Below are 69,577 nucleotides of genomic sequence, written 5' to 3'. Positions count from 1 at the left end.
GCAGCTGTTGTATATGGCCTCCAATAGCAGCAACAGGTAGCAGCTGTGCCTGCCGGGGCTACTGATCCTCAGTGGACTTAGGTGTTGTGGCTCTCAATAGAGTGTTACGGTTATTGAGTTCAAGACAGACTCATAGCTTGATTAAATTCCCCAGGTGACACAGAGATAGAGATACTCTTTTTCATTGAGGTTGACCTTGACAAGAAGGGACTCTCAGGTCTTTCAGAAAAGGAAGTTCTTGCTTGAAACAAGGGCAGAAAGCTTATATAATAATAATTTTAAAACCAGATGTGTGTCGAAGAGATAATATGTATCTCTACTGTAAATTTCCTCAAGAAAGCACTCTTTAAAATGGGAAGGGTGGAAAACTTTTTACCATATGGCAACAAGCAAAATTTAATCTTTATTTATACCTCATTGTTGAGCATAGAACCCAAACCTTCCTGTATGTTAGGCAAGTGCAATACTGCTAGGACCCACCCCAGCCCCTCACTGGGGATCCTAGACAGGGGCTCTACCACTGAGCCACACCCCAGCCCCTCACTGGGGATCCTAGGCAGGGGCTCTACCACTGAGCCACACCCCAGCCCCTCACTGGGGATCCTAGGCAGGGGCTCTACCACTGAGCCACACCCCAGCCCCTCACTGGGGATCCTAGGCAGGGGCTCTACCACTGAGCCACACCCCAGCCCCTCACTGGGGATCCTAGGCAGGGGCTCTACCACTGAGCCACACCCCAGCCCCTCACTGGGGATCCTAGGCAGGGGCTCTACCACTGAGCCACACCCCAGCCCCTCACTGGGGATCCTAGGCAGGTGCTCTACCACTGAGCCACACCCCAGCCCCTCACTGGGGATCCTAGGCAGGTGCTCTACCACTGAGCCACACCCCAGCCCCTCACTGGGGATCCTAGGCAGGGGCTCTACCACTGAGCCACACCCCAGCCCCTCACTGGGGATCCTAGGCAGGTGCTCTACCACTGAGCCACACCCCAGCCCCTCACTGGGGATCCTAGGCAGGGGCTCTACCACTGAGCCACACCCCAGCCCCTCACTGGGGATCCTAGGCAGGTGCTCTACCACTGAGCCACACCCCAGCCCCTCACTGGGGATCCTAGGCAGGGGCTCTACCACTGAGCCACACCCCAGCCCCTCACTGGGGATCCTAGGCAGGTGCTCTACCACTGAGCCACACCCCAGCCCCTCACTGGGGATCCTAGGCAGGGGCTCTACCACTGAGCCACACCCCTCACTGGGGGATTCTAGGCAGGTGCTCTACCACTGAGCCACACCCCAGCCCCTCACTGGGAGATTCTAGGCAGGTGCTCTACCACTGAGCCACTCCCCAGCCCCTCACTGGGGGATTCTAGGCAGGGGCTCTACCACTGAGCCACACCCCTAACCCTTCACTGGGGGATTCTAGGCAGGGGCTCTGCCACTGAGCCACACCCCAGCCCCTCACTGGGGGATTCTAGGCAGGTGCTCTACCACTGAGCCACACCCCAGCCCCTCACTGGGGGATTCTAGGCAGGTGCTCTACCACTGAGCCACTCCCCAGCCCCTCACTGGGGGATTCTAGGCAGGTGCTCTACCACTGAGCCACACCCCAGCCCCTCACTGGGGGATTCTAGGCAGGGGCTCTACCACTGAGCCACACCCCAGCCCCTCACTGGGGGATTCTAGGCAAGTGCTCCACCACTGAGCTACATTGCCCAGTCCAATCTTTTTTTCAAACCAAGTAATACAAGTTAATAACATTAAAGAAGATGCTAAAATATAGAACCAGAAGTAATAATGTTGAGGGACTAATAGTCATGCTATACCTTGATGTAAATATGTGCTCTTGGGGCTGGAGAGATGACTCAGCAGCAGAGCACTGACTGCTATCCTATAGGACCCAGACTGGATTACCAGCATCCACCTAGTGGTGCCCAACTGGCTATAAAGCAGTCCTAGGGGATCTGGTGCCCTCTTCTGACTTCTATGGGCACTGCATGCTCATGTTGCACAGACAACCATGAAGGCAAAAATATCCGTATACAAAATATGTTTTACAAGGACAGAAAGTAATACCCTGTTGCCAGAGAACATGGATTATAAATCCACTTACACAAATATTCCATACCAATGCAAAAATACTTTAAAGGAAAGTTGCGAAGTAAAATAAATACTAACAAAGTCATGTGCTCTAAAAGACAAGGTCAGTAACAAGCCTCTATAGACTAATAGAACATATTCTGTGGGGATACATGGAAAATTGGGCAGGCGCATTCTGAGAACATGTGTGATGTTGTGCAAGTTAGATAAACTTATAAATAAGCACCCTTGTTTGATAGTAAAGATTCTTGACTCTAGGTCATGCGTAAGCATCAACCTCTCCAGATGCAACACCTGCCACCATCCTCTCTTTGGGGGGACAGACACTGGACCCCATCCCAGAGCTCCCTGAGCAAACAGAACGTTCCATAGATCTCCCATCCCAGAAATTCAGTACAGGCAGACATTCACATTGCCAGCTGTGGGAACGTGAGATGTCGGTCAGAAATTGGAATGAGCGAGTTGTTAACCAAGATGGAATCTTGGGAAGAAGGGGGAAGAAACTGCATCTTGGAATGAAGGATTCCAATGTGTGCTCTTACCCCGGAGGGAGTGAAGGGAGGAGGCCACCTAGGAAGGATGCTCCATCGTGGGTGATGCAGTGGCCCATCAGGAGATCCAGCCTTCAGCTTAAGCTGTCAGTTATCACTGTGTGACTGGGCAGTCTTCCGGCTTTCAGTCACCTCAATTAAAGGAGGAACCCGGAGAGTAATTAGTTGTCTTATCTCACACAGCATCTCCTATTCACAAGAACCGATGTACTGGCCATAAAATGGAATTTTTAAGGACCAACTCAGTGGTCATGTAGCAAGCCAAGAGGGTGCACTTCGAGTAGAGAGGCAGCAAGGGGAGATACGTGGTATGGATGTGTACACCTGATGTGTAGATATTCTGTGTATGCATCAACATTTCACTCAATTTTTTTTTCATTTGTGTATGAACATGCATGTACCATGATGCATGTATGGTCAAGAAAAGAACTTTGGGGAACTGGCGCTCTTGCTCCACTTGTTCCGAGGTAGGTCTTGTGTTGTTCTTGTGCTGAGTACTCTGGGCTAGCTGTCCACGAGCTTCCTGAGGGCAGATTCTAGGTCCGTGAACTTCAGGCAGGCTCCTCTGCTCTCTCCCATCTTGCTATTGGAGTGCTAGGATTCCAGACAAGCTCCCACCTCTGCTTGTTTGTTTTGTTTTTGACCTCGGCTCTGGGGCTGTGATTCAGCATTTAGCTGTCACTGCAAATGGCTTTACCTACTGAGCCATCTCCCCAGCCCTTTGTCTTATCCTAAGGTTCTGTAACTGTGTGGATAGATCACATTTTGTTTACACACAAATCTGCCTACAGATACTTACTGACCTGCTGGGAGGGTTGCTACTTTTTGCCTATGATGAACCAAGTCACAGTGAACACCCGTGTTCAAGTTCCTGCACGAGTACCTATGTAGGGATCGACCAGGTAGCATCCTGGAGTGAAACTGAAACATCATCTGGCAAGCCTTTGTTTGACGTCGTAAGGAGCCACCAACCCATTGTTCACATTGACGGCACCATTTTGCAATCCTGCCGGCAATGTAGACTGCTCATCGCATTCTTGCCAACGCTTGTTGTTCTCCAACTTATTTATCACCGACATTCTCGTGGTGTCAAGTGGTATCTCACGGTGATTTTCATTGGCATCCTGCTTTCAGAGAACATGCCCAATGGGTGCTGGAGAGGAGGCTCAGTGGTTAAGAGTACTGCCTGCTCTTCCAGAGGTCCTGGGTTCAGTTCCCAGCAACCACACTATGGCTCACAACCATCTATGACTGTACTCCTATAGGATCTGAATGACCTCTTCTGGTGTTCAGACAAAACACCCGTACACATAAAAAACCCACACACAACACCCATGCACATAAAAATAAACAAACAAGCAAAGACATGTTCTTTTCAAGACTACCCATCAATTCATTACTGAGTCCCCACCCCCATGTGTGTGTGTGCATGTGTGTGTGTGTAGACCAGTGGTCATATATCTTCCTCAATTACTCTTCACCTTATTTTTTAATAAAGTGTCTGTCATTGAATTTGGAACTTGCTGATTCTGCTAGACTGGCCAGCCAGTGAACCCTAGGGATCTTCCTGCCTCTGTCTCCCCAGCAAGGGATTACAGGCAAATGCTATACCTGGCTTTTCCTTTTTTAAAAATGTGGGTGCTAAAGATTGAACCAGGTTCTTATATTTGGGCAGTAAAGACTTTGCCAACGAAGAAGTTTGCCCCCCCCCCCATATAATTTGTTTGTTTTTGAAACAGGTCTCATTCTCTAGCCCGGGCTGGTCTGGAACTTGCAACAATCCTCCTGCCTCAGCATCCCAGGCCTTGGGATTGCAGGTGTGTGCCATCATGGTCAATTGGATTCTGAATCTTGTTTGGGTGACTTGCTTAGGGTCGGCATGTGGGCACTCGGTCCTGCAGTCACAGGCCAGTATGGAATGTCACCATATCACCCCTGGCCTCTCCTCCACCAGCTTTCCCCTGTGCTCTGGCTCTAGAACAGCAGCAAGGCCACGAACTAAATTGTTATCCTGTTGTAGGTAACCACACGGATGGTCGGGTCCTGGATCTTGCCTCTGCGTGCCATGCCATCTAAATTCGCTTTCTTCCATCGTAAGTACTGGGCTTCCTCCATCTTTCTTGGCTCCTCAGTCCATCCACTGTCGAGACCCCTCCTGCACATGATTGGAACTTCTCCATGTCACTTCCAGGAGGTGGCTGCTCCTGTGTTCTCCCAGGGGCTAGAAAGATGCCTCAGTGAGCAAAGTGCTTGTCATGTAAGCCTGTGGATCTGAGTTCATATCCCCAGAACCCATGTAGGAAAAAAAAAAGAACTGGGCAGTGGTGGCATACTCCTTTAATCCCAGCAAGCGGGAGGGAGAGGCAGATGAATCTCTGTGAGTTTGAGGCCAGCCTGGTCTACAAAGTGAGTTCTAGGATAACCAAGGCTACACAGAGAAACCCTGTCCAGAAAAACAAAACAAAACAGAAAGACAGAAGGTAGGGTGGCTTGGGCCTGTAATCTGAGCTGGGGAGGTGGAGTCAGGAGACTCTCCTGCATTTGCTGACCAGTGGGTCTAGATGAGTCATCGGGTTCCAGGTTCAGTAGGAAACTCTGCCTCAAAAACACGAGGTGGAGGATTGGTGCGATGGCTCAACAGGCAAAGGCACCCATTGCCGGATCTGACCGTTTGTGAACGCGCGTGGGGGAACGAGAGTGGTGACTCCAGCAGGCTGCTTCTGGCTTCTGCTCCTGCCCACCCTGCTGCAAATAAAATAAACTTTAAATTTTAATAAAGTGGAGAGCAGCTGAGGAAGACCTGATGCTTTTGTCTACATGCACATATATGTGTATCCACACATGTGTGCTGCGAAACATAATTAAAAAGGGTTTATTTTGTATGTATGTGTGTTTAGCCTGCAAGTATGACTACACACATGCGTGCAGTACTCTTGGAGACCAGAAGAGGGCTTCAGATCCTCCTGGTACTAGAGTTACAGATGGTTGTGAGCCACCATGTGGGCGCTGGTAATTAAACCTGGGTCCACTGGAAGAGCAGTCAGTGCTCTTAACCACTGAGCCATCTCGCAGCCCCATAAATTTAAGTGACAAGAAGATAAAATATAACCACACCTCTGGTGGCAACCTTGTGTTTGAATGCCTTGAAGAGCAAAGTGAAGATCAGAGTGGTGTTTGCCTTGGTTCCCAGTCCCGACTTCTACTTTACCATACATGGAAAGCTCTCAGTGCAAGGCTATGTGTCCAGGGCACCTTGCTCCTCCCTACTCTGACCTGTGGCCTCCAGATGCTGAGACCCCACTAGGCCTTCCACTTAGGGGCTTGACTGGCTTCTTGAGGCTGAGCCTGGTCTCCTCTTGTTCACTGAGTTGTGAAGTCTGCATCTGGACAGTGAACTAGAGCCAGTCAGACTCCTCTCTCCCTCTCTCTCTCTCTCTCTGGGTCTGATTTCCTAAAAGTGCTATTTTTCTACATTTAAGGAAATTAATTTTTCATGTGTGCGTGGTGTTCATGCATGTGTGTGCATGTTCGTATGTGGGTGAGTGTGCATACGGGTGCACAGACATGTATGAGTGAATGTGTGTGGAGACCAGAGGTTGACATTGGATGTCTTCCTCAATTAAGCTCCATTTATTCAGAGTCCCTTGAACCCAGAGTGCACCGCCAGCCCGGCCAGCCTATGGGATTCTCGGGGTTCCACTTCTGAGTACTGGGATTACAGACAGGTGGCCACACCCACTGGCTTGTTGTTGGGGGGTGGTTGGGGTTTCATTACAGGCCTCACGCTTGTGTGGGAAATGCTAAGGGTTGAGCCATACTGCAGCCACTACATCCCGTATTTGCCCCATTTGGTAAACGTGACCATCTGGGAAGGAAATCTGGACCCTGAGACCCCGCTGTGGGCAGAAGTAGCAGAAGCCCAGCTGCGTCCCTGTCCCCACTCTGCTCCCAGGGCCTCACTGGGTATTGGGAGCTGTCACAGAACAATATGCTTCCATAGTAGTCGGGGACAACTCACCAAGGTCAAGGGCAAGGTCAGAGCTGCAGACCCAACAGGGTGTGGGGAATGAGAGGGGTCACCCTGCCGAAGCCTCCCTCCTGGGTCTCCATGCTTGCATAGGCAGCGGAAGTTGCAGGAGGCGTGGGCTAGTTCCTCAGAGAAGGACTCCAGGCCTCCACTCAGCAAAGAGAACCTTCCCTCACACCACCCTCACTCAGGATCACTCTCTCTTTGCTGCTCACTCAGTAGAAACCTCACTCCTTTTTCAATGAAAAGTAGACATTTGTTTATTTAGTGTGTGCGCGTGTGTGCTTGCCGTGGCACACATATGGAGGTCAGGGTCAGTTTGTGGAAGTCGGTTATCTCCTTCCACCATGTGGATCGTGGATCGTGGATGGAACGCAGGTCAGCAGGCTTGGTAGAATGTCCTTGAACTACATCTCAGCACTTTGATTTGCTCTTGTGTGTGTGTGTCCCTGTTATGTTCCGAATCTGTGTATGTCTATCAGTTGATGATTAAGCCAGGACTCTTGCTTCTGCGATTAAAATCAAGAAGTTAACACAAATATCTGTATTTTGGGGGAAGCCACAAGTCAACATTGCATGTCTTCCTTTCTTCATGTGTGTGTGTGTATTCACACCTATGCAGATCTTTGAGTGTGCAAGAGGCAGGGGGCCACTGGATATGCTTTATCACTCTGTGCCTTATTTCTCATATCTTAGCTAGGCTAGCAGCTGAAAACCAGGGACTCTGCTGTTCCCTCCTGCACCACACACACACACACAGAGCACAGCACAGCACACCACACCACACCAGAACCACCTGGGTCACTGTGTCTGGCTTGTGTGTTTGCTGAGATTTGAACTCAGGTTCTTTTGGTTGCACACCAATCACTCTTGATGACCGAGGCATCCCTCACCCAGTACACAAAGGGGAAAGCAGAACTCAGATGTGGAAGATGGTTTTGTTCATGGAAGGAGTCATGTCAGGTCAGTGGCAGGAGACATGTCAACCCTAGATTGTGAGAGAAAGTGGATTTATTTTTATTTATTTATTTATTTACTTTTGGTTTTTCGAGACAGGGTTTCTCTGTGGCTTTGGAGCCTGTCCTGGAACTAGCTCTGTAGACCAGGCTGGTCTCGAACTCACAGAGATCCGCCTGCCTCTGCCTCCCGAGTGCTGGGATTAAAGGCGTGCGCCACCATCGCCTGACTGAAAGCGGATTTATTAATCCGTAAATTGTAAACCTTTCTTTCAAGATGGTTTTCAGGTTGAGAAGCTGACAACATCACGGGCTCCTGCACTCCTCATATGAAGGACACACTCTGTGGGGTTAGACAACCCAAATGACGACAGTGTCTTCTCAGAGCTCCACTCTTGAGATCTCCTTAGACTAGGGAAGGGACATCAGGCCTGGATCCCGCGAGAGTCCAGGAGGAGGGCGGGATAGACCAAAGTCTGGGATTTGTGGAAGGGGGGAAACAGGCTGGGAGAATCGTGACCGCTGGCCAACTGTCGTTGTGTTCTGAGCGACAGAGTACTCAGCCTGGCGTCACCAGGCCCTCACCTGGGGTGCTGACGCATGGGGAGATCTCAGGACCAGCAGGTGAGGGGACTGGGTGAGAGGAGATGTGAGAGGGTGATGGCAAGGAGGAAGGGCACAGAAGGAAGGAGGGAGGCCCAGGAGGCAGGTTGGGGGCAGGGAGGACAGGGAGTCAGACACAGATGTCACATGGACTGAAAACCCGCAATACAAGGAAGGGGTTAGGCACCAAGAGTCAGAGACAGGACAGAGAGGAGGGATCATAAGAAGAGACTTCCTTTGTACAGGGATGGGGACAATTTGTCTCTGATGAGGAAGAGTCTTGAGGAACGGGAAGAGGGATGGGGACAAGATTAGGGGCAGGTGGCCATCAGCCCAGGGGGAATCGGCACGATGGCTTAGGGAAAGACAGTAGCTGAAGAGGTTCGGGGTGTTTGGGGTATCAAGGGGCAGGGTGAGATTCACCAAAGCCTGAGCTTCACACTGGGTGTGGTTTCTTCACTTAGAACCAAGGGCGGAGGCCAACTCCCAGCCTCCGTCCACCAGTCCCAAGAGGAAGAGGAACTTGTCATCGGATTCTGAGGATGACCTGGCAGAGCTGCTGGACCCTGAGCCTGAGCCGGTGTGGTCCGTGGAGACACTGTGTGGGCTTAGGATGACGCTGAGGAGGAGGCGCGCATCTATGGTGAGGCCTGAACACCACAAGGTCTTCACCAGGCTGCTGGGTAGGTGACACCTGATGGCTCCCTCCTTAGGCGAAGGAGGAAGCTTCTAGTCAACCTCCTTCCCCGTGGGAAAGCTGCCCTCCCGGTCCAGAGCGGTCAGCCTGGGAGGCTAAAGCTCTGTTGACTCTCAGGGACCCATAGGTGGCAGGGGCTTAGGCTAGAGTTGACAAAGGTTCACATGGAGGTGAGGAAGAGGATAGTAACTTACCTCTTCCTGCTTTGCTGAGCTGGGTGTCTTCGCCCACACAAGGGCAACCCAGCCAAGTTCCCACTGGTACATGACATCACAGCAGACAGTCGGCCTAAGTGCTTCTGGCCTGTGACGGTGTGCATTTGGTGCAATGAGAGGGTGTCATGGTGTGTTGACACAGGCTGGGACAGGGATGGAGCTCAGAGGCAGGCTTCTGACCTGAGCCATTCCCCAGGGAGGCGGCTATCCTGGCTCTCCCCGAGGGAGGCAGCTCTCCTGGCTCTCTCACAGGGAGCTACACTGTCTCTCCCCCAGGGAGGTGGTTCTCCTGGCTCTCCCCCAGGGAGGTGGTTCTCCTGGTTCCCCCCCAGGGAGGCGGCTCCCCAAGCTCTTCCCTTTCACACCATGACACATGCTCTTCCTTCACAGAGGATCCTGTGGTGAAAAAATTCCTGGCCTGGGACAAGACACTGAGAGTGTCTGATAAGGTGCGCCAAGCTGGGCTCCAGATCCCGTCCTGCCTGGGGAGGGACCTCCCTGACCACCGTCCTCTGTCCCTCCCCAGAGCCACCAGAAGTCACACAGTCCTGACCCTCGATGTCCTGCCAGTGCCTCTCTTCAGGGCCTGGCAGTGTCTTACAGAGTGGACAGGAGACCCTTGCCTCACTGGGGTCTGAGCCCCACTGTCACCATCTTACCCTGGGAATTGCTGTGTCTCTCCCACAGCTCTCTGGGACCCTTTGTTCCTGCTGGACCTCCTTGTCCCAGTTGTCCTAAGTCCTCCCTCAGAACTGACCCAGAGCCAGCCATGCTGGAACAACCAGGGCCTCCTGCCTCTGACCTGCCTTCCTGAAGGCCCCTTTCACCCTCCCTTCCCCACTCCAGCAGGCACCCAGACCTCGTGGCTGCTCTCTGAGCCTCATACCCCCTCAGCCCCCTTCCCCTGTGCCTATGGTCTTCCTCTCCAGGGTGTGACGGCTCCTCTTCTGTCTGCTCTCTCCTTCAGTACCTCCTGTCTATGGTCATAGCTTATTTCAGCCGCGCCGGACTCTTCTCCTGGCAGTATAGGCCAATCCACTTCTTCCTGGCTCTGTGAGTATTTTGTCTCCTCCTGTTGGTCACTATTCCCTGCCCTGGATGTGGGTCAGGAGAAGTGGGTCTCTGACTTTTCACCCCTCTTATGCCTGGTTTTGTAGCTTTATGAGGGAAAACAAGCTAATGTTTTATTTATTTATTTATTTATTTATTTATTTATTTATTTACTATGCGTTGGTGTTTTTGCCTTCATATATGTGTGAGGGTGTTGGATTCCGTGGAACTAGATTTACAGACAGTTGTGAGCTGCCGTGTGGGCGCTGGGAAGCTAATGTGTATTTTTTAAATTGAGCAAGGGACTGGAGAGATGGCTCAGTCGGTAAAGCATTTGCCGTACATTCATAAGGACCTGAGTTCAGATCTCCAGAGTCCAAATGAAGAGCCAGGATCCCTGGGTCTCACTCCCCAGCCAGCCCAGACTTATTGGCAAGACTTGTGTCCCAGAGAGAAGCTCTAGATAAAAACAAGGTGGATGGTTCCCATAGCTCAATACCCGATGTTCACTTCTGGCCTCCACACAGGTACACATGCACCTACATACCCACATGTATACGTGCAGCATGCACACACACACACACACACACACACACACATGCATATATATGATCACACACATGCACACATGCACCTACATACCCACATGTATACGTGCAGCATGCACACGCACACACGTGCATACATATACTCACACACATGCACACCACACATACACACATACATATGCATACTCATACACACACATGCGTACACATTTTCACACACACATGCACACCACACATACACATACGTATGCACACTCACACACGCACACTAAAAAGGTGAATAAGAGGCTGGAGAGGTGACTCAGAAGTTAAAGACTTGGATTTGATTCCCAGCGTTCACCTGGTGGCTCACAGCTGTCTATAACTGTAGTACCAAGGGCTATGAAACCTTCTTCTTGCCTCCTTGGTCACTGGGCATGCACATGGTACACAAGCATACAAGCAGGGAAAACACCCATGCACAGATACAGTAATAAAATAAGTAATGCAACAAAGCAAGAGGACACAGTGAAAGATGTGGGATTTGGAGCCCAAAGGAGGCAGGTGATTTGGAAGTGTTTGCTGCTGTTTCTGTTTCTCCTCCTCCTCCTCCTTCTTGCTTTCCTTTCTCCTCCTCCTTTTTTTCCCCATTTGTTTTGGTTTGGTGTTTGAGACAGTGTTTCTCTGGGTAGCCCTAGAGATGTGTGCCTACCAGCAGAGAGCCTGTAACCTCACTTGGAGAACTGAAAACTCTGGGTACTTGACAGCTAGAGATTCAAGATGGCCTCTCAGAGGGCTGCTCGCTCATGTCCGTGTGCACAGAAGAGAGGGCATGACTCTCTGTGGCGGCATTCTAACACGCAGAGCCCTCCTGGGGGAGAGGAAGATGGAGTAGAAGTGTCCCCAAGGGCTGAGGTGCTGTGCTTCCTTTACTGACTGCCTCCCTCTGTTCTGAGCACCACACACCATCCCATCTTCTACCCTGGATCCCATGGTCCATCTCAGGCCTCCTGGTACAGCTCTAGTCCCGAGTAAGACGCCCCCTGCTGCTTTCCCTTGCCAGCCTGTCCCAGTCTAGTGGGTTTGTTTAGTAAGAAAACACAGGTAACTTCCTCCCAGGCTTCCAGAAAACTGCACCAGAAATCACTGTCCTCCTGAGGCTGGAGTGCCCAGTGTGAACTCCGACCTCTGTCCAGGTGCTCTCCAACCTGTCTCCCCCATCACCCTCATACCCCCTCCCTTCCTGGCTAGCCCCTTCCCAATTCCCTGTCCTCATTTTGACCTTGTGTTTTCTGTGCATGTGTCTCACAGTTGTGTGTCTGGAGACACTTTACCCCTCCAAACTCTGAAACCCTGAGACCAATCAGTGTGATGAGGAGCCTCCTGCAGCTCCGGACTCGGGTAGAAGGATCTCTTGAGCTCAGGCATTCGGGGCCAACTTGGGCAATATAGGAGGACATTTCAAATCAAACAAAAAGTGGGTGAAAGACCCTTTGGCTGCTTTCCTTAATTCTGGCTTTTGCTTCCATCAGTGTTGCAATAGAACCCCACCATGGTAGGATATTTAGGGTTATAGTCTCTGGTGTTGCCCCCTCTTTTTCCTGAGTCCTACTACAGTACACCTGTTGAAGGGGGGCTTCTCAAAATTCTGTCATTCTTGGGACATTTTAATTCTGTTTATGTTGGGAGTGGTTAGGTTATACTACCCAGTCAATGAAGTTATCAGTGTTAGATCGTACCTTGACTATCGCTTTTATTTGTTCATTCATTCACTCATTCGTTTGCTCTCCAGTTCATCCAACAAGTCCTACAAAGTGTGTTGTCTATACCATGAGACAATTGAAGTAGAGAACTCAGAAACGTTGATTGTGTCAGCCATTGGACACAAGCCAGGGGAAGAGGGAAAGGATGGAGACGGGAATCCTGAGGCCATCTCGTGTCGAGAACGCCAAGGACAGCACTGGGCTCTGTAGATGCTTAATTCTTCTGCTCCATGTGGCAGGCTCCTGTCCACAGTGGACTGGCTCTCCCTTCACACTGGGCAGGGCTGATGCTGTCCAGTGATGAAATGCTCCCTCAGCCCTGTTTCTGGATCTGCCTTGGTAAAGAGCCCTACAACACCCTGATTCTTCCCCAGGTACCTGGCCAATGACATGGAGGAGGACAACCAGGCCCCTAAACAAGATATTTTTTACTTCCTCTACGGGAAGAGCTATGCCCAGCGCCCCATGTTCCACAAACTACGGTTCCAGTTCATTCGGTCCATGGGCTGGAGGATCTGGGTGTCCCGGGAGGAGTGTGAAGAGGTGGGTGGGTGTGGGGCATGTGGGGTGCAGAGGGATGGACTGGACAGAGAGAGCAGTGCAGTTAAATGTGGGAGGTGGGATTGGTGAATGAGAGAACTGGAAGGTGGGCCTGAGGATGAGGAGTCTAGAGCCAGCATCTGGAGTGTGGGTGTGAGGCCAGTCTTCCACAAGAGCCAGTATTTGGAGTGTGGGTCTGAGGGCGGAGTCTTCCACAAGAGCCAGCATCTGGAACTTCTCACAGAACTGTTTGGTTTCATTATTATTTTTCTTCCAGATCCAGGCTTACAATCCAGAGCTGTGGGTGTGGGTACGAGATCGCACCAACCTATCTTAGAACTCTAGGACTGTGGAGGCCTGAGTCGTTGACCTGACATAGGTATGTCCTTGGTGTCTTTGTGTTTTGTTTTGTTTTGTTTTGGTTTTTCAAGACAGGGTTTCCTTGTGTAGCCTTGGCTGTCCTAGAACTCATTCTGTAGACCAGGCTGACCTTGAACTCACAGAGATCCACCTGCCTCTTTCTCCTGAGTGCTAGGATTAAAGACAAGTGCCACCACTACCATGCCTGTCCTTGGTGTCTTTTAAAGTGTGTCCATCTGTCTGTGGTCTAGTTAGGAAAGGTACAGAACCCGCACACACACTTGACACACCGCATCCCTCACTTACCTCCATACTGTGAGAAAACCCAGTCACACACACAGCGGAACTCACCCCATCACTGCAAACACAGAGATGATAAGCAGGAGGCACGATCTTGGGGAGACAGGGTATGAACCCGGAGGCCAGTCAGCTGACCTTGGAATTGATTGTTTTTTCAAAGACTTGAAATGGGTAGAAATACTTGTACTTCAAGCAACTGCATCCAAATGTGTTTGAGGAAATATGGATTTCTGTTCACCATGTGTGTTCTGCAGCTCTACAGTTCCACGCCTCCATACTTTGCACTTGTTTTTCATGGTTTCTGAGTGTGTTTATGTGTGGTATGCGTATGTGTGTATGTGTGGTGCACATCTGTGGTGGGGGCCGGCTGTTAATGTTGAGTGTCTTCCTCGATGGCTGTCCTCTTTATTTATTGAGGTAGAGTTTTGTTGAACCCAGAGCTCACCACTAGCAGTAATCTCCTTAGCCCATGTTCTCCAGAGAGCCTTATCTATACCCACTGTGTATCAAGGTTGCAGCTGGCTGTCAGGCATACTTGACTTTTCTGTGGGTTCTGGGGTTCCAAACTCCATCCCCATACTTGTGTAGCAAGTTCATTCACTGAGACATTGACCTGGCCACCAGTTACACCTTTGCATTCAAGTTTGTGATCAAGTTTTCAGGGCCACCTTTGTTAGTTACTTTGGGGACGCTCTGGTCATACTTCATGGAAGGAACAGAAGAGAAGGTTTATTTTGTCCCATGGCTTCAGACCATCACGATAGGCGAGGCAAGGCATGGCCATGTGGCTCTGTCCATGGCGTCAGGATGTTCATCCAAGAGTTGACCAGGATGCATCAAGAGACTGGAGTATGAGGGTGTCTGACCTTCAAAGGCCGAGGCGGAGAGATTCAGATGAGTCAGCAAAGCACCTGTCCTGCGAGCGTGAGGCCCTGATGCCCAGAGCCAGTGTCAAATACAGCCCGGCACTGTAGCATGTGCCTGTAACCCCAGTGCTGGGGAGCAGACGGGCAGATTCCTGGCCTGGCTGGATGACCAGCCTGATGAATTGTTGAGAGCTAGGACAATGAGAGACAGTCCCAAAAATCAGTTGGGGGCTGAGGAGGTGGTTCAGCAGTCAAGAGCACCTGCTGCTCTTTCAGGGGACCCGAGTTTGGTTCCCAGAACCCACAAGATGCCTCACAACCATTTATAATTCCAAATCCAGAGGATCCAATGCCCTCATATGGTCTCTAAGAGTACTGCATGCCCAGGGTGCACAGACATGTGTGCAGGTAAAACACCCATGCACATAAAATAAAAAATGAGTAAATCTTTTAAAAAAAGTGAAAAAGTGAATGAATGGCACCCGAGGACCTCTCTCTCTCACACATACGTGCTCGCGTGCATACACACACACACACACACAGACACACACACACACATGACTCAATGGCCAGCAGGTAAAGGCGCTTGCTGCCGTGTAAGTTCTATCCCTGGGACCCACGTGGCAGAAGGAAAGAACCAACTCCCACTGATTGTCCTCTGACCTCCACAGTCACGCTGTGGTGCACACCTGCCCCATAAATAAATGGCAATAAAAATTTGAAATAAATGAGTGAAGGGAAGCAGAGTGTGGATTAGTTCAGAGCCATACTCCGAGAATCTAGTCCACACCACGACAGACTCTCCTCTGGCCCTTGCTGTCAAGTAGAGTCCTGGGCCCACAGTAGGCGGCTGGATGACTCTGGGAGTCTAGGTCAGCTGGTCTGGAGATCACACTTGAAAATGATGCTTCTGGTTTAGGGGTTAAAACCAAGAGTCAACCAGGCATGACTGTGAAAGCCATAACCTCACCACCCGGGAGGCAGAGGCAGGAGGCTCACCAACTGTTCAAGACCCACCTGATCTGAGTAGTACACTGCAGGCCAGCCATAGGAATGCCCGCCCCAAAACAGCAGCAGGCTCAGAGACAGCTCATCTGGAGAGAGCACCTGCTGTTCTTGCCGATGACACAATGGCACATAGTGGGTTGTGACCAGGAATCTGATGCCCTCTTCTGGCCTCCTCTGGCATTGCACTCACATGGACAACCCACCACCACCACCAGTGTACACACTCTCCTAAACCATGACAACTACCAAGAATGAAGGGTTGCAAGCTGGGGGTAGCTCTGTGATAGGGCACTCACCCATCATACAGGAGCCTTGGGCACCACAGAAGAAATACACAAAAGAAAGAAGGGTTCGAGATAAGCTTCCATTTCAAATGTTCTGACCTCTAGTTAGGATTAACGCGGGCATAGCTCTTGTTCATGCCTGAAGAACTGCATGTATGAAGTCTGGCATGGCTCCCTCTTCCCCCAGATCCCTGTGCCTGAGGGAGACACTCTATGCCAACATTAAGAACCGCTGGGGAAAGAGAGAGGACGCCTTCCACAGGAACTAGAAGAACCCAGACTCTTCTAGAGGATGGAATGGAATCACCACACCGTGCTCCTGAGTGGGAACACGTGCAGGGGCTCTGGTGGGGAAGCCAGACATCAGGATTCCTCCAGGGCCCACTCCACTCAGCGACACCGTCTAAATGTCATCCGGATGTCCCCAGTCCCATCTCCCCAAGGCAGCAGCCCTGTGGTTCCCTATAATTGGTCTCCACAGGCTCGGGCCATTTGAAGGAGGCTTCTCAGGGCTCAGACGAGAAGGGAAATGTCTTCAAACTATAGCATTTGAGCCATATATTTGTAATAAAAAACTTTACTGTATTTCATATTTTATTGGAATCTACAGATGTTCATCATAGAATTATTTATTTTGAATAGCTTTGATATATTGTAGATTTGAAAATATACAGTTCTCCCAGTTTTGTGATGGGTGTTATAACTTTCATATGTGTAGATAGTCTCACTCCAAGAGAAGATTTGTTTTCTTATATATTCATTTTGTATTGTTTTGAGACAGAGCCTCACTATGTATCCCTGCCTGGCCTTGAACTTGCTTCATGGACCAGTTTGGCTTCAGACTCACAGAGATCTCTTGCTTCTGCCTCCCCAGCTCTGGGATTAAAGGTGTGTGCCTCCATACCTTATGGGTTTTTAGATTCTACTTATAGATACTTGTTTCATGTATATATAAATTCTTGTTTGAAATTTGCTCTTTATTATTGAGCTGTGAGCAAGTGGTAACTTATTTAATTTTCTTTGATCTAAAGATGATGTGTATTTTGAAAAAGCACATATTTTAATAAATATTCTTTTGTCAGTAGCCTAGTCTCATCTTTTTATAGAGTCTGAGTTATTTATTTATTCATTTTTCCTTTGTCTTTTATGTGTGTGTCTGTTTTGCCTGCATAGATGTCTGTGCATTGCATGCACACAGTGCCCATATAGTCCAGGACAGGACATTGGATGCCCTGGAACCAGAGTTACAGGCGGTTGTGAGCCACCAAGTTGATCCTGGGAAATGAACCCGGGTTCTCTGGAAGAGCAGCCATTGTTCTGAGCTGCTGAACTACCTCTCCAGCCCCTTATTTATTTGTTCTAATAGTATCTTCTTCAGGCATTGTATTTTAATTTTTGCACATACGTTTGCATATATATAGTGTGTATATGATGCATGCATATGCCTCTGCACTCGTGTGTGTGTTTATGATGCATGCATATGCCTCTGCACTCGTGTTTGTGTTTATGATGCATGCATATGCCTCCACACTCATGTGTGTGTGTTTATGATGCATGCATGTACCTCTGCACTCGTGTGTGTGTGATGCATGCATATGCCTCTGCACTTGTGTGTGATGCATGCATATGCCCCTGCACTCATGTGAAGGTCAGAGGACAGTTTTCAGGGTTATCAGGAGTTGGTTTCCTCCTCCCATCATGTGAGTCCTGGGGATCAAACTCAGGCTGTCAGGCTTGGTGGCAAGTGCCTTTACCCAGTGAGCCTTCCCATGTCGTGTTTTTGTTTGTTTGTTTATTTTAAGAAACCATGCAACATTTTCTGTAGGGGACTACAGTAAGGATGAACCATCTCCTGTTCGCAAGCCTTCTAATCCTGTCAGTCTAAATTGTTTGCTGCTCAATGCTGTTTAGCAGAATTCTGCTCATCTGACCCCCCCCATCTATCCTATGAGATGGGTCCTCAAATATTCTAAGATGGCCTCAGATGGGATATGTACCTGAGAATAACCTTGAACTTCTGGCCCCTCTGCCCTGAATTAGACTGTTTCATGGTGAAAAGCATTGAAGAAGGTTGGGGAGATGGCTTCATGAGTAGAGCTCCTGCTAAAACGGCAGCACAGAGACATGCGCTCAATACCACCACCCCAAAGAAAGATGGATGTGGGGTGTGGTTGTGCATGCCCCCAAACCCCAGTACAGGGGTGGGATGGTGTGTGGAAACAAGAGACAACTGTGGGTTCTTTGGGGGATCCAGTCTCACAGGAATAAGGCCGGTGTCAAGGTACTTGACATCCTCCTTGGTGCACGGTTGCAAGCACACCCACACACGAGTGCACAGTTACATTCACATACAGGCACACCATACATATGTACATACATGTAAATGCAGTACACAAGCAAGTGTCACATACACAGGTGCACACACACATATACACAATATTTTTTAATTTTTTTCTAGACAAGGTTTCTCTGTAGCTTTGGAATTAGCTCTTGGAATTAGTTCTTATAGACCAAGCTGGCCTTGAACTCACAGGGATCTGCCTGCCTCTGCTCCCAAGTGCTGGGATTAAAGGTGTGTGCCACCACCACCCGGCAACAATATTTTTTTAAAAAAAAAAAAAAAAGAAGATGTTCCACAAGGTACTGTAACTTTTTTTTTTGGACAGGGTTTATTTGTTTATTTATAGTATTTTTGTGAAGGATTTCTCTGTAGCTTTAGAGCCTGTTCTGGGACTCTTGTAGACCAGGATGGTCTTGAACTCACAGAGATCTGCTTGTCTCTGCCTTCCGAGTGCTAGGATTAAAGGTGTGTACCACCACTGCCCAGCAAGAGACTGTCACTTGAACCCAGACATAAGAAGAAGCAACCGAAATTCAGGAGTGCAAAAACAAAACAAAAAACCAAACATGTTTTTAATGTTGAAAAAAAAGAAAAGTAAAAAAAAAAAAAAATCCATGGGATCCTGGAAAAAGCCCTACCTCCTATACAACAGAAAGTGCAGGCTACAGAGATGACCAAGGCTAAGTGCACTGACTGCTCTTGCAGAGGACCTAAATTCAGTCCCCAGCACTGACATGGCTTCCCACAACTGTCTATAACTCCAGGCCAAGAGGATCTGATGTCCCCTTCTGGATCCCAAGGATACCTGCAGTCACGCACATGTTCTCCCACACAAACACACTCATACACATAATTAATCAATAAAATAGAATCACATTGCCAGTCAAGATTAACCTTCTCAAGGCTGGATGTCTAGCTCAATGACAGAGGACTTGTTTGGCATGTGGGAGGCCCTGGCTTCAGCTCCCAATAAAACATATATGTGCGTGCATGCGCGTGTGCACACGCACGCGCACACACACACAAACACTCATGCACATACACTGAGAATAAATAAAAATTCAAGTTGTTTTTATTTTAGATTTGTTTTATTGTATGTGCATAAGTATTTCAGCTACACATAGCTCTGCACACCACATGTCTGCCAGGTGTCCGTGGAGGCCAGAAGAGGGCATCGGATCCCCTAGACCTGCAGTTATAGATGACTGTGAGCCACTGTGTGGTCCTCTGTAAGAGCAGCCAGTGCTCTTAACCTCCGAGCCATTTTTCTAGCCCCTAAAGTTGGTGTTTAAAACAAAACAAAAATCAAACAAAAACCCTCCAACTCTGCTTCACAGAAACTCATTCTGAAATCATTTTCTGCACCAAAGCCGAGGACCCAGCTTTACCTAACTCAAGTTCCCTGAAGATTAAAGAAACTCTCTGGCATCTGCGGGCAACAGTGTGAAGCCGTGACCTTGTCCTTGCTACTGATGACAGATCCACACTGGAATATATTATTTGGAGAAACTTGAATCCATGTTTCTGGGCCATGGTCACTCATATTTGGGTCTGAGGAGGGATGGTTTAATGGATAGCAGTGCTTGCCATGAAAGCAAGTGGACCCGAGTTCAAATTCCTGACCCCTCATAAATCCAGGCACAGCCATTGTGTCTGTGACCCCAACGTGGAGGGAAAGAGGTCCCAGGAGTTCACTGACCAGCTGACCTAGTCAAAGCAGCTTCAGACTCAGGGAGAAACCCTGCCTCAAAAACTAAAGTAGAAATCTATAGCAGACACCTGACCTTGACCTCTGGGCTCTGCACACACACACACACACATACACACACGCGCACATACACACACACGCACACACACATACACACACACACGCTCATCTAATATCTTTTAGTAAGGTATCATAATTAAAGGATTTGGGTGAATGGTACCTGAAGCTTGTGTTAGTGTCTTGGCAATTTTCTTGCAATCTGTAATTATTTTGAAATAAAAAATAAAAATCTGAACAGAGCACTTAAGTGGACCACAAACTATAGATTTGATGCTGTAGAATTCTGATTTTAGGATACCTAGGAAAACACAATTCTAATGAAAAATCTGAAATTGCAGATTAAAGGTGTCCTAGAGCATGGGTTTGGGTTGGATTGCTTGGGAAAAGTCCCAGGAAGGACATCATAATCAGAGTGTCAACTACATGGCTTCCCCAGTTTTCTGTTGCAGATAAACCACCGTGGCAAAAAAAAAAAAAAAAAAAAAAAAAGCCACTTGTGGGAGAAAGGGTATCATTTAGTCCACAGTTCCAAGTGACAGTCATTGGTAGCAAGGAAGTCCAAGCAGCAGGAACTTCAGATGGCATCAGCCCACATCCAGTCAGCAGTAGAAAGGAGTTTATGCATGCATGCTCAGCTGTATTTTCATATAATACAGGTAGAGTTTTTTCTCAGGACGACCCATCCACTCTGACCCACCAGCCAGCTCCCAAATAACCATACAGAGAGTCAATATGAATTATAAATGCTGGATCAATATCTTAGGCTTGTTACTAACCAGCACTTATAACTTCAATCAACCCACATTTCTATTTAATTTCCATCATGTGGCTCAGTACCTTACCTCAGTAGGATGTGTTCATCTCCTGTTTTCTCAGAATCTCCTTGCCACTCCTGAGACGCCTGTGAATCCCCTCCCTCCTCCCAGCGTCCTTGCTCCCTCAAAATCCTGCCTGGCTATAGGCCATCAGCTCTTAATTAGCCAAGGAGAGTAATACATATTCATAGTGTACAAAAAGATTGTTCCATAGCAATGTATAGTTCAGAATGCCCTGCCTAGGGAGCGCTGCTGCTCAAAATGAGCTGGATCTTCCCACAATAATTAATTTAATTAAGACAATCCCCCACAGACATGCTCACAGGCCCATGTAGACAATCCCTCATAGAGACTCTCTTCCCATGCGATTCTAGGTTGTACCAGCTTAACATTTAATTACAATGATCATACAAATTTCCCAGGCATTATCAAAATAAAGTGAATGAGTTTTGGTATAGATAATACTTATTCTTTAATCAGGTTGATTTTTAAATATCTGTGCATGTGATGCACATGTATGTGAGTGTATGTGCAAGTTAGTGTGTATAAGGTCAGGCGCCTGTATGTGATGGCATGCGTAGAGGTCAGAGGGTAACCTCTAGCATCTATCAAGGCAAGCTTTCTCTGTTACTCAGCACTGATGATTCCAGGCCTGTGAACTTCTGGTCTCACAAGATGAGCCCCGGGGTCACAAACGTGCGCTATTGTTCCAATATTTCCATGGCTTCTGCCGTCTGAACTGAAGCCCTTATACTTGTCTTTAACCATGGAACCTGCAGTGGTTTGAAGGAGAATGGCCCCCATAGGCTCATAGGTTTGAATATTTGGTTCCCAGCTAGTCTAGCTGAATTAATAAGCTCCAGCTTCAATACAAAACCCTGTCTTAAAAAAAAAAAAAAAAAAAAAAGATGGAGAGATGGCTCAGCAGTTAAGAGCACTTCCTGATCCTGCAGAGGACCTGGACTTGGTTCCCAGCACCCACATGGCAGCCCACACCATCTGTAACTCCAGCTCCAGGGGATCCAGTGTATAATTCTGACTTCCGTGGGCACTGCCCACCCATGGTGCTCATACTTTCGTGCAGGCAAAACACTCACACACATAAAACAAAAATAAATATATCTCTAAAAAATAATGTGTAGAAAGACCAAGGAAAAGATCTGATGCCAACTTCTGTCCTCTACATGCACATGTGTGTACCTGCACCCACACGTGTGTAAATCTACATAATCATAAGCAAACAACATACATGCACATGTGTGTACCTGTACCCACACATGTGTACAATCTACATAATCTTAAGCAAACAACACACATGCACATGTTTGTACCTGTACCTACAGGCGTGTATACAATCTACATAATCACAAGCAAACAACATACATGCACATATGTGTACATGCACCCACAGGCGTGTGTACAATCTACATAAACATAAGCAAACAACACACATGCACATGTGTGTACATGCACCCACACGTGTGTGTACAGTCTACATAAACATAAGCAAACAACACACATGCACATGTGTGTACATGCACCCACAGGTGTATATACAATCTACATAATCATAAGCAAACAACACACATGCATATGTGTGTACCTGCACCCACAGGCATGTGTACAATCTACACAATCATAAGCAAACAACATACATGCACATGTGTGTACATGCACCCACAGGTGTGTGTACAATCTACATAAACATAAGCAAACAACACACATGCACATGTGTGTACATGCACCCACAGGAGTGTGTACAATCTATACAAACATAAGCAAACAACACACACACAGCTGTGCATACAAGATCTTTCCTCGTTTGCTAGCATGTCTGTGTTGTTCCACCCTTGTAGGGAATTTCAGTCCTTTTCCTTTTTCTTCACTAATTTCAGTGATGTGACACACAGTCACCGCAGACAGACAGTCCAGGAGAAAGGCACCTGAGAAATCGTAGTAGCCGGGATGGGAGGTGGCTCAGTGGTTAAAGCATTTGCTGTGCAAGCCGCAAGCTTGAAGACCAGAGTTCAGATCCCCACACCATGTAAATGCAGGGAAGGCACAGAATCTCTCCTGTAATTCCGGCTCTTGGAAAACAGAGATGGGGGCCAATGTGTGTCCTTAGAACAAGCTGAAGAGACTCGGTGTATTGGGAGCTCTGGGTTCAAGAGAGAGTCTGCATTAATGAATAAGGTAGTATGCCATCAAGGAAGACATTAGAAATCAACCTCAACCCCCCCATATACTCCCTCACATATACACAGATTTACACACAGGTGAATATGAAGACATCCATGACTTCATAACACTCACATAGAAAGAGAGAGAGAGAAAGAGAGAGAGAGAGAGAGAGAGAGAGAGAGAGAGAGAGAGAGAGAGAGAACAAAGAGGTCACAGTAACATACATTCATAGAACATGAAACACATTTAACCTTTATTATCTGTCCCAGGAGAAGGACCTTGTGACATGGATGCTCTTTCAAACACACACCCTTTTAAAAATAATATAAAAACATGTCCAAGCATGTCAAAGTATCAAAGCTAAATGTTGACATTCAACAACAGAGAATAAATATGAAATAAGTGAAAACTTGTATTCACAAAGATCTAGGGTTCTGCTACCCACATAGAAGACAGATACACATATAAGTGTAATAGATTTTTAAAGGTAAAAACTCTCCATTGAGTCAAAATAGTCATGTATGTATAAACATTATAAGAGCTATGATAAGATATAGGAGCAGTGTGTTCTCAAAACATAAAACTAATATGCTAATTATTTTGTAGTCGGCATAGAATAACACAATAAAGTTTATTTATTGATAATACAACAAAACTTGCTATGTGTACTAGTAATACAATAAAATTTGTGACGTGTGAAAGTTATTACAATTATATAGACCAAATACTGTTCTTTGAAGACATTTCCCTTCTCGTCTGAGCCCTGAGAAGCCTCCTTCAAATGGCCCGAGCCTGTGGAGACCAATTATAGGGAACCACAGGGCTGCTGCCTTGGGGAGATGGGACTGGGGACATCCGGATGACATTTAGACGGTGTCGCTGAGTGGAGTGGGCCCTGGAGGAATCCTGATGTCTGGCTTCCCCACCAGAGCCCCTGCACGTGTTCCCGCTCAGGAGCACGGTGTGGTGATTCCATTCCATCCTCTAGAAGAGTCTGGGTTCTTCTAGTTCCTGTGGAAGGCGTCCTCTCTCTTTTCCCCAGCGGTTCTTAATGTTGGCATAGAGTGTCTCCCTCAGGCACAGGGATCTGGGGGAAGAGGGAGCCATGCCAGACTTCATACATGCAGTTCTTCAGGCATGAACAAGAACTATGTCCACGTTAATCCTAACTAGAGGTCAGAACATTTGACAAATGGGTACTTATCTCGAACCCTTCTTTCATTTGTCTGTTTGTTCTGTGATGCCCAGGATCAGATGCTGAGGCTGACACATGGAGGCTCTATCATGGAGCAGCTCTGGCTTTAACACTAGATTCTTTTTTTAAAAAAAGTGTGTGTGCGTGCATTGTGTGTGTGCATGCATATGTGTGCATGTGTGTGTACCTGTGTTTGTGCATGTGTGCGTGCGTGCATGTGTGTGTGTGTGTGTGTGCAGTGATGGGACTGATAAAGCTGTGCAAATGGCTGGGTTGTTTCAAAGGATGAAATGAGTGTGAAATGAAGGTGGGTTAGGCAGGGACTTAGTGGCTTTCCTTGTCAGACCACAGACGGGACTCCGCACCTCAGAGAACATCAACATACCTTCCTTAGGCCGATGACCTCAGGCCTCTACAGTTCTGGGTTTCTAGGTGAGGTTGGTGCGATCTCGTGCCCACACCCACAGCTCTGGGTCATAAGCCTGGATCTGCAGAGAGAATAAGATCCTTGAGCAATGCCAGTGCACCCCCTCCCCCAACACCTTTACATGCCCTGTTTATCCTCAAGATTTTTCGCTCCCCAAAATCCCACCTCCCGCATTTAACCACACTCCTCTCTGTCTGTCCAATCCATCCCTCTGCACCCCACGTGCCCCACACCCACCCACCTCTTCACACTCCTCCCGGGACACCCAGATCCTCCAGCCCATGGACCGAATAAACTGGAACCGCAGTTTGTGGAACATGGGGCGCTGGGCATAGCTCTTCCCGTAGAGGAAGTAAAAAATATCTTGTTTAGGGGCCTGGTTGTCCTCCTCCATGTCATTGGCCAGGTACCTGGGGAAGAATCAGGGTGTTGTTGAAAGGCTCAGAAGGACCCAGAAGAGGACCTGGGAGCCACCTCAGCATGGGATCACATCAGCTGAGCAGATGAGGACAAGCCATCGGCAGAACCTGATGCTGTCTCTGCAGCTCTCACCGTGAGCCGGATCCACCACCCTTTCCCTTTCTTCTCTCCTTAATGTCAACTAGCATTTCTGAAGTCTCTCTCTCTCAGCGTCACCTCATATTTTGGCATGAAGAGGGCACTGTCCAGAATGTGCTGGATGAATTGCTGAATGCGTGAATGAATAAATGGACGGAAGTGATAGACAAGGCGGACATAAGCTGATGATGTGCATGGCTGGGTTTATAACAGAAACACCTCTGAAATAAAACAGAATCGAGGTGTCTGGAGAGTGACTGGGTGTTTAACCAGATCCTGCTTTCAACAAGTGTCCACTGTGAGGGAACTGGGAAAGAGGAGAGAACACCAGAGGCTACAACCCACCTCTTTCTTACATGTTTTCTAGTATTTGTGTGTGTGTATGTGTGTGTGCATGTACACGTGGGTACGTGTGCACGCGCATGTGGCTGTGTGTGCACGTGCATGTAAGTGGCCTCAGAGGCCAGAAGAGGGCATCAGGTAACCCTTGAACAGGAGTCCAGTGTACTTTCTTAACTGCTGAGCTGTGTCTACACCCCCTTAAATATACTTTTCATTTTTAGGTACGGATATGGGTATGTGTGGGTATGTACAATGCGTGCAGATGCCCATAGTGAGCGCTGGACCCCTGCAGTGCTGTGAGTGGCCTGATTTGAATGTTGAGAACTGAAATTCAATCCTTTGCAAGAGCGCTACAGCTCTTAGCTGATGAGTCATCTCTCAAAACCCACAATTTCATCTTGATAGAATTTTAGCACACTTCTGCTGGAGGCAAAAGCTGGCAGATCAAACAGCGCAGATAAAAGGCTTCATTCATGATCAGGTTGATTTGAGGTGCCTTGCTATGTGGCTATGGTGTCCTCAAAAACTTGGCTCAAGTGGTCATCCTATCTCAGCTTCCTGAAGGATTTCGGCTAGAGGGAGGCTCTGCCTCGTCCTGTTAGATTTCAGAGGATGAAGTAACTTGAAGGAAGGTGATTGTCTCCAGGCACCCCGAGATGATTAGAATAGAGAGTACCGCCTGGGAAGGGGACAGGGAGGAAGGGAGTAACGTCTGGTGGCTGTGTAGAAAGACAGCTGAGCTCACCCTGGGAACTCGAGCCTGCAGGTATGGGCTGGCTAATTTTAACTATTTACGTGCCACCCCGAGAACCACCATGGAAGGAAGCCTCTGAGGGGAGTGAAGAAGAGGACACAGCCGCACCTGAATGCTTGCGGAAAGAACTGAAACTCTACAAAGAGCTCTACGCTTCCTGGTTTTATTCGTTGTGTCCTTGAGTGTGTGAGGGCACGTGTGTGTGTGTGCCCATGTGTGTGTGGAGGGGGGTGCACAATTGACCACTTAAATTTAGTTCCAACACGACCCTGAGTTCTACCTAGGAGCTGTCTACCTTGTTTCACGAGACAGGGTCCCTCACTGAGACCTCAGTCACACCAGTTAGGTTAGGAGGCTGCTCTGAACCCTAAGTGATCTTCCTTTACCTGACTGCTAGCACCGAAATTGCAAGCACCTGGCCAACCATTTCCTGTGAGTTCTGAATATCTGAAGAAGTCTTTGTGCATGTATGGCAAGTGCATTACAAACTGAGTCATCTCTCTGGCCCTTGTTAAATTTCTAGCTGGTATTAGTTTGAAAAACAAAACACACACACACACATACACAAAACAAGTTTAAGGACATTTTGCTAAAAGGACACGCCAGAAGCCCACTTTTTGTGATCCCCACATGCAGGGGAAGGACAGTGACCAACAGGAGGAGGCAAAATACTCACAGAGCTAGGAAGAAGTGGATTGGCCTATACTGCCAGGAGAAGAGTCCGGCGCGGCTGAAATAAGCTATGACCATAGACAGGAGGTACTGAAGGAGAGAGCAGACAGGAGAGGAGCCGTCACACCCTGGAGAGGAAGACCATAGGCACAGGGGAAGGGGGCTGAGGGGGTATGAGGCTCAGAGAGCAGCCACGAGGTCTGGGTGCCTGCTGGAGTGGGGAAGGGAGGGTGAAAGGGGCCTTCAGGAAGGCAGGTCAGAGGCAGGAGGCCCTGGTTGTTCCAGCATGGCTGGCTCTGGGTCAGTTCTGAGGGAGGACTTAGGACAGCTGGGACAAGGAGGTCTTTGCCCAGCAGGAACAAAGGGTCCCAGAGAGCTGTGGGAGAGACACAGCAATTCCCAGGGTAAGATGGTGACAGTGGGGCTCAGACCCCAGTGAGGCAAGGGTCTCCTGTCCACTCTGTAAGACACTGCCAGGCCCTGAAGAGAGGCACTGGCAGGACATCGAGGGTCAGGACTGTGTGACTTCTGGTGGCTCTGGGGAGGGACAGAGGACGGTGGTCAGGGAGGTCCCTCCCCAGGCAGGACAGGATCTGGAGCCCAGCTTGGCGCACCTTATCAGACACTCTCAGCGTCTTGTCCCAGGCCAGGAATTTTTTCACCACAGGATCCTCTGTGAAGGAAGAGCATGTGTCATGGTTGAAAGGGAAGAGCTTGGGGAGCCGCCTCCCTGGGGGAGAACCAGGAGAACCACCTCCCTGGGGGAGAGACAGTGTAGCTCCCTGGGGGAGAGCCAGGAGAACCACCTCCCTGGGGGAGCACCAGGAGAGCTGCCTCCCTCGGGGAGAGCCAGGAGAACCACCTCCCTGGGGGAGCACCAGGAGAGCTGCCTCCCTCGGGGAGAGCCAGGATAGCCGCCTCCCTGGGGAATGGCTCAGGTCAGAAGCCTGCCTCTGAGCTCCATCCCTGTCCCAGCCTGTGTCAACACACCATGACACCCTCTCATTGCACCAAATGCACACCGTCACAGGCCAGAAGCACTTAGGCCGACTGTCTGCTGTGATGTCATGTACCAGTGGGAACTTGGCTGGGTTGCCCTTGTGTGGGCGAAGACAAAGCAGGAAGAGGTAAGTTACTATCCTCTTCCTCACCTCCACGTGAACCTTTGTCAACTCTAGCCTAAGCCCCTGCCACCTATGGGTCCCTGAGAGTCAACAGAGCTTTAGCCTCCCAGGCTGACCGCTCTGGACCGGGAGGGCAGCTTTCCCACGGGGAAGGAGGTTGACTAGAAGCTTCCTCCTTCGCCTAAGGAGGGAGCCATCAGGTGTCACCTACCCAGCAGCCTGGTGAAGACCTTGTGGTGTTCAGGCCTCACCATAGATGCGCGCCTCCTCCTCAGTGTCATCCTGAGCCCACACAGTGTCTCCACGGACCACACCGGCTCAGGCTCAGGGTCCAGCAGCTCTGCCAGGTCATCCTCAGAATCCGATGACAAGTTCCTCTTCCTCTTTGGGCTGGTGGACGGAGGCTGGGAGTTGGCCTCCGCCCTTGGTTCTAAGTGAAGAAACCACACCCCAGCGTGTGTGAATCTCACCCTGCCCCTTGATACCCCAAACACCCCGAACCTCTTCAGCTACTGCCTTTCCCTAAGCCATCGTGCCGATTCCCCCTGGGCTGATGGCCACCTGCCCCTAATCTTGTCCTCATCCCTCTTCCCGTTCCTCAAGACTCTTCCTCATCAGAGACAAATTGTCCCCATCCCCGTACAAAGGAAATCTCTTCTTATGATCCCTCTTCTCTGTCCTGTCTCTGACTCTTGGTGCCTAACCCCTTCCTTGTACTGTGGGTTTTCAGTCCATGTGACATCTGTGTCTGACTCCCTGTCCTCCCTGCCCCCAACATGCCTCCTGGGCCTCCCTCCTTCCCTCTGTGCCCTTCCTCCTTGCCATCACCCTCTCTCATCTCTCCTCACCCAGTCCCCTCACCTGCTGGTCCTGAGATCTCCCCATGCGTCAGCACCCCAGGTAAGGGCCTGGTGATGCCAGGCTGAGTACTCTGTCGCTCAGAACACAATGACAGTTGGCCAGCGGTCACAATTCTCCCAGCCTGTTTCCCCCCTTCCACAAATCCCAGACTTTGGTCTATCCCGCCCTCCTCCTGGACTTTCACTGAATCCACACATGACGTCCCTTCCCCCATCGAGGGAGAGGTGAGGTGTGGAGGAAAGCTCCAAGAAGATGCTGTTGTCCACCAAGCTGCCCACCACCATGGAGTGCTTCTCCTCCAATCAGGAGTGGCAGACGCCTGTGATGTCATCAGCCTTCCAATCTGGCAACCAGTTTGAAATAAAACATGTGTAACTGACAGCTTGATGTGTCTACTTGTTCTGAGGATCAGGGCCCCGTCTGCATCCTGCCGTGGACCTACACTCCATCCTCCATGTCTGTTCTCTTTGCAATGCACATGCTGAGGGTGCGGCCCCTTCACATTCACGGAAACATCTTAGCTTCCCCTTCACTCTGTGCACACCCATTTGAAACCTCAGTCTCTTCCCCATTATACATACACTCTTTCTGCACTTGGTAAAAAAGGAAACATTTTAATTTTTAATTAATTAATAATTAAATTATTTTTTGTTTTTGTTTTGTTTTTTGAGACAGAGTTTCTCTATAACCTTGGAGCCTGTTCTGGAACTCACTCTGTAGACCAGTCTGGCCTTGAACTTACAGAGATCTGCCTGCTTCTGCCTCCTGAGTGCTGGGATTGAATCAGGCATGCGCCACCACTATCTGGCCTTAAATTTGATTTTTGAGTCAGGGTTTCTCTCTATCAATCCTGGAATCTTGTTCTGTAGACCAAGCTAGCTCCAACTCAGATGTCTGCTCCTTCTGCCTCCTGAGAGAAATTCCTTTTTATAATTCTTCATTCCCCTTCCTTGCTTTATAGATTTCCTGTCCATGTGATATTCACGTCCCATTGCCTGTCCTCCCTTTCTCCAGTCTCTGGCATGTAGGGCCCCTCCTTTCTTTCTCCTATGCCCCTTCTCCTAATGTCCACCTGCTCAAATCTTTCTCACCCTGGTAACCTCACCTGACAGTCGTGGGATAGCTCCGTCCACCACTGGTGATGACACCGTGGTGCTAAGCTGAGGACACTGCTCCTCCCGTGGCAAGGATGGGTCACCAGCAGCCACGATCCTCTGAGACGCCTCCTTTTCTCCTACAAACCTTAGACTCTTGTCTCCCCCACCATCCTCCTGGGCTCTGGCTGAATCCATTCCTAACTCTCTCTTCTGTTGTCTCTGGAGAAGTTCAGTGTGGAGGAGAAAAGTGAGTTTAACCACCGAGCTGCCTAGCTCCACAGAGTTTGACCCTTCCAATCAGGAGGAGCGGAAGCCTGTGAGGTCATCAGCCTTCCAACCTGGCAACCGGTTTGAAGGACAACATGCATAAGTGATGGATTGATGTGTCTACCTGTTCCGAGGACGGATGTGCAGGTTTGCAAATCCATAGTTGAAGAATGCAATGGGGATTCTACAGAAAGCACGGCCACAATCAATGAACACGGCAAGGTAAAGTCTTTTGGGGACTTGTGAAGTGATGGAGATCTGACATGCAGGATGGTGTCAGGCCAAAAGTGCTTACCTGACAGCACCTTTGATCCAGTGCTTCTGGCCGGTGAGTGGTACCCATAGATGGTACCTTTGGCCTCAGAGCAAAGTTGAGCCTGGGCTTTTACCCTTAGCATTTCCACAACCTTGCTGTGTCTGTAATCTTCCCATTGCATCCTCTGGTGACTATGGTCTTTAACCCTTGAAGCAATCTCCCAATGCTATGACCCCTAAAATCTAGTGAGACCTGCGGGGGCAGAGGAGGCTGCTAACGATGGGTTTTTGCTACCTGTGCTCACAATGCAGTTTGAGTCACAGGATTCAAGACTGACTCTTTCAGCTGATCAAGTTTGCAAAGAGGGGAAAGTATATGAAGTGACAGTCTCTGGATTCAGACCCTTGAGAGAGAGGCCAACCCTGAGGCTCATTCCCAGGCCCTGGAGGAAAGGACGATCCTGGGTGGAATGGCAGCATCCCTTAACAGAAGGGTTGATGTTCAGTGTCTTCCCTGCCTGTGATTAAATATCCTGATGAAGAGCAACTCAGTGAAGAAAGGTAAGGGGCTGGAGAGATGGTTCAGAGGTTAAGAGCACTGCCTGCTCTTCCAGAGGTCCTGAGTTCAATTCCCAGCAACCACATGGTGGCTCACAGCCATCTGTAATGACGTCTGCTGCTGCCCTCTTCATACACACAGACAGAATATTAGATACATAATAAATTTTTAAAAAAAGAAAAGTAAGTTCGGGTTACAGTCAGTCACTGCGGAGAAGTCAAGGCAGTGTCCAACAGCTAGTCACACCATACCTGCAGAGAGACCAGTGCGCATACGCTCACTCGACTACTTGGGCACCACCCACAGTGGGCTGGTTCTTCTCACATCAATTAACTCAACTAAGGTGATCTCCCACAGACAATCCACTCACTGGAACTCTCTTTTCAAATTATTCCAGACGGTGTCAAGTTGACAGTTGGAGCTAACCAATGATGTATCCAAGAGGGCAGCCTACTGCAGAGCACAGGACAGAAGACTAAAAAGAACCACGGTACCAAGGACACCCAGTCCTGGACCGAGTGCATCCATTGTACAGTACAACTAGTAGCCAGGGAACCCAGCTGATGCCACCCTGTCTCATAAGCTGTCCAAACACAGTCCCATCCTCTGGCTGATGTGGAAGCACACTCCAGTGACATGTGGGGGTATGAGCATGGTCATGACATTGTCACTTTGGCTCCACCGCTGAGAATTCTAATGTAGGAGCTGCTGAACAGCAGCGAGCACTGGGCAGGATGTCCCCACTCACACTGCTGCCTTTTCAGAAACCCCCTCTGCTTTGGTCTCAACTTCATACATGCTTTTCTGACCAAAGCACAGACTTTCCCCCAAGTCTTTCTGCTCTGCTTTTTTTTTTTTTTAAAAAAAGATTTATTTATTTATGTATACAACATTCTGCCTCCATGTATGCCTGCTCGCCAGAAGAGGGCGCCAGATCATTACAGATGGCTGTGAGCCACCATGTGGTTGTGGGAATCGAACTCAACACCTCTGGAAGAGCAGCCAGTGCTCTTAACCACAAAGTCATCTCTCCAGCTCCCTCTGCTCTGCTTTTGATACTAATTCTTACTTTTAAACCTGACTAAAAGCTTCCTGAAATAACCATGCCATATCCTACAAAATTTCCTTTATGGCATTAGTTAGTATATTTTTATCTTGGTCTTTTTGTCTGTTGCTATAATAAAAATGCTTTGAAGAAAGCAAGTTAAGGGAGAAAGGACTGACTGTGGCTTTCAGTTCAAGGGTACAGTCCGTCGTGGCAGGGAAGTCCAGCGGCAGGAGTTGAAGTGAGTGGCTGGTCACACTGCATCCACAGGCAGGAGGCAGAGAGAGGCGGATACACAAGGGTGTTCGGCTCCCTTTCTCCATCTGTTACTGCCCAGTGAGCCCTGTCTAGGGAATGTACCTGCCCACAATGAAGATGGGTTTCCTGACATCAATTAAGGTAAGATAATTCTAGACTCAGTCGAGATGACAACTATAACCACCGCAGCTGCGAAGTCTCAGAGCAGCTGGGCATGGTAGCTCCTGTCTATCATCCTAGCACTCAAATGGCAGAGCAGAAGGATCTTCTACAAGCTGGAGGTCAGCCTGGTCTGTATAGTGAGTTCCAAACCAAAGACACATAGTGAGGGCCTGTGAGAAATGCAAAAACCAAACCAAACCAAACAAACAAGAGAAACAAAGGCACAGGCAAAGGATTTACCTGGCAGAATATTCCTTGGCAGAATGTAATACAAATGGCCTCTTGCACAATTTCCAACTCTCACATGAAACCTCTGGGTGCAGTCTACGCTGTCTGTCTACTGGGATTCTTACCTCTTGAGCTCATGCCGGGTTCTCTCACCAAGTCAGGTTTACAACATCCTAAAACTTATCTACTGTGCAACTAAACACATCTGCTAATTCTCCATTCAAGTCAGCTCTGAAGGTTTAGAAACCATAAGGTCAGTTTTATCACAACCGTGCTTCCATTTTCCTGGCACCTGTTCTCTTTATGAATTGCTTTTGTTCTTAAAACAAGTACCTGAAAGATGGACATTTTATTTGACTTCATCCTTTCAGAGGGTTCCTTGGCTCTGTGGTTCTGGGATCACTGTGAGGCAGAACGTTGTAGTGGTAGGATTGTTGCGCCTTGCATGGTAGACAGGAAATGCAAATAGAAAGATGGGAAGGGACCAGATAGTCCCAATAAATCCCCCCTGCCACCACTGAAGCTGCTTCCTCCATCTAGGCCCTATACCTTACATTTTCAGGACCTCCCCAAACAATGCCATTAGTTAGGAACCTAGGCTTTAACACTGCAGGGACAAAACATTTGACAAAAGCAGCTTCAGGCTGGAAATGGGTATTTGAGCTCACGGTTGGAGAGGATACAGTCCATCATGGCAGTGAAGGTGTGATGGCAGGAGCCTGAGAAGGCTGCTCACAGTCAGGAAGCAGAGGAGGGGGGAGAGGGGAGAGAGAGGGGGAGGGAGGGAAGGTGAGAAAAAAGAAGGGAGAGAGAAGAGAGAGGGAGGAAGGGAGAGAGAGGGAGGGAAAGAGAATGAGGTAGGGAGAAAGAGGGAGAGGGGGAGAAGGGGAGAGAGGGAGGGAGGGAGGAGGGAGAGAAAGAAGGAGAAAAGAGAGGAAGGGAGGGACAGAGAGAGGGAGGGAGGGACAGAGAAAGAGGGAGGGACAGAGAGAGGCAGGAAAAGAGAGAAGGAGGTAGGGAGAAAGAAGGAGAGGGGGAGAGAGAGAGGGAAGGAGGGAGGAGGGAGAGAAGGAGGGAGAGAGAAGAAAGAGAAAGGGAGGGACAGAGAGAGGGAGGGAGGGAGAGAAAGGAGAGGAAGGAAGGAAGGGAGGGAGGGAGGGAGAGAAAGGAGAGGAAGGGAGGGAGGGAGGGAGAGAAAGGAGAGGAAGGAAGGAAGGAAGGAAGGGAGGGAGGGAGGGAGGGAGGGAGGGAGGGAGGGAGGGAGGGAGAGAGAGAGGTTGTTGCTTAGTTCACGTTCTCCTTTTCTTCTTTTTCATTCAGTCTAAGACCCCATGCCCATGAGATGGTGCTGTCCATTTCAGGTGTGTCTTCCTCAGAAAACCTCTCAGGAGACTCCGTCAGACAGGCACACCTATGAGGGACTATCTAGGTTGGAATGGCCTCCGGGCAAGCCTGTGCAAAGTTATCTCGACTAGGTTTGCGAGGTAGGGAGTCCCACTCCGCTGAGATCACAGACTGTGTGGAAGGAGAAAGCACAGTTGAACATAGTGATTCCTCAGCCCTCTCTGCTTCCTGACTGTAGACACGATAGGACGGACTGCTTCAAGTTCCCGTCTGTTTGGCTTCCCTGCCATGATGCACCATTTTGAACTGAGAGCCAAAAGAAGCCCTTTCTCTCTTAAGTAGCTTTTGTTGGGTATTTTATCAAAGCGACATGAAAAGAAACTAAGGCAGTATTTTAGGTGTTGCTAGATCTAATCAAGTTGACAATTCAGATCCACCATGAGGAGCGTTCTCCACCTGTTAATGATAAAAAGTGCACTTAATATTTTTAGCTGGTTTTTCGTGGTGTACGCTTTTAATTCCGGCACTTCCGAGGCAGAGACAGGCAGATTTCTGAGTTTTGAGGCTAGCCTGGTCTACAGAGCAAGTTCCAGGACAGCCAGGGTTACACAGAGAAACCCTGTCCCCAAAACAAAACAACACAGCACACACAAACACACAAGATTCACCTTTATTCCACCTGAGTGGGTAGTGGTGGCTGCCAGGTGCTGAACTGGAAGGGTTGACAGCGAACATTACCTGTAGCCTAGAGCCACGAGTCTCTAGGTGAATAGGAAGTCTAAGTAAATACAGAACCATTTCTTTAGTGGCCTTGTAGCACACAGAGGCACCGACTGAGCGAATCTGCTGGAGTATGTGAGATTTGTGCTTTCCCTGTCTTTAAGACCATGTGGCTTTCAGATGTGTTTGTTTATATTTATGTTCACAGTAGTTTTAATTTTTAACTTGTTTCACAACTGCTGTTTTTTATGTGAGTGTGTCATGGCACACTTGGGAGATCAGAAGGCAACCTTTGGGAGTTAGTTCTATCCTTCCACTGTGCGTTCTGGGACTGACGTCAAGTTTTCAGGCTTACATGGCATCTAGCTGACCCTCCCGGGGAATTTTTTGAAGATAAAATAATTATGTGACTCCTGTGTGTGTGTGTGTGTGTGTTGGTGTGTGTGTGTTGGTATGTGTGTGTGTGTGTACCTTTAAGGACACACAGGCATCCGATACCCTGAGAGTCCAGGCAGGGCAATCTGACAGACAGTGGAGCTGGGAGCCACACACAGGTCTTCAAGGAGAGCAGTGCACGCTCTTAACTGCTGAGCCACCACTCCACCCTGCTCCGGGTCAATTGTTTGTGAAAATTCCTTAGGAAGTTGGATTTGCTAGTGTAGACTGTTATGGTAGCCGCTCGGGACTGCAGGTCCAAGGCCTGCCTGGACTCCAGAGTGGGCACAAGCCAGCTCAGGTAACTTACTGAGTGAGTCACCTCAAAACAGAAAGAAACAAAAAAGGGCTAGATGTAGCTCAGTGGGCAAGGGCTTGCCTAGCATGTGCAAGGAACTAGTTCAACCCCACTAACACACACACACACACACACACACACACACACACCTCTACCTTCCTTGGAGTAGCAGATAGCACGTATTTACGTAGTCTTGTGAGTACATCTTCAAATGATTTACCTGTTAAAATTCCATTTGTGTGTCTGTGAAGTCTGTGTGTGGATGCAGGTGAGTGACGACCACAGCATGCACAAGCCACGGTGTGTTGCTGTGGCTCAAAAAAACATCTTTGTGGAGTTGGTTCTCTCCATTCCCATTCACATAGGTTCTATGGCTCAGAGCAAGGTTGTTGGGCTCGCTAGGCAAGCATTTTTACCAGCTTACCCATCTCTCCAGACCCTCTTCCTGTTTTTATCATTTCTGTGGGAAAATTAATAACTTGAGGAACAGGGAGCTGGAGAAATGGCTTAGTCTACAAGCAAAGTGATTGCTGCACAAGCCTGAAGCCCCGAGTCTGGGATCTCCGCCCCGCCCGTGTAAGAGCTGGGTGCAGTATGTACCCAGTGCAGAGAGGCAGAGACTGGCAGATTCAGAGAGTTCACTGGCCAACTTCCGTCTGCAAACTGGTGAGCTCCAAGTTCAATATGAAGACCCTGGAGCACACACCTATTCACAAAAACACATACCGAAACACACAGACACAAATATAGACACACACGGACACAGACACACACCTTCAAAATACATTTGGAGTCAATAGAATGCCCAGCTCTCCAAGAGTATTTAGCAGAGTATAGAACACTATTAAATAATATTGAATGATTGTCAGTGTTAACAATAAGCCTTTATTATAAGCACCCACATTAATATTTAGTTTTCCTTCAAATAAGCTCAGTATTTGCTCCCCTAATTGATAGCTGCTAGTCTCTGCCCGGGTGTGCCAAGCAGAAGACTATTAGCCAATCAGTTTGGTGGACCGCCCTGCGTGGATGGGGGGGCAGCCAGAATGGCTGCTCAGAAGCTCAGCTCCTTTGAGCGTGCCCCCACCCCCTTGAGGAAGCTGCACAGATTCACGGAAGGTTGCTGATGAAAGGGGTCTCCACTTCCTTGGGCACCACTGTCCCAGAGAGCTTCGTCTCCTCCCCTCTCTCCCTCCCTTTTCCTGCCTGTTCTTCCCTCCTCCCCTCCCTCCAGGATTTCACTGTGCTGCCCAAGCTGGCCTCAAACTCACACTCCTCTTGTTCATCCTCTCCAGGGCGCCGTCCTACCCAGCTTTCTAAAGGAATCCTTTTGTGATCACAAGCCTCGGCGAACTGAGGCGGCCATTGAAACTCGTGCCGCCACAGCAGGCTCCATAAAGGGCTTCTCTCCGGGGCACTTTGCCTACTTTTGATCCTTCTCATCAGTTCAGTGGGCTGAACCGGTGATGTGATCATGAGACGGTTGGAGGACGGCCCTAAGAGAACGAGCACGGACTCCAGGACGGGAGTAGAAACAGCAAATGAGCGAGCCTGAGGGGAGCTGAATAGGACAGAGGGCAATGGAGAGCCACAGACAGACAGTGCGCTCTCAGGAGCTGGCAGCGGACCAGGGAGCTGTCAAGCGTTAAGGGCTAAGGGGACACCTTGAACTCAATAACCGTAACACAACACCTAAGTCCACTGAGGATCAGTAGCCCCGGCAGGCACAGCTGCTACCTGTTGCTGCTATTGGAGGCCATATACAACAGCTGCCACGTGCCAGGGCCAGGGCCACCCGGACATTGAGTCTCTAGTTTATAAAGCAGTGGACCTCAAGGTCAGAACTTGTAGCTGAAAGCCTGTAGGCCTGCTGGTCTAGCCGGTAGACCGTGGGCACCCCTGGGATGCCGGCACTGGGTGAGCTTCTCCTTGCTACTGAGCAGAGTAGAAGGACCTCAGCCTGCTGACTGGTGACCCTTGTTGTGTCTGTACACATGGAAATCTTTTCTTAATACAAAAATCATATAGGCTTGAAATATCCTCATTGCAAGGAAGGAATTCCTTTTCTGAAAGACCCGAGTCCCCTCTGTGCAATGTAAATCTTGGGAAAGAGAGTGTTCCTATCTCCCTGTCACCTGGGGAGTGTAGTCCGGGCCCCTCTTTCAGAGATGTAACTACCTGCTTGTCACAGGGATGTGGGAACTTTAGCTTTGTGAGATAAGACCAGCTTAGATGGACACTTCAGTGACCAGGTGATGTCAGAACGGACCTGGGAGGAGAGGCAGTCAGTCTTTCAGAGCCGAGGAAGGAGAGCCGCCCTTCCTCCTGAGACCACAGGCACCCTGCAGCGGGTTATATTCGTGATGCTTCTGCCTCCTGCCTACTCTTCGTAGGGCAGTGCTTCGCCTGTGATAGACACCACCGATTGACTGGGGCGCTTCGTTCATGGTGAAACTTATTTTCTGCAACTGTGTAGAGAATTTTTGCGTTGGCAGCTTTCGTTCAGTCTCCATCAGCTTTGGAAACCTACAGGACAAGAACCCTGTTGCGTTAGGGAGCAAGGGTGGAACTGGGGAAATCATTGACCATATGGTATCATGTTTGAACATTGTTATTTATTGTCGGCGGACTTCAAACATCTAGGCATCTGTAATAGGACTTTCTGTGTGTCCGTACTGGTTGCTTTTAGAACTTTTATGCATTCGTTGTGTGATCCAGAAAAATCACTATTTTTGTCTTCTCTCTCTTCTTTGGAAAGAACTGCTGATCATTTCTTGTAGGTTGGTGCTTTATGGAAACTTCTAGCACTTCGGTTAACAGCAGGACACTCAGTTATCCGTCAGAATCCGCCTTTTATATAAAAGCCCCTGGCCAGGAGAGGGCGTGGTGCCTCGAAGACCTAACCCCTCGGGCCATTTCTGGAGACTCAAAGGGAGTGGGAACCAACACGACAGTGACCGCGGGGCCCCGAATTACTGTTGCTCCCAGCTTGGTGAGATGAGGAAGAGACTTGTGCGACGATCCCTAGAAACAGGGGCGCCTAGACTTCTGGGAGTCCACCCTCTACGCCGGGGTGAGAGGAAGACCACAGGTACCCCGCCACTTCGGGAACGCAGCTGCGCGTGCGCACCTCGGCCTGCGTGCGAGCTCGCGCGTGCGCACGACCGCTGCTCCGCCCTGGCTTCCTACGGTCTGTGTTTCTGCACTCGCTCCCGCAGCTTTGCCTTGCACGAGTTGAAGTGGTGGAGCGTGCGGGTCCGAGGCCGGAGCGTCCGGGTCCGCAGCGGGCGGGCACGGCTGTGCAGGCTGGGGAGGCCGAGGGCCGGGCTGACAGAGGTGTCAAGACCCGGGCCCGGCGCGGCCTCCTAGGTGAGGCCTGAGGATGCAGATCGGGGCCTGGGGGGGAGGGGGGCTGGATCTTACTTGCGGGGAGGGGTGCGGGGGGGGGGCGCTGAGCAATGAGCGCCTGCGCGAAGCCCCTGCTTCCTCCTTCCACAGTGTTAGAGATCCGGGATGGTCGCAGTGGTCAGGCTGAAGGCAGGGTGGCTGCGCCACTTTGGGCAGCGTTGTCAGAGAACGAGACGTGCGGGCACAGCAGGGGTTAGCGCCTGAGCTGCTGCAGAGGCAGCTGTCCACACTCCTGCCTCACGCAACACCCCTTCCTCTCACCGCTTCAGATTCTCACGGTGTCACTCGGCACCCATCGGTACCCGTGCACTGTCTGCTTGGCTCCCCCGAGTCTGTCCCTGCAACATCATAGGGTTTAGTTCCGAGAAAGTTTGTGGGGAGACTGTCAGCCATAGTGGTGACTTAACCGAGGTCACACTGAGGTGTTTTCAGTTGGAGTGCTCAGTCCCAGGCTGACATTCCTTCTGCAGTATTAAAGATGCAGTCACAATATCACCTAATTTTATACATAAATATAGTCACCACCAGGTTAACTGTGTTGTTTTCAGAGCAGCCTGTGAGTATTCTTTTGTATCCCTATTAAACAATGTAAATTATTTAAACAGCATTTCGTGTTAGTTCACCTTGACAGTCCCGTCCATCCATTCCCCATGCATAGTTAAAAAACTCTCCAGTCCCTTCTGAAAGCCCACGAGACCATCACCCATAAGGTTTCTTTCTTGGAATGTTCTAGTAGGTTTCTCTATAGATTTCCCCCTTGTCATACCACTAATAATGGCTTTGTTTCTCCTTCCCCAGACCCAATCCGAGTACTTCTCCAGACTTTTCCTTCGGCAGCGGAAGATGACGACATCCTTGGTGAGTTTTTTTCTCTTCACCTCTCCATGGTCTCGTTTGGTCTATGCACTCGGAGAGGCAAAGAACAGTTCAGGCTTTAAAAGGGAAAATAGATAAAAGAGTCAGACAAAACCATACTGAGCAGTAGTAAGCGGTTTTGCTGTGCTCATAGCTCCAGGTAGCACGGCCCTTGAAGAGTCCTTATGATGGTATGGTTGTCACCTTGACCAGATTCAGAGACGTGGGAGATGGGCCTCTGGGAGTGCCTCTGTGTGTGTGTGGGGGGGTGCCCGTCTGTGTGGGGGGGTGCCTGTGTGTGTGGGGGGGTGTCTTGGTTATATTCATTGATATGGAGAAACCCGTTTGATTGTGGGCAAGACCATCCCCTGGGCATCCTTGGCATGTAAGATGGAGTGAATGACTTGTGCACTAGCAGGCACGCCTTCCTTCTGTTTCCCGGTCATGGATTCGATGTGGCTAGCTGCTTTCTGCTCCTGCTGCCTGGGTTATTCTCCGTGATGGATTGTACCCTTGAACGGATCTACAGCACAGCTCTCCAATGGTATTCTGTGGTGGTTCCCCTGCAGACTTTATAGCAGGCAGGGAAAAAAATGGTTCACGAAGAGGCAAGAATGAACCTCAGCTCAGCCTGATTTTATTGTAACCGGTGCCGGACCAGGACTTATAGGGTCTGGCCCAGATCATTTAACTTTAGCCATACTTAAACACACCACAATTTTGGAAAAAAGTATTCAGATAACAATGAACTCAGCCCCAAGTGCACAACAACTCAAGACATGTTTACTTTGAGATTCTTTACAAAGTACATCTGGATTCTTTCACAAACATGGCTACAGTTGGCCCAGAGATAGTGCCCGTGACTTAGAGTCCAGGGAGTTTGACCGAGGCAATCATAGTGCCGGTGGGTGTCAGGATTGACCTGGCCCTAAGATGACATAGAAGTCTCTTAGGCTGTAGTAAAGCACAAGTGACATCACTCTTAAGAGTGGGGTTTGTGGTCTAAAAACGATGTTCAAGATATAGGGGAAAATGTCTTCAATAAGCAAAAACAAATTCTGGGAGATAAGGGCAGAGCCTGTCTCATCAGACAGCAAAGGATCACCAGGTAGTAAAACGATATCATTCTAGCATTCCAGGAAGAGCAGCTGCGCACCTCAGCTGTTGAACTTTCCTGGCTTCTCCAGTGCTTACCTGTGTGCACCAAGGTCTTTCTGCTCTGTACAGTATCCTAACACACACACACGCACACACACTGTTGACGCATCCTGTCTCTAGTATCCTGTCAGTTTCTGTCTTGCTGCCCTCATCCTGGAGTTAGGATTTCTTCTGCCTTCATGTGGCACTTCTTAACCCTGCTCTGACCTCGCTCTTCTGGTATTAGCCAGTGACTGTGTTGGTTCACCTGTGGATCAGCCAGCTGCCTGCTGACCACCTCTGTAGACCGTGTCCCTACAACACCCAATAGACTGTTGCATCCACGTCTGTCAGTCTTTCTCAGCCCATCATTTTGCCTTCTGTTCTGTTCCTTTCCTTGTTCCATTGTCCAATTCAAAGGATGCGGTTCATTCAAAACTGTCCCATTTTCTGTCACCACAGTCAGTTTTGTTTTACGGTCGGAGTAGTTTTCCTTTGTTTTATTGCCATTTCTTTGTTTTTGCGGCATCGGTTGGTCTGAAAGGGGGTCTTGATGTGTAGATCAGGCTGCCCCTGAGCTCTTGATCCTCCCTCTTCCACCAAGAGTTAAAGGCGTATACTACCATCCCTGGCCCTGGTGATGACTTTTAGTGTCCCAGGAAGTTAAGGGACAGACCCCTTGGACTTTTTCAGCCCTCACTTAGCCCTCCTTCCCTTTGGCGGGAGTTATTTATTTATTGGAGTCATTTATTCTCTCGCAGATGCCAGTGTGCTCTCCTAGACACTGGCATTTTCCAAAGAACGGAATATTCCTTCCCAGGAGCTCATCTAGTTCCCTCTGTGGGGGAGTCTCAGATGGAAGCACACAGGTTGGGAATATCCACGGATGTGAGAATAGAGTAACCATTCTCAGAGCTGGTCCGTGGCTGCTCTGCTGCTCTGAGACAGATTCTGTCCGCTCACACTTACGGAACCATACATCTCTGCTCTTGTGTTATCTTACTGTTTGGGTTGATGGTATTTTTGTTGTTGTTTGGTTTTTTTTTTTTTAATTACTTTGTGGGTGTGTACATGCCACGTTGGGTGTGTGGAGGTCAAAGGACAACTTTCAGGAGTCAGGTCACAGGGATTGAACTCAAGTTGCTAGATTTGGTGGCGAGCACCTTCACCTGCTGAGCCATCTTGCTGGCCCTTGTGTTTTTATTCGTAAGATACTCTGTCGTTTCCTTTCATTTCCCAGAGCATCAGTTTCACATCTTTCTTCCTCTCTTGAAAACCGGCTTACAGGTCACTGGCTTGAAGCATGTTTATAATAATATATATTCGATAACCAGCAATAGGTTAGATACCGATGGAATCTACTTCACTCTGCTAAGTGCTTCTCATAGGGTCCATGATACCCACTGATGTTCATGGGTGGCGGTGATGCAGTGGCGGGAAGCAGTTGCACTGCTGGTGTGTTCGGGTGTTGCTGGTGTGTTTGGGTGATGCTGGTGTGTTCGGGTGATGCTGTGGCGGGAAGCAGTTGCACTGCTGGTGTGTTCGGACAATGCTGTGGTGGGAAGCAGTTGTACGGCTGTGGGCTCATGAATGAAACAGTTTAAGCACTAAACGGAAGTTTGAGGAGCTGAAGACATAGCTGTGTGGTTAAACACTTGTCCCACAGATTGTGGACTGGAGTTCAGATTTCCAGAAACCCATAAAAATGCCAGTAGGATGTGCCTGCCTGTAATGGCAGCCTTGAAAGAAAGCGACAAGGGGCTCCCAGGAAGACTACCATGTCCCTAAGTTCTGGGCTTGATTGAGAGGCTGTGCAATGGACAGTGTTGTGGTGAAGAATCTGGGGCATCTGTGTCTAGAGTGCAGGAGAGAGACCTGAACTGGTGCTGATTGGGAAGGGTTTGCACATGGAGGGCAGTTTAACTGCCGTGAATCCACGCGGGCTCCTCCATCAAAGCGGTCAGTGATCTGGAAACCCGAGGGAGAGAAACGCCACAGAGGACACAAGGAAGAGTCAGGGAAGTAAGGGGTGGGGGTGGGGGGGAGACCAATATCATTCATGTAATGGAGACCAGATGAAGAGTGTTCTAAAGAGTAGGGTGCACCTAGGATTGTGTGGGTGCCCCTCGGGTCTGAGCTCTTCAGTAGTGGGAACTGTTTCTGACCGTTTTTGTGTCCCCAGCAGCCAGCATTATTCCTGGCTTGTGGTTCAAGCCCAGTGCTTTCTTAATGTGTATAAATGAGTCTCAAGGCAGTTGGGTTTTTTTCTGTTTTTCATGTGTGTGTATTATGTATATTTGTGTCTTGCACAGTTTTGCTTGTGTGAGTGCATGTGGAGGCCCAGGGTGGTGCTGGAAACCATCATTCACCCTTCTCCTTTACTCACTGAAGGAAGATCTTAGTCAAACCCAAGGCTCTCCAATATGGCTAGTCTTGCTGGCCAGCTTCCTCTGGAGAGCCCCTATCTTGTCTCCCAAGATTAGAACTAAAGAGAGGCTGTCATGCCTACCTGGCATTTACCTGGGTTTCTGGAAACCTAATCTGGTACTCACTCATATTGCAAGTGCTTTAACCGCGGGGCCGTTTCTCTAGCCCCAAGGCAGTGAGTTGTGATAGGCAGGCTTTCCTTTCGCAGTCTGTGATATAAAGTAAAATGTGCAGTGTTCATGGTTGACAGCAGCAGCGAGCTTGGGAAGAGCTTGTCTTCAGATGCCTGTTTCTTGTGATCGCATTCTGAGCATGTTGTTGCAGGGCCCACTGTCCTTCAGGGATGTGGCTGTGGCCTTCACCCAGGAGGAGTGGCGGCGGCTGGGCTCTGAGGAGAAGACGACGTACAGGGACGTGATGCTGGAGACCTACAGCAACCTCGTCTCCGTGGGTGAGCACCGCTTCCTTCTCAGCTGCTCAGATGTGGGATTGCCTTTAAGGTCATTAAAGAGTTGGTGGCTTTAATTCTGAGCTCTGCGGGATGATTGTGAGCGGTTCGCTCTGATTGGCCGTTCTGTAACGATAAGGCACGAGGGCTGGTGCTCTCCCGCCTGTACAGCGGCAGTTGCCCTGTACGGTGGAAATGGTGAAGCCGGGCCGGCAGGCTCAAGTTGTGTTTCATTTCTCATTAACAGGGTGTCACATTATCAAACCGGATGTTATCAGCAAGTTGGAACAAGGAGAAGAGCCATGGATAGTAGAAGGAGCATTCTCACCTCAGAGCTATCCAGGTGTGTTAGTGGAGGCAGAGAGGCAGAGAGGAGGTGGTAACTGGGGCATTTCTCCCAGGAACATTCTGATCATCCCACGCTTTAAAAATTACTGAAGGTAGTTAGTCGCTCCTAAAGGTTTCTTCCCCATGAACATATATGGGGAATTTCCCCCTGGCTACCGCTCTCCAGAATCAAAGGTTCCTAGATGCCTGTGAAGGGTGCTTGCTTTTAATCCGCACTCGGGAGGCAGAGGCAGGCTGAGTTCAAGGCCAGCCAGGGCTACACAGAAGAGTCGCCCATTATCATAGTTTTCTTAGGTGTTCATAAGTGTATCGTCAGTAATCAGCCTTCAGCTCTTGGGCTGTTAACCCCTTTGCTTTTATCTTCATTCTCTCCTACCGTGAGATGCTTTGGGCTCTGTATCGGTCACTTCCCTGTGGCTGTGATAAAACCTCACAAAAGGGGCTCACAGCTCCAGGTACGCAGCCCATCACAGCCTGGCAGTCACAGCAAAAGGGAGGAGGCAGCGGCTCATGCTGTGCCCGCACTGCATCCGCAGTCAGGAAGCAGGGGGTGATGCTTGCTGGTGCACAGCTCCCTTTCTCATTTTTATTCAGGCCAGAATCCTGGCCCAAGGACTGGTACTCCAAATGGTGGGTGTTTCTTTCTCCTCAAGGAATCTATCAGGATGACCCCACAGGGTGCCTAGAAGCTGGACTTCTAGGTGATTGACAGTATTAACCATCATGGGCTCTTTTTTTTTTTAAGCCTTTATCTTTATCTTATGTGTATGTTTTGCCTGTGTATGTATCTGTGTGCCATGTGCATGCAGTGCCTGTGGAGGACAGAAGGGGTTGGATGCCCTCAGCTGGAGTTACATGGCTGTGAGTAGCTGTCTGGGTGCTAGGAATTTAACCCAGGTCCTCTGGAAGAGCAACCAGTGTTCTTAACTGATAATCCATCTCTCCAGCCCCTTTAATTCTATTTACTGTCATCATTGGGACTGTGAGTGTACAGGTTCAACAGCATGCATCTGAGGTCACTGGAGAACTTTTGTGGAGTGGTTCTTTCCTTCTGTGTTCACGTGGGAGTCAGAGGTTTAACTTAAGTTGCTGGGTTTGTTCAGCAAGCTTCTTTACCCAGTGAGCCCTTTCACCTCCCACCTGCAGCTCTTAGGGGGCCTGCACCCAGTCCCAAATAAATATACAGAGACATAGTCTTCCTTAGGAATGCCCGGCCTTAGCTTGTCTTGTTGCTAGCCAGTTTTTCTTAAGTTATCCTGTTTTCCGCTTGCCTTTTGCCTTTCTCTTTCCTTCCTTCCTTCCTTTTTGGTTTTTCAAGACAGGGTTTTACTGTAGTTTTGGTTCCTGTCCTGGAACTAGCTCTTGTAGACCAGGCTGGTCTCGAACTCACAGAGATCCTCCTGCCTCTGCCTCCCAAGTGCTGGGATTAAAGGCATGCGCCACCACCGCCCGGCCCTTTCTCTGTTCTATATTCCTTTCTTTTCTTTTCTTCTTATTCCGTGGCTGACTGGCCCCTGTCGTCCTCTGTCCTCCCTCTTCTCCTTCTGTTTGTTCTCTGCCTGGCAGCCCTGCCTGTTTCTCTCTTCTGCCTAGCTGTTGGCTACTCAGCCCTTTATTAGACCAATCGCGTGTTTGCAAGCAAAGTAACACAGCTTCACAGAGTTAAAAAAATGCAACACATCTTTGCATCATTAAACAAATATTCCACAGCATAAATGAATTTAACACATCTAAAATAATAATCCAAAACACCCACCTCTTTATTTTCTTTGAGCTCAGCTTATAAAATCCCTGTCTTAAACCATTTGACCCTGGCCTGTCCCTGCCTCTGTGGCCAGGTCTTCTTGTTCTCTGGAAATCCAGCCTGATGATGTTTAGCTCCTGCAGACCTGGTCTCTTTCTTGCTTCCAAAACACTTGTTTTCCTCTTAGCTTTATACTTGCTCTCTTCCCCAGCCCTTGAATGATGTTCCATTGTATTGTGTATATAAACAACATTTGATTAATTTCTCTTTCCACCTTCTGAAGTATCTAGGAAGGATATTTTTCCACCTGTGCCCTGACTTCATGATTCTTCCGAGGGCTTCTCCACTGTCAAGTCTGAGGTTTTCTTCGCCTGCTTGTTTCTTTGCAGACTCACACCAGTGTTGCAGCTGCATGGCACCTGCCGTCCTTTCTCTGCTTACAGCGTGTGTTTCTCTCATTCTTGCTGCTTGTGAAATTGATCATGAACTCTTCCAGCTTATGGTTGCTGAGCACTTTTCCTATCCCCTTAATTAATTTATTGCTCACTTCTGGTTTCTCACCATGGCCATCATAGAGTCTCTGAGAATATCTATTCATCAGGTGGTGTAGGTCTCCAGAGTGGCTGCGTGTTTTTCCCTTAGGAAATGTCTTATTTACCTTTTATGCCGTTTTAATGTAAGCATGAAATGTATCTGGACTGCTGTTACTCCTGATTGGCTTGGGAAGACTCTTCACCGTAGGCACCCAGTTGACCCTCTACAAAGTGAACCTGTCTCCAGAGGCGTAGCACTAACGGCTCTGAAGTGCCTGCAGGAGTTTCCTGAAACCCTCACTAACCGCATTTGCTCCATGGTCCTAGTGTCTTCTCGTCGTGGGGTTTTCATCTCTGCCCTTACATTCGCTAGGATGGGCTCTGCTGTCGAGTTTCCTCCCCTGGATGTGTTCTCCTTCCCAGCTCCTATCTTACTCCTGTTCCAACCTTCTCTCTGCAGTAAAAGTAGGCAGGACGTCCAGCAGGAAAGCTTAGGAACGGAGACTTGGAGGTGCTGGCTATCCCAGGAATCCTAGCATAAGGCTGTGGGCACTGTGATCTGTCTCAGCCAACTTGATAGGACGTGATGATGTATATAGTATTGATCTCCAGAACAAATCCTAACTTCAGTGTTCCACATGACTCTTTCTCAGTTAATAGCCTGCTTTTCCTGGGACAGAATGTTTTCAGTTATGACCTATCCTGCCTGGCTTTGTTTGAGTCATTTTTGAGTCCAGGTGGTGATGTGTTGGTTTTTGGCACTGGTGGATTCTGGGAGGTGGTAAGAATAAGATTAATAATTTGAGATTTGATATGCATGACATCAAGTGAAGTAGGTCTATCCCATAATTTCTAAGATAAGTGAAAACAAAAATCACCATTGGAAGAGCATGCTGAGGGCCCTGACTCTTACATTTGCACACGAAGTGGAACTCACATTCAGAATTAGACCACGGCAGGTTGTGTGGGAACGGCTGTGTCAGCGCTTTTCGGTTACTGTCATTAAATGTCATTGCAGATGGGGTTTTTCCTAGGGACCACAGGCTCCCAAATAACCACATACAGACTTATTATTAATTATAAATACTTGACTGAGAACTTGGACTTGATACTAACTAGCTCTTAGAACTTAAATTAACCCATAATTCTTATCTGCAGTCTAACACATGGTGGTACCTTTTTTCAGCATGGCATGTTCATTTCCTGCTTCCTCTGGGTCTGACTGGCAACTCTATCCTTCTTTATCCCCAAGCTTTCTTTTTGTTCACAAGTCTCAACTAATCTCTGCCTGCCTAGCTATTGGCCATTTAGCCTTTTATTAAACCAATCAGAAGGCACCTTGGCAAAGACACATCTTCACAATGGACGAAAAAATCATTCCATAGCACAGCATGACCAAGGGAACAGAGAAGAGAAAGTTTATGTGGGGCTGATGGTTCTAGAAGGATAATAGTCCATCGCTATCACAGCAGGGTGTGGCAGCAAGAGGCGGGAGCAGCGGCTGAGAGCTCACGTCTCAGTCTACAGACAGGAAGCAGAGAGAGAAAACTGGAGTCTTTTGAAACCCAAAAGCTTCTCTTACTGATACTTCCTTCCGAACAGCCACCAACTGGGGACCAAGTATTTAAATGCTTAAGACTTCCAGGGAACATCTCGTTCAAACCAACACAGAGCTGGCAGATTGAAAGCGGGAGAAATAAATGCTCAGGAAACTTTCAGTATGTATTCTGTGCCTCTTGCTGTCATGAGCATTTCGACTCCTGTAATCCCACAACAACCGTGTAAGGTAAAGCCTGTCACTTCCTGCTGATAGGTGGAGATGGTGGCTGTAGAGGCCGTTAAGTAACTCTCCCTGGGTGACCGTATCAGTTCATACAGCACAGTTAGGAACTGTCCAGCTAGGAACAGTACTACATTTCATGGTCAAAGTGAGTTCAGTCTTAAACCACAGCCTTGATAGAATCCTTTTTAAAAATATTCAAACCTTTTAGGGGATGCCATCTTTTTCTGTGCCTTTTGGTACTCCCTGTCTCACACAGATGTTCCAGAACTCACCTTCCGAGTGAAGCTTAGAGGGAGAGCCTGGATCTCAGGTTCTAGACAGGAGGAATTTAGGTGTAAAATATATGCGACACTGTTGTGTGGAAGGCAAAGGAGATGATATGGAAGGGTACGAGGTGGAGAACGAGGCACAGGTGTGTCAGTGTGGTCAGCAACGCCTCAGATTCTAGCCTCTCCCGGTGTGAGTGATGTGGAGAAAGTGCTTGTCGGCCACCACACCGTCCTGTTTCCGCATGTCCTGTGCAGTGGCGCTCCTAACTGTCCTGCGGGCTCCTTTGCTCCGAGTCCTTTCATCCAGCACCCCCACCGTTTCTCACCAGTCACTGCTCTGGATCCGTGGACAGAATGTTAGAAAGTGACCCAGGTCAAAGGTGCTCAGTGTCATCAGTTTCCTTTCCTTCCCGCCAGTGGAGCTCTGTCTGTTACTCAAACGATTCAGCAGGGTAGGTGTTGTGTGGAGCTGCGGGCCTCTTCCCACAGCCCGGCTCATGGCTGCCTGGCTAGCTTATGCCCCAAAATAATGACACAAAAACGGTATTCTTTTAAACACTGCCTGGCCCATTTCTATTCATGTGTGTAGCACCCCAAGGTGTGCTTACCGGGAAGATTCTAGCCTACGTCCATCCTGGGTCGGAGCTTTATTGTGTCTGCCGGGGAGAGGGGAGCATGGCGTCTGCTCCAGAGAGCAGAGCTGTTGAGTCTGAGCTCACTTCCTCTTCCTCCCAGCATTCTATTCTGTTTACTCCACCCACCTATGTTTTAACCTATGAGGGCCAAGCAGTTTCTTTATTACTTAACCAATGAAATCAACAGATTGATATGACACTCCCATATCACTTCCCCTTTTTCTGTTTAAATAAAAAAAGGAAGGCTTTAACTTTAACATAGCAAAATTACATATGACAAAACAGTTACATCTATTTTATCTTTTATCATAACAATGGAAAACTATAACTATCTATTCTTCAACTCCATCAAAGACGCCAGAAGAATACAATATTACCTAAGCAAACAAAAAGTAAGCAATTTTCAAAACTCTAGAAATGACAGAGACATCTCGCTGCCTGGACAGTCACCCAAAGTTTCTCTGTAACGTTGGGGCATCCATCTTCGGCCTACAGGCCCATAGTATCCAGAGACTTTTCCATGAAGCAGGAAATTTCAAAGGTAGTTCAGTCACTATCTGCTAGGTCCTGCAGAATGTCTCGCAGACTCTTTCATAAATCAGGAACCCCGAAAGATCATCTCACCTTTAGGCAAGTTCAGCAGTCCTCTCTCTGCGGGTTCTTTGTGTCCAGTTTATGCAATAGTCCAGGCAAGAGCAGTTTCTTGCCCAAATGGCTATCAAACTCCATAAGGTGCCTCTTCGATGCCCATCTTCTTTCTTCTTGAAGTAGATTGGTGCTGCCAGGAGCATACGTGTCTCATTGTCATGAAAAGTCCTAAGTTATTAAAACATTTAAAATACCATATTCTCTAGCCTTTGAAAGATATGATGAATGCCTATCTGAAATATATCCATGCACATCTAGAAAATCTAACTAACATGACTACAAGCTTGACTATTATTGATAATTATCCATTAACAACCTATATACATTACATTTTTAAGTGAACTACACAATCACAATACCTTAATATCAGAAATACATATACATATAATAAAATTGACCTTAAATTAATATCAGTAAACCAAGATTCATATCAATGCAAATTATTCACATCTCCCCCTTTAAATGTAAAAGAACATTTATAAACAATATATGGGAACATGGGCGCAGTTTTTTCTCTCCAAACTGCTTCCTGCTGAATGGGGGCGCTGTTATTCGGGTCTTTTATGAGATAACCTGTCTGCTAGGTTCATCTCAGTTGGCAGTTGAGCGAAGCAATTTTTTGAAGGTGTTTACAGCAACCTTTCAGGAGGGCGTGGTCTGTCATACCATATTGAAATAGAAAAAATCCACATTGTCTCATCCTCTGTGAAAACAAAAGAAGAAACTCTTTTCCAAAGTATCATATCCTTAGATACAAATTCTGAAGTCAAGGTATTTTGAAAATATCTATCTTGGATTAGTTCAGCAGCATTTATAAACAAATATCTTTTAGCATCTGTTGCTCCTTCCTCAGCATTAAAACAATTCAAAGAGAGCATAATAGCATATAGTATCAAGATTCTCTGTGTATTTTCCATCTTTGTGCAGCTTTATTTTAACTCTATTTTGTTTACTTTTACTTTTATTTTATATTTTCTGTATATCTTCGTCCTGGAATAACTCTTTAGACCAGGCTGTCCTTGAACTCACAGAGATCTGTCTGTCTCTGCCTCCCAGGCAGTGGGATTAAAAGCATGTGCTACCACACCTTGAAGTCTCAGAGGTCAATCTCCCTCTGTCTCCCAAGTGTTGGGATTAAAGGTGTGTACTACCACACCCAACTACTCTCTTTCTTCCTTATTTTACTTTTAAGAACTTTAATTTTCAGCCTGTATATATTTTTAAACACACTGTAAATCATTTAAAGATTTCTTTGTCTTTGAATCTCTCTTTACTGTATATCTCTTTTTTTCTGACCACATGAGTCTTTAATTTACCAAGCAATATCAGTAGGATGAAAGCCGTGGATTTGACGGCTGGATCCAGCCATTCCTTAGCTTTCCAGCCTCATGGCTGAGGTACCGGCTGTAGCCATGTTTATCACCACAACTCTGTGGCGTTTCAAGGTCCTTGCCAGCAAACAAGCTACAACACTCAAATGCTCTCTCTGTAGCTGATCTCCTGCCTCAGAGTCAGAGTTTGCCCTGGCAGGATGGCCCACAAAGCCAGCATTTTAAATAAAACAGCACAACTTTTTTCCTGCTACAGCTGAAAACAAACAAGCATGCAGTCAGCTTTTATCAATACCATTTAAGTGTTTTGTGGCAGGACCTCTTAAGAGAGCTGCAAGTTTTTGCAGCTAAAGCTGAGTCAGGAAGCCTCTTAGATGAGAGCGCTTGCTTGCCTCTAGCAAGCAGAACAGAACCAAGAAATTGCTGCTACCAAGAAAACATGCTTTACTCTATTCTTTCCCAAGCTTTCTCAGGCTTTCTGTATATTCAGTGCCCCATGTCTGGGCACCATCTGTTGTGTGGAGCTGCGGGCCTCTTCCCACAGCCCGGCTCATGGCTGCCTGGCTGGCTTATGCCCCAAAATAATGACACAAAAACGGTATTCTTTTTTTTTTTTTTTTTTTTGGTTTTTCGAGACAGGGTTTCTCTGTGGTTTTGGAGCCTGTCCTGGAACTAGCTCTTGTAGACCAGGCTGGTCTCGAACTCACAGAGATCCGCCTGCCTCTGCCTCCCAAGTGCTGGGATTAAAGGCGTGCGCCACCACCGCCCGGCCAAAAACGGTATTCTTTTAAACACTGCCTGGCCCATTTCTATTCATGTGTGTAGCACCCCAAGGTGTGCTTACCGGGAAGATTCTAGCCTACGTCCATCCTGGGTCGGAGCTTTATTGTGTCTGCTGGGGAGAGGGGAGCATGGCATCTGCTCCAGAGAGCAGAGCTGTTGAGTCTGAGCTCACTTCCTCTTCCTCCCAGCATTCTATTCTGTTTACTCCACCCACCTATGTTTTAACCTATGAGGGCCAAGCAGTTTCTTTATTACTTAACCAATGAAATCAACAGGTTGATATGACACTCCCACATCAGGTGGGTACTAACAGGATTGTGACACTAAACTCAAAATGAGAGGCTGTGTATCAGTTGTCAGACCATGTCTTATGTAGGAAAATGTACAAACTTGCATTCATTTTGTCTTTCTTTAGATGAAATCTGGCAGGCGAATGACCTGATGGAGAAAGCCCAGGAAGATGAAAAGAAGCTCTCGAGGGCAGCTGTGCTCAGCTACAGAAGCATGGTCGGAAAGACAGGCGATGTTGCCGGTGAAGCCGCTCCTGTAGAAACAACACTTGTTCCTTCAGGGAAAGTCATCCCTAAATGCAGCTCCTGCGCGGAGAGCTTGACGTGTATCTCTGCCTTCATCAGCAGCGATGGAAGCTACGCAAAGATGAAGCCCAATGTCTGTGCTGGATGTGGGAAATCGCTGCTCCACACTAAGCCTGAAAAAACACATCCAGGAGATGATTCTTATGAATTTAGTCAGAATGAAGACGATTACACTCTAAGTGAAGAAAATTTTTACCAAAAAATTCATACTTTAGAGAAGCCCTTTGAATATGTTGAGTGCCAGAAATCCTTCCCAAAGAACACTGTTTTCATTGATCCCGTGGAAGAGAAGCCCTATGACTGGAGTGAATCTGAAATGGCTTTCCTCCAGATGTCAGAGCTCAGTGTCCACCAGGGTTCTCACATGGAAATGAAGCCCTACGAGTGCCGGGAATGCGGGAAGTCCTTCTGTAAAAAGTCCAAATTCATCATCCACCAGAGAACTCACACGGGCGAGAAACCGTTTAAGTGTAACCAGTGTGGGAAGTCCTTCTGCCAGAAGGGAACCCTCACCGTGCATCAGAGGACACACACAGGGGAGAAGCCCTACGAATGTACCGAATGCGGGAAAAACTTCTACCAGAAGTTACACCTCATCCAGCACCAGAGAACTCACTCAGGAGAGAAGCCCTATGAATGCAGCTACTGTGGGAAGTCCTTCTGCCAGAAGACGCACCTCACGCAGCACCAGAGGACACACTCAGGCGAGAGGCCCTACATCTGTCCCGACTGTGGAAAGACTTTCTCTCAGAAGTCAGCCCTTAACGACCACCAGAAGATCCACAGCGGGGTGAAGCTGTACAAGTGCAGCGAGTGTGGGAAGTGCTTCTGCCGCAAGTCCACACTCACCACCCACATGAGGACGCACACCGGGGAGAAGCCCTACGAGTGCAACGAGTGCGGGAAGTTCTTCTCCAGGCTGTCCTACCTCACCGTGCACTACAGGACCCACTCGGGGGAGAAGCCCTACGAGTGCGCCGAGTGCGGGAAGACCTTCTACCTGAACTCGGCCCTCATGCGGCACCAGAGGGTGCACACGGGAGAGAAGCCGTACGAGTGCAGCGAGTGCGGGAAGCTGTTCTCCCAGCTGTCCTACCTCACCGTGCACCACCGCACTCACTCGGGAGTGAAGCCCTACGAGTGCAGCGAGTGCGGGAAGACCTTCTACCAGAACTCGGCCCTGTGCCGGCACCGGAGAATCCACAGAGGGGAGAAGCCCTACGAGTGCTACATATGCGGGAAGTTCTTCTCCCAGATGTCCTACCTCACCATCCACCACCGCATCCACTCCGGGGAGAAGCCCTACGAGTGCAGCGAGTGCGGGAAGACCTTCTGCCAGAACTCCGCCCTGAACAGGCACCAGCGGACACACACAGGGGAAAAAGCCTATGAGTGTTACGAGTGTGGGAAGTGCTTCTCACAAATGTCGTACCTCACCATCCATCACCGCATCCACTCGGGGGAGAAGCCCTTTGAATGCAGCGAGTGCGGGAAAGCCTTCTCTCGGATGTCCTACCTCACTGTGCACTACAGAACACACTCGGGAGAGAAGCCCTACGAGTGCGCCGAGTGCGGGAAGAAGTTCTACCACAAGTCAGCGTTCAATAGCCATCAGAGGGTTCACCGAAGAGGGAGCGCCATGTAGCTGTGCGGGAGGCTCCCCTACAGCGGACTCAGATGACCGCCTCAATGAGCGAGTGGAGCCTTGTGTACATGTGTTCCTCAGCACCCATAGCTTCCATATCCAAGGGTTCGACCGACCAGAACGACTTAGGGAAAAGGTTTTATCTGTACTGAATATATACAGACTTTTTTCTTGTACAATATGACAACTTTGATACTGCATTTGTATGATATTAAGCATTATAGATCATCTAGAGATGAGATAAAATACATAGTAAGATTATGTAGGCTGTACACAAATATAGCATTTTACATAGGGACTTAATAAACTGCAGACTTTGGTGTCCAGGTGATCCTAGAACACACTCACACATACCAAAGGATACTTTATCAGAGAGCCCACACAAGTGAGCAGGACATGGCCGTGTGAAGTAGATCCATCCGGAAATTCACAGGGCAGAAACCACAGTTGTGAAAAGAGCACATCGCAGCCTATCCAGGAGTAAGAATGTATAAATACGTTGAGCATGATTTCAAACTGCTGTCAGGGAGTTGACTCACTCAAATGGGAAACTGCTAGTACTAAGGGATGTTTTGTAAAAATTAGGATGATCTGCTAGAAATAAGTACACTCTGTAACTACAGGATGTAAACGTCAGTCAAGTTAGCCATGTTTGCTGCATTAACCTGGCAAATAGTTCCCGAGGAACACCGGGCTTGGGGCTTCTTGTTCTTATTTTAGTAACTATCACAGAAATCATATGTTCGTCCCGTTTTAATCAAGCTTGGAAGAGTGTATCCTTAGTTTGTAACGTATGGTAAGGTAGCCCATTCTAAGTTCGCCGTCATGTTACCCTCTGAATATGCATTTCACTGGGGTAGGATCTGAAAGTTATGAACTATGCTTTTTCCTTGTTGCTTGTGTTTTAAAATGCATTTGGTCATTGTTGCAGGATTATATCTGTAATAGGCCAATTTTTTGTTGTTTTAACTATAGCAAAGACGACAGAAATGTATCTATAAAATAGGAACCTCTGAGTAGATCATTTTAAATTAAGCCAGAGTCTTCCAGGGTGAGAAGTAGCTTCAGCACTCACTACTCTGTACAACCACGACCTAAGAATGTTCTCCTTCCTCTCTGCATTTGCTCGCTTCCTTCTTTTTTTTTTTGTTTTTTTGGTTTTTCGAGACAGGGTTTCTCTGTGGTTTTGGAGCCTGTCCTGGAACTAGCTCTTGTAGACCAGGCTGGTCTCGAACTCACAGAGATCCGCCTGCCTCTGCCTCCCGAGTGCTGGACCACCGCCCGGCGCTCGCTTCCTTCTTATGTAGATGTGAGGTCCTAGAGCACAGGGCTGTGCAGCTGTCTGTGCTAGTGTGGGGAACGTTCTCCACTCTGCCATCGCTAGGAGGTGAGAACACACAAATCAGGGTGTGGTAGACATCATCCCTGCCGTCTGTCACTCCCTCCTGGCTCTTTGTCCTCCTGGAAATATGGCCTATAACTCCTGGTAAGTGTCATTGGTAGTGATAATCCTTCCCTGTAGCCTTGGACCCAAGTCTAAAGAGTTAGTGGGGTTATCAGAGATCGTCTCCTGAAAGGGTTTCCTCAAAGAAGCCGAACCTTAGTGAGCATCGCCTTGTCTGGATGTGGTGAGACTCCCGGCGGTGGCCACAGCGTAACCGTCGTAGCCATACAGAAGCAGAAGAAACTGGGACCTGATGTCTCAGAGGCACCACACCAGCTCGACTGGAGCCACTCCATGTCTGGACTGTTTCTTTTTCTAAGAGACTATTTGTTTCTAAGCCAGTTGACTTAGGAACATTCTGCTAGTAACAAGACAGTCTACCTGGTGTAGCATTACACTTTGTAGGAGTTATGCAATTCGGAAGTGGACTCTAGCTAAATCATTTATTTTGATGTGTTAATAGAGAGTTTATTATCTGTAAATTTGTATGTAAATAATCTGAACATTGAAAATGAATTTGAAACAAATGTACATGCTTCCTTGAGCTGTCCTGTCATTGGCCTGTAAGATTATTTTCCTATGTGTTTGTGTGTGCGCAAGTGTGTAGAGGCCCAACGACAACTTTCAGGTGATGTCTTGTTTGCTGAGACAGGGTGTCCCTAACTGGCCTGGAGTTCACCTAGTAAACTAGGCTGGCCCAGCATGTCTCAGGAGCCACCTGTCTCCAGCTCCTCATTGCTGAGGTTACAGGGGCCCATGGTCCCATTTTGTACATGGATTCTGGAGATGGAACTTGAGTCATGTGTGTGCACAGCAGGCACATAACCAACAGCCAGCCACAACCATATCTGACTTTAATACGCATGCACAGCAGGCACGTAACCAACAACCACAGCCAGAGCTGACTTTTTTCACATGGGTTCTGGGAATAACTCAGAGCTTCATGATGGCGAGGCAGGCATGCCGCCAACTGAGGCCTTGTTTTGAGAGACAAGTGTTGCACTGTAGCCCTGGCAGGCCTTGAACTCGTGGTAATCCTGCCTTACTGTCTCAAGTGTGGAAGTCCAGATGTGAGCCACCAGAACCACCTTGACTTGTGGAATTAATTTTTGGAGGTAGTCATCAGGTCTGCTCCCGTTTTCTAATACATTAGCTTTTGTTTGGGGTAGTTTAACCTGCACATGGACCATTGCTTACATCTGGCAGTGTGTGATGTGAGGTAAGGATCTAGTTTTGTTCACTTACAGATAATTATCCTGGTAGCCCATATCTTTTGAACAATGTATCCATTACACAAAATGCCACATTTGTGTGTGTGTGTGTGTGTGTGTGTGTGTGTAAAACTTACACAGCTCTCTCCACTCCCCATGTCCTTGTATAATACTGAGTATACCTCATAACAAAAATTTAAAGTCTGGTAGGTGGTTTAGTTCGGTATTGGGACAAAAAGTTGGTAGTATATTTGTTGAAATGGTAACTACAGCAAGCATGGTGCTGTATGCCTGTAATCCCAGCACTTGGAAGATTGGGGACAGGACAATTAGGAGGCCCAGGCCAGCCTGGAATAAACAGCCACATCCACACATGAATTTCCCACAATCATATCATAACTTGATGACACAATGTACATTTGTGTGTGTCTGGTGGTGTGTGCCCAAGGTGGATTCTGGGTGTTTCTCCATCATTTTATGAGACAGGTCTCACTGGACCTAAATTGGCTGGTCAGTGAGTTTCAGGGATCCACCTGTCTACTCCCAACCCGCATAACTTGGGTTACAAGCATATATCATCGTGCACGGATTTCAAAGATCAGAACCCAGGTCTTCCTGCTTGTACAAGAGGCACGTCACTGACTGAGCCATCTCCTCAACCCACAATACACATGTAAAGAAACAGTGAAGATGTGCTACCACCAGGACCATTGTGTATGCATGGTATGTACCTTTCTTCATTTTTTTTTAAATATTTATTTATTTATTATGTATACAATTTCTGTCTGTGTGTATGCCTGCAGGCCAGAAGAGGGCACCAGACCCCATTATAGATGGCTGTGAGTCACCATGTGGTTGCTGGGAATTGAACTCAGGACCTTTGGAAGAACAGGCAATGCTCTTAACCTCTGAGCCATCTCTCCAGCCCCCCTTTCTTCATTTCTGTTATCTCTACACCTAGCTGCGATCCAGCTCTAGCCAGGAAGTCACGTGACTGCCATCCCCAAATGATGGCAAGCTTTATAGAGTGCTTCTACTTTAAATGTACAAGGAAATTTGCCACACGGATAGCTATGGCTCACAACCATCTGTAACTCTGGTTTCAGGGGATCTGACCCCTCTTCAGACCTCAAAGGAGGATAAAACAAATTGGGCAGGAGAGAGATCTCAGTGGCTAAGGCACTCGCTCTGCAAGTAGAACAGAGTACAGGTCCTCAAAACCCATTTAAATGCAAGAGCACGCGGTGGCCCACCTGGAATTCCAGCCTCAGCAGGCAGGGATGAGATCCACAGAGCAGGCTGGCTAGCCAGAACAGTGTGAGAGAGCCTGCCTGAGTGACGTGGAAGAGTGATCACAGACCATTCCAGACACTGATTCTGGCTTACCTGTGTGCACAAACCCAAATGTGGGACTGCAAACATACATGCTCTCACATGAAAATGGAAAAAGCAAAATCCATCCGTTGGATTTTTAAAAGTACATTTATCTGTGTGTGCATGCCTGAGTGTATGTGTGTACACCATGTGGGCAGAAGCCCCTGCGAGTCTGAAGATTTTTGGGTCCCCTGGAACTAGATTTACACATGGCTAGCTACCACCTGACTGCTGGGAATTGAACCTGGGTTCTCTGCAATAGCAGTAAGTGTTAGCAGGTGAGCATCTCTCCAGCGGCGCTCTCCCCCCCTTCCCCCACCCCGTTGGATTAAAGTTTATGATGCTTGTGGAAATGATGGGCTAGCACAGCCAACGGGCTTGTTGCTGCCACCTGAAGCTGGAGATGGCCTAGATGCAAGGGTTACAGAGCAGCTGAAGCAGTTTAGGAAAGAGTGGTAACAGACGGGCACTGGAGAATGCCTGAATTGGAGTCTAGCAAAGCCTTTCCCTTCTATACAACCTTTTAGAGAAACAGTCAGGGTTCTGGAGAAACAGCTCAGTTGATGAAGTGTTTGCCATGCAAACATGAATCTGTTGCCCAGGACCTCCTCAGGCTGGGGAGACAGGAGGACACCTGGGGTTCACTAGCCTGCCAGCAAATTGGTGAGCTTTAGTGAAAGACCCTGTCTTAAAAAAATAGGTGGAGAGTAACTGGAGCTACCTACCATCAGCCTCAAGCCTGCATGCACACGTTTTCATATACACACACAATTTCTAAATTTTTATGTTTGAACAATGTATACAGGAGCCCTCAGAGGTCAGAAGAGGGGTCAGATCTTCTAAAACCAGAGTTACACCTGACTGTGAGTCATACGGGTGCTCTTAACTGTCTATCTAGCCACACAAATTAAAAACAAAAGAAAAAACCAAGAGATACATGTTCTGATTGTAACAGGTGAAATGAAAAACGTGTGGAATGGGGAAAGTAGGAATGTGGATGAAGCAAATTCAGCATAAGTTGTCTGTCGCTTTTATCTGTGTGTGTGGGTGCTCAGTGCGCCACATACATTCCCTGTGTCTGCAGAGCCAGGAGTTGCAGACAGTTGTGAGCTGCCATGTGGGTGCTGGAATGGGACCCAGGTCCTTTGGAAGAGCAGCCAGTGCTCTTAACTGCTGAGCCATCTCTTTGACCTCCTGTTGTTTAGACTACAACGCACTCTGGAACTTAGAACCTGAGATCTTCCTCCACTGCCTCCCAAGTGTTAGGATACAGGCATTATGTGTCACCATGCACAACTGTACACGGTACGCTTTGAGGTGGGGAAAAAGGCAAGCTGCTGAACGGTATCTAAAGTATGTTCTTGTCCTGAACTGTTTCCATATAGACATGTGCGTATGAACAGGAGCCCAGGTACTGGATGAGATGAGTCTTGTTAGGGACATGAAGATAAACTTGATATTTTCATACTGTTGGAGGTTTCACAATTCATATATAACTTAAAATCTGGAGAGAAATAATGAACAAGGAAGATAAAACTTTGATATAACTAAAAATCTAAAACCACTTTATTACATAAACATAAAATTAAGAGGGGGGAGGAGAGAGCAAGCGAGAGCAGAGTCTAAATAGGTAAAATAGAGATAAAGTTAAAAAAAAAAAAAGGCTGAGAAAACGGACGTGAGAAAGATAAAAACGGGTAGACAGAGGAGAGAATGCCCGGCCATGGCGATCCTCCAACTGTCACCTTTGGTTGGTCACATTTCACAGGTAATAAAGACTTTCTGAGGCAGTTGTTGGATTGGGGATTCCTTACCCCACAACAAAAGAACTCCAGCTGCACATCAGTGGTAAGCTTTATCAAAGAATTGCCTGGCCTTTCTCAGTAGGCTAAGATCTGAGTGGTCATCCATCCTTATGTCTTCTCCATCCTTACATCTACCTCCTAAAAGTCCGGCGTATTTTTGTTCATTTGAGGTAGTCTTCCCCAAATGCTGACGTGACAGGCATGCTCTGCCATGCCTGGTTTATGGAGTTCTGGGGGTGAAAAGCTGAATGCTGGGCAAGCACTGTACCCACTGGGCTACACCCCCTGTCCAGCTGCTTGTTTTAATGGACATACTGGTTTCCTTTATTCTAAAGCCTCAAATCACATCTGTATATTCTCAAACCCATTGGGAAAAGATCCTATCACAGAGACCGAATAAGAAAAGCCATGTTAAAGGGAGTTGTCTGGGAACTCCTGGGACGGTCGGTCATGCCTTTGTAGCTCTGGAGTAGATAAACCCCACAGCACTGGAGCCCCTGAGGAAAGGCCAAGGCATGGATCTGCACTCTGAGAAAGGTCAGGCCCTCTCTTTAAACTCAGGTTAGCCGAATGAATCCCCGTCATGTCCCGTGTGTGGCAGTGTGAGGCATCTCAGGAAGGAGGGGTTGACACAGGCAAAATCCATGATGTGCCAGCTTCTCAGAAGGGGAAAACAAGTCAGAAAAGAGATGGAAACCAAGGTGGGGCAAAAGCAGAGTCCAGTCCCAAAGCTTGTTTCTTCATCTTTATTAAAGCTAGCTCCTCCTGCCCACAGCAGAGGGGCAGAGTGGAAACTGCTGGGGAATAAGAGGAATGGGGTTGGTGCCCAGCCAGCCCACCCTCCCTGGCTTTTTCTGAAGTTCATGACCCAGAAGACATGGGAAGAGCATAAAAAATGGGGCAGAGAGGCCACTGCTGAGCAATCAGGACCCATGCCTTCCCACTTCACCTCACCTGGCCAGGCTACCTTCTGACCCTCACCACCCCAGCTCCTCCCACCCATGGACTACCCACCCAGCACCTAGCAGCCTGCCCATTAGCTCTTGGGCCCCAAGGGCGTGTCTACACTACAACAAAGGATCTAGGTCTAAAAGGGAACACAGTTGGGTGGAAATCTCTCTTCTTTAGCCCCCAGTCACACTGGCCCAGAATTCATGGAGGCTGGGAGGGGCTCGTGTGTGCCACTTCTTATGCCAGCAGTCCAGGCTGGAGAGTTAGGTATCCACTGCGCAAGGGCCTTGCATAGTAAGGCGTTGTGAGCTCAGGTCCACGTGATACCTTAGGTGGACAACCACTGTGCAAACCACCAATCACTCTGTAAGCCATGGACTCACCCACGGCAGGAACGCTACCTGCTTCTAGTGTACGGTGATTACAGCAGAGTTAAGAGTCTTGCAGAGGATAAAGGGCCCTTATTATAAGCTGAGGGTAAGGTTCCATAACCCACCCCAGTGCTGTGAAAGGCTGAGCACAGGGCTCCGCAGCTACCTGCTCCGGCGGAGGGCGCTGCTAGGGAACTCGTCTGGAGACCAGATCTGTAGGAGCCCACACCAGGCACTCCAAAGATGTCCATGTGTGCCGCTTGCAGCCACTAGAGCACCAACAAGCTTGGAGGGGATTCCACTACCAAAACGCATCTTGTAGCCAGTGCTCGATGGGGTTGGAGTAAGGATTCTCAAATAAGGCTTCCAACTCCCAGGGGACCGAGCCAAGATCCGCAACCTGACTACGCATTTGGTATCTTGCTTTTTCAACACCTCCCCAGTTTTCAGGCCATACAAAAGATGGAAATAAATACCCAGTCGATAGAACAAAAGCTTCCCCTGTTCACATCTCCATTCCCCCCAAACCTAGTGAGGCTCCTGCCTGCCATGAATCATGTTCTTAAAACTTACTGGACACACCCAAGTGATCGGAAGACGGTTCCTGAAACTCCTAGGGAGACTGGGAAGAAGCCAAACCCTCCAAGATGACCTCTCTCACCCTCTCCCAATGACAGGGCTTCCCCATCGCTCCTCAGAAAGCCTAGTGACCGACTCCTAAGACACTGGCCCTACGGGCCACCTGAATCTGAATCCGTGATGAACGAATTGGCTTTGCCCACTGTCTCGGCAACACAGATCCAGGGATGGGGCGCTCTTGATCAGGGTGGCAGCCTGTGCGCACCCAAGCGAGATCTGAAGCTCGGGGCGTTAGGGCCCAAGAGCACCCAAGATTGGGAATCCTCAGCCCGCCTCGAGGAGCGAGAGAGCTCCGCGCGCTTCGACCAGCCTCACAAGACGCTCTCCTCGTAGGCACCCGAGGGCCCAGAGAACGCGGCAGGATCGGAGCCGAAGCTGGTTCCGCCGGCGAACTCGAGCAGCGTTCCTGACCCGGTGCCCGAGCCAGGTGGCGGAGGCGGCGTCGACTTAGCAGGCGCCTGGGCCTTAGCGGCGGCGTTGTTCTGCGTCTGTGCGCCCGCCTGCCCGCGGTGCGTCTTCATGTGCGTGAGCAGATGCGAGCTCTGCGAGAAGCGCCGGCCGCAGTTGGCACACGCGTACGGTCGCTCCCCCGTGTGCGTGCGCTGGTGCGTCACGAGCACCGATCGCTGGGAGAAACGCTTGCCGCACTCGGGGCAGGGAAAGGGCCGCTCGCCCGTGTGGCCGCGCCGGTGCTTGGCGAGGTTGGAGCGCTGCGCGAAGCCGCGGCCGCAGTCGGCGCAGCGGAACGGCTTCTCGCCCGTGTGCGTGCGCCGGTGCCGCTTGAAGTCCGAGCTGTGGCCGAAGCCCTTGCCGCAGTCAGGGCAGCGGTGCGGCTTCTCCTCTGCGTGCGCCCACTGGTGCCGGGTCAGTGCCGCGCTCTGCCCGAAGCGTCGGCCGCACTCGCCGCACGCGTAGGGCCGCTCTCCCGTGTGCGCGCGCCCGTGCGCAGTGAGGTGCGCGCGCCGGCTGAAGCCCGCCCCGCACACGCCGCACACGAACGGCTTCTCGCCCGTGTGCCCGCGCACGTGCGCCGCCAGGTGCGAGCCGCGTGCGAAGCGAGCTCCGCACTCCGGGCACGGGAAGGGCCGCTCGCCCGTGTGCGTACGCCGGTGGCGCGCCAGGTGCGAACCATACACGAAGCTTTTGCCGCAGTCTGCGCAGCGGTGCGGCCGCTCGCCCGCATGGTAGCGCTGGTGCTTGGCTAGCGCCGCGCGCCGCCCGAACGTCTTGCCGCAGTCGGAGCAGATCCATGGGCTCTCCTCCTCTGCCATCGCGGCGGGAGCGGGCTCCGCCAGCAGCGACCCCACGGTGGGTGCGAACGCTCGCAAGCCACCATCCGTCCCGACTCCGGGGCCCGCGCTGCGGAACGGGTCACAAGCCAGCCCCGCGCCCTCCAGGGACAGCGGGGGGCTCAGGGGGCCGGAGAGATGACGCCCGTCGACCTGCAGCCGTTCGGAGAACTCGGGGAACCCCAGTATGGGGAAGCCGTCTGGATGCAGCCAAGACTTGGGGTGCATGGGAAAATGGAAGCCGAGAGGGTGTGAGGAAGGCCCTTCGCCCCCACTCAGGCCGTTGCCCATCTCACGGAACCGCCTGTCTGGCTCAGGGTCCTTCTTGCTGTCGGGGACCGTCGCCTCTGCCGCCGCAGCTACCACCTCCTCGTCCTCTCTGGCTTCAGCCTCTGTGTCTCCGTCTGCCACATCAGTCCCGGGCTCTTTGGTCTCCTCGGGCCTGGCCTCCAGTTCTTCCGGCTCCGCTGTGGCTACAGCTGCTACTGCCATCTCCATCTCGTGGGGAGCCATCCCCGCACCCTCGCCACTGCTGGGTTCCGTGCAGCCGCCGCGCCGGTGCCGCTGGAAGTCAGCGCGCAGGCGGAAGGCCTGGCCGCAGTCCGGGCAGCAGTGAGGACGATCGGCGGTGTGCACAGCCTGGTGGCGAGCGAGCGCTGAGCTCTGGCTGAAGCTACGGCCGCAGTGTAAGCACGGGTAGGGCCTCTCGCCCGTGTGCGTACGTTGGTGGGTCACCAAGTAGGAGCGCCGCCCGAAGCCCGCGCCGCAGAAGGCGCAGCGGTAGGGCCGCTCGCCTGTGTGGATGCGCCGGTGCGTGACCAGGTGCGACTTGTAGACGAAGCGCTTGCCACAGTCTGGGCACGGGAAGGGCTTCTCGCCGGTATGAGTGCGCTGGTGGATGGCCAGGTGCGAACGGTACACAAAGCCCTTGCCACACTCCTCGCAGCCGAAGGGCTTGACCGCCGCATGGTAACGCTGGTGCTTGGCCAGGCGCGAACGGTGCAGGAACACTTTACCGCACACGTCGCAAGTGGTCTCCGGACATCCGATGGGGACAGCTGCTGCGGGAAATGCCCAGGGCGCCAGAAAGTTCTCCCCAGGCTCCCGGCCAGACAGGAAATGTTTAGCTTCAGCCTCCTCAGCCAGGATACCGAGGCTGCCTGGGCTGGGTCCCCAACCATCTGGAGTCTGAATGGAATCTGAATCGTCGGGGCCCCAAGTCCCAGGCACGTCCCCCACACCATAGGCAGCAGACCACAGCCCTGGGGGCTCGTTCTCCTCCTCTGCCATCTCAGCGAGGAAGTCCTCGTCGTCTTCCTCCTCATGGTCCTCTATGTCATCATTCCAGAACCAGGCTCCTGAAGGTGAAGAGACAAGAGAGTGAGGGCACAGGAGCTTGGCAAGAAAACTGGAACAAACCAAACAGACCTGCTTCAGTCAAGTCAGAGGTGGTGCATGCCATAGCCAGTACCGGCCAACTCCAAGGCAGGAAAGCCGCTGGCCTCCCCTCCCCCAGTGAGGAGGCCTAACATGCACACCTGGCCAGGAGAGCCAGGGTCTCTCTAGGGCTTGTCACTCTGGAGGACGGGAGCCTGCAAAGTGGGTAATTTATCAGCGGATAAACTTGTGCACAGAGTGTCACCTGGGGCACTGCAGTCCCCAGGCACCCAGCAGGGCACATCCAGCCATGTCCTCTGCCCCGAGGACCCGCCTCTGTGGAACTTACTCCTCAGTAAGTCCCCCTCTCCTTGCCTTTACCAGTGGCCAGGGGTTCTCTTCCACTATAGACAGCAGAATCAGGAACTGCTAGCCGGGGAAGAGCCTCTGGGCTCTCACCTTAATGAAGCCCTGGGAGCTGTGTATTTGGGGTCTTGAGTTCCTCCCCCTGCTGTGGGGTCACCTCCCCGGCTTCACTTTCCTGAGCTCTGCATTTGAGAAACGCCAGGCCACCTGAGATTGCGTGTACTGTGAGCATCCCTGGAACTTTCTGCCACGGATCTCTCCACTGAGATGCACCCCTGGCTCATTCTTCTGCCCTCCTGGGGATGGTGTCGGCTCTAGAATCAAGTCTGTAGGGCCACCCTGTTCAGGAAGTGAGCCTGTAGACAGAGTCACCATGATACACCCAGGAGACGCAGGGACACTGCCTGCATCACAGTGTCCAGGTGTTAGAGCACCTGTTCATTCCCACCTCAGCTCCCATCCACTTGATTCTGAGGGCAAAGTTCTGGACCACAAAAGCCAGGGGGGCTGGGCCAGAAAGTCTCAAAACCAGAGCTGGTTTCACATGTCAAGTCTCGCTCCCCATCAGCCCTAGTTCTACATACTAGTGTCATTCACACGGGAAGACAGCAGAGCGCTACATCCATGAAGCAGAGAGAACGGTGAGGGCCGAACTGCAGATGTGAATACACGCGCTGTTCATATGAAAGGACAAGAGAACGGGGCACTTTATCTGCTTAGTCTGTAACACTAAATCTCCCACTATTCTAGTAATATATAATTTAGACGTTTTAGATGGAAAAATTTCTTAAGCTGAGTTTACCTCTAGCTGCCAACGTGGCCACTAGAGGGACAAAAAGTGACAGAGGCCCTGTTGCTTGCTGGCTGCCCTTCTTTGTTCAGCCAGAACCTTCCAAACCTGGGACAGCAAGAGCAGCCCCGGGGCAGAGAGAAGCTGGCCTACAAAGACACCCCCTGGGCTCTGATGAGAGGCTTGTGTAGTTTTTAACTAGAGCCCAAGTAAATCAGGAAAAGCTGATGGTAAAGGAGGAATACGATCCCCTGGGCCAGCCCGTGACTCTCCAGGAGCTTCAGAGTCTGGGAACAACAGGGACAGCTGCTGTCGTGAGGAGTCCACTACGTGACGCTCTGCAGGGTGGGCAATCCTGAGAAAGGCCTGGGGATCTCATGCCTCTGGAGCTGACATGGCCGCTGCTCAGTGATGTGAGGGAGGCTACCAGTGATGCAGGTGAAGCCCCACCCCTAGCCCTGGAGAAGCCAGCTGGCTCCACCCCATGTGAGACCTCCGGAAGCTGCTGAGCTTCTGGGGGAGAACCCCAAGGGAGACCAGCTTTAGTTCCTCATTCCAGGATTCAAGGTGTTTGCTCAAAGTTTAGAGGTATAGCCATGCAGTGTGCCATCTCGAGGAACAGCCTTTACACAGCCGAAGTCTGTCAGCCTCAGGTGAGGATCCAGAGGCCTGCTGTGAGACTTGACACTCAAACCCAGAGGGTGTGGTATGTTCTGCACAGCTAGAAGGAAGTGGGGAGGGCAGCAGGCCAACAGGTGGCCCTGAGGGTCACACCCAAACCCCTGGGGAGTAAAGTAGGGATGGGGGGCTCCTTGCACCTAATGTTTGCCCAGAGATCCGACCACGGGTGAGGGTGATTAGGCCTCCAGGAAGAGGCAGGGTTCAGAGTCTACTGTCTAGACAAGTCACACAGCATTGCCACAGGACATCTTCACAGCCCACGTCCTGGGCTAGAGACACCCGAACTCTGGTGAAGGAGGTTTTGGGAAAGATGAGAGGGCCAGGGCAGGAAGCTTGAAACCCTCAGGATTGCGGGCTGTCACAGCTTCCCCCATTTCTGCAAATGTCACTCTCATGGTGGCTGTCAGTGTGAGTCTTACAGAAGCATAACACTGGGGATTTATAAGCTCAAAACTAGCTCGTTCCACTGCGATCCACCCCAGGGGATCTCCCATGGCTTATGTCCCCAATCTGCTGGATTCCCCCAGGACTGCATAGGCCAAGCTGGGCCCTTGACCCAGCTCCTTTACTCCAGGGAGCTGTGCAGGCCCATCCCCTCCAAGGCTAAGGCTGGGGAGCGGGGATGAGGGGGGAAGCTGGCTGTCTTAGAGGCAGCCTGCCAGAAGTTGCAGAGAACCAGGAATCCTGACAAGGCCTGGCAGGCACAGAGGTCCCCAGTCAAGGTGCCATTTTCTTTACATTGACAACCAGGTCTGAGGTCCCCGAGTAATATTTGTACCTGTCTTCATGCTCGCCCCAAATCTCTACCTAAACTCGGAAACTGAAGATGAGCTCAGGCAAAGTTCCTTCCTGTATTGGGGACAGTCCCAAAGGGAAGAGGCATACCAAAAGGATGCCCAAGTCTATGGATGTGGGCAGCCTCACTGAGGGTTGCCAGGAAGGTGTCTGAACTGCAGCCTGGGAAGGTAGCCAGCTTCTACACTGGCGTCTGTCCTGTGTGCCAAGTGCTGGCCACGCTGACAGGTCTAGAAGCAGGTGGCCTTTCTCCTAGGATGGGCTCTGGGCTGCCCCTTGTTGCTGGTGAGTGGCCTCTAAGAGACCAGCAACGCTTTGGCCTTGATGTCTTCAAGAGTAATGTACGGATTCAACACCAAGGCCCGAGTATTAAGAGGACCCGAGGCCTGCCTTTGTCACGGGGATCTGAGAGGAGTAAGCATTCCCTCACCCCATCAGAGCCTCCAGCACTTGGATACCCGTCAGCCCCTTTGTCCCAGATGCTAAGACGTTCTCTGCCAGATGCCAGCCTCTCTGCCAGACGTTCCCTTACTTCTTCCCTTCTACCTGAACTAAGCCCAGGGACCTAGAAACAACAGGGCTCAGCGCCTTGTGCCCTGGCTAGGACCAGAGGACTCTACTATCCAGGTTCCCTCCAGGGCATGGCTGAGTGAAACTCTACCAAGAGACCCTCTACGGTTCCTAGTTGTTCATAGCTGTGCGCCAGACTCTGCCTGTCAGGGTGTGCATGCCCTGCTCCTGGCTGAGAGCCCTTTCCCCTTGCCATTCTCCCTATGCTCTGAACCACTAGATAACTGGTACTTGCTGTGTCTACCCAGATGGATCCCAGCTGTCCGCAGGCTGGCAGTGTGCACTTTGAGATCAGTCTTTCTTAGGAAGGATCACATCTGGGGCTCTAGACCCCCTGGCTGTGCTCACTTGCTGGCTATTGGAGTCTGACTGCCTCTTAAACTACATCACCATCTGTTAAACATCAATGTGTAAGCTGGTTCAAGCCTCAGTGGTGTGTTTCTTCCTATCCTTCCCTCTCAGAAACGGGGCTGGGAAGACACTTGCCACATAAGTCCAGACACCTGAGTTCACTTCCCAGCACCCACGTGAAAAGCCTGGTGCAGAAGTGCATGCGTGGGTAGACTCCTGGGGCTCGCTAGCCAGCCAGCCTAACCATCAAGCCCCAGATTCCAGTGCAAAACCAAAGCCTCAACAAGGGGGCCGCTCCTGTGTTGACCTCCGTCCTCCATGCACGCCTGTAAGGGGTAGAGGCCTCAGGAGAGGGAGAGGGGATGGCCCCACAGGGCCGGGTACTGCTCTGGGCAGCACAGCCTCTGGAGGCTGCTGAAAGGACAATTGCTAGGGAAGGATCTGTCCCTGAGCGAAGGGCCAGGCGCTCACAGACACTGGGAGCCAGGGCAGCAGCCATGAGGGCATGCCTTCTCCAGCTGGATTCTCTGCTCGGGTGCAGACTGGAGGCAGGAAACAGGGTTAAGCCAGGGGCAGGGGTTTCTCCAGGACCATATGGGATGGAAGCTGGGTCAGGAGGGTGAGCTGGTTCAGACACTGCTGAAGTGAAGATTAGAAGGTGGTGGCCAGGATTGCTAGGATACAAAGTGCAAGAGGGCAAGTGGGACTCAGTATCACACAGATGGCAACACCTGAGTGAAGGAATGTGCCCGGGAGCCCACACATCATGTCCAGCTGAGCTCACAAGGGGCAGAGAAAGGGAAATTAGAGTCTTGTCTTACAAGGCTGATTTAGAAGTCCAGATGGCCAGTCTTGGGACAGTTAGAATCTGTCCTGCCAGACTCAGCCGCTCTCAGGGCCCAGGTGGCACTGCTGGACAGAGACGAATGAAAGGCCAGGCAGGGTGAGAAGGGAGGCAGACACTCAACCGCTGGCTGTCCTCAGAAGACCTGAGAGCTGCCCTGTGCTGGTGCCTCTCCCAGATCCCGCCATCTGCATCCCCTGTGGGCAGTCATGTGACCCATCAAAGACATGACCTGGGGATAGCTCAGTGAGTAACGTGTTTGCCCTGCAAGTATGACAACCTGAGTTCAAATCCCTAGAGCCAGTGGAAAGCCAGACACTGTAGCATGAGTCTAACCCAGGCATCCTATGAGGGACAGGAGACCCCCCTCCCACAAAGCTCCCAGGCCATTAGTGGGACCTATGCAGTGTTGGGAAATAAAGGCACCCTCTCTCGGACAAGGCAGATGCTGAGGACTGATGCCCAAGTTTGTCCTCTGACCTCACACATAAAGGGTTTTGTTATGCTTGAGACAGGGTCTCCCTATGTAGCCCTGCCTAGCATCAAACTCAGATTCACCTGCCTTTGCTTCCTGAGCACT

At 49.6% G+C, this 69,577-nt stretch overlaps 4 protein-coding genes across 10 annotated transcripts in view; 2 read left to right on the top strand and 2 right to left on the bottom strand.

Annotated features, from left to right (window-relative positions):
* Positions 1–4,679: 4,679 nt before the first annotated feature.
* Positions 4,680–13,362, top strand: LOC130871995 (speedy protein E4A-like). The gene is made up of 6 exons (XM_057765782.1): positions 4,680–4,740; positions 8,698–8,916; positions 9,536–9,594; positions 10,113–10,198; positions 12,860–13,028; positions 13,303–13,362. Exons 1-6 carry the CDS (start codon positions 4,680–4,682, stop codon positions 13,360–13,362), a joined length of 654 nt encoding a protein of 217 aa, XP_057621765.1.
* Positions 13,363–23,750: 10,388 nt separating this feature from the next.
* Positions 23,751–29,095, bottom strand: LOC130871920 (speedy protein E4A-like). Its single transcript, XM_057765637.1, has 7 exons — positions 28,882–29,095; positions 28,232–28,450; positions 27,511–27,569; positions 26,901–26,986; positions 24,812–24,980; positions 24,529–24,631; positions 23,751–24,035 (listed from the first exon to the last, which is right to left on the bottom strand). Exons 1-6 carry the CDS (start codon positions 29,093–29,095, stop codon positions 24,572–24,574), a joined length of 807 nt encoding a protein of 268 aa, XP_057621620.1. The 3' UTR covers positions 23,751–24,035; positions 24,529–24,571.
* A 9,650-nt stretch (positions 29,096–38,745) lies between these two features.
* Positions 38,746–56,105, top strand: Znf12 (zinc finger protein 12). 3 transcript variants are annotated; one of them, XM_057765156.1, is made up of 5 exons: positions 38,746–38,918; positions 39,756–39,815; positions 43,701–43,827; positions 44,072–44,167; positions 52,314–56,105. In XM_057765156.1, the coding sequence occupies exons 2-5, from the start codon at positions 39,801–39,803 to the stop codon at positions 54,137–54,139; spliced, it is 2,064 nt and encodes a 687-aa protein (XP_057621139.1). In that variant the 5' UTR covers positions 38,746–38,918; positions 39,756–39,800; the 3' UTR covers positions 54,140–56,105. The 3 variants fall into 3 exon arrangements, with proteins under 3 accessions (XP_057621139.1, XP_057621138.1, XP_057621140.1); XM_057765155.1 differs by having other exon boundaries at positions 43,630–43,827; XM_057765157.1 differs by lacking the exon at positions 44,072–44,167 and having other exon boundaries at positions 43,630–43,827.
* Positions 56,106–59,842: 3,737 nt separating this feature from the next.
* Positions 59,843–69,577, bottom strand: part of Znf316 (zinc finger protein 316) — an 18,198-nt gene continuing 8,463 nt past the window's right edge. For all 5 annotated transcript variants that reach the window (XM_057764024.1, XM_057764027.1, XM_057764028.1 and 2 more), the window contains one exon: positions 59,843–64,581. In XM_057764024.1, the coding sequence (XP_057620007.1) occupies positions 62,246–64,581 (2,336 nt within the window). In that variant the 3' untranslated portion in view covers positions 59,843–62,245. The remainder of the gene's footprint in view (positions 64,582–69,577) is intronic.

The sequence above is a fragment of the Chionomys nivalis genome, chromosome 3, assembly GCF_950005125.1.
Source record: "Chionomys nivalis chromosome 3, mChiNiv1.1, whole genome shotgun sequence".
Classification (NCBI taxonomy): domain Eukaryota; kingdom Metazoa; phylum Chordata; class Mammalia; order Rodentia; family Cricetidae; genus Chionomys; species Chionomys nivalis.
Note: the sequence above shows the minus strand (reverse complement) of the source record. Positions and strands in the feature narration are given on the sequence as shown.

Excerpts from the sequence above, each read along its gene's own strand:
- LOC130871995 (XM_057765782.1), top strand. The coding sequence starts at position 4,680 with ATGGTCGGGTCCTGGATCTTGCCTCTGCGTGCCATGCCATCTAAATTC. Across the intron at positions 4,741-8,697 it reads TAAATTCGCTTTCTTCCATC|AACCAAGGGCGGAGGCCAAC; the intron begins GTAAGTACTGGG and ends TTCTTCACTTAG. Across the intron at positions 13,029-13,302 it reads CCCGGGAGGAGTGTGAAGAG|ATCCAGGCTTACAATCCAGA; the intron begins GTGGGTGGGTGT and ends TTTTTCTTCCAG.
- Znf12 (XM_057765155.1), top strand. The coding sequence starts at position 43,659 with ATGCCTGTTTCTTGTGATCGCATTCTGAGCATGTTGTTGCAGGGCCCA. Across the intron at positions 43,828-44,071 it reads CAGCAACCTCGTCTCCGTGG|GGTGTCACATTATCAAACCG; the intron begins GTGAGCACCGCT and ends TCTCATTAACAG. Across the intron at positions 44,168-52,313 it reads CTCACCTCAGAGCTATCCAG|ATGAAATCTGGCAGGCGAAT; the intron begins GTGTGTTAGTGG and ends GTCTTTCTTTAG.
- LOC130871920 (XM_057765637.1), bottom strand. The coding sequence starts at position 29,095 with ATGGGGGAAGGGACGTCATGTGTGGATTCAGTGAAAGTCCAGGAGGAG. Across the intron at positions 26,987-27,510 it reads CGCTGAGAGTGTCTGATAAG|TACCTCCTGTCTATGGTCAT; the intron begins GTGCGCCAAGCT and ends TCTCTCCTTCAG. Across the intron at positions 24,632-24,811 it reads CCCGGGAGGAGTGTGAAGAG|ATCCAGGCTTATGACCCAGA; the intron begins GTGGGTGGGTGT and ends TTCTCTCTGCAG.